Raw genomic sequence first — 72,089 nt, forward strand, 5'->3', positions numbered from 1 at the left:
GAGTCTCCTAGTCAGGAGGCATGGGGGTCAGGGACCCATTTGAGGAGGCAGTCTGTCCCTTAGCAGAGCTTGAGCACTGTGCTGGGGGATCCGCTGCTCTCTTCAGAGCCGGCAGGCAGGAACGTTTAAGTCTGCTGAAGCTGAACTCACAGCCACCCCTTCCCCAGGTGCTTTGTCCCAGGGAGATGGGAATTTTATCTGTAAACTCCTGACTGGGGCAGCTGCTTTTCTTTCAGAGATGTCCTGCCCAGAGAGGTGGAATCTAGAGAGGCAGTCTGGCTACAGCAGCTTTGTGGTGCTGCGGTGGGCTCCACCCAGTTTGAACTTCCTGGAGGCTTTGTTTACACTGTTAGGGGAAAACCACCTACTCAAGCCTCGGTAATGGCAGACACCCCTCACCTCATCAAGCTCAAGTGTCCCAGGTCTACTTCAGACTGCTGTGCTTGTGGTGAGAATTTCAAGCCAGTGGATCTTAGCTTGCTGGGCTCCATGGGGGTGGGATCCGCTGAGCTAGACCACTTGGCTCCCTGGCTTCAGCCCCCTGTCTAGGGTAGTGAACAGTTCTGTCTCTCTGGTGTTCCAGGTGCCACTGGGGTATGAAAAAACTCCTGTAGCTAACTCGGTGTCTGCCCAAATGGCCACCCAGTTTTGTGCTTGAAACCCAGGGCTCTGATAGTATAGGCACCTGAAGGAATCTCCTGGCCTGTGGGTTGTGAAGACCATGGGAAAAACATAGTATCTGGGCCAGAGTGCACTGTTCCTCATGGCAGGGTCCCTCACAGCTTCCCTTGGCTAGAGGAGGGAGTTCCCCAACCCCTTGTGCTTCCTGAGTGAAGTGACACCCCACCCTGCTTCTGCTCACCCTCTGTGGGCTGCACCTACTGTCTAACCAGTCCCAATGAGATGAACCAGGCACTTCAGTTGGAAATGCAGAAATCACCCACCTTCTGTGTTGATCTCATTTGGAGCTGCAGACTGGAGCTGTTCCTATTTGGCCATCTTGCCCAGGTCCCCTTAATTTTTTAATTTTAAATATTTTTTGTTTAGAGACATGGTCTTGCTTTATCACCCAGGCTGGGGTGCAGTAACACAATCATTGCTCACTTCCATCTCAACCTCCTGGGCTCAAGCCATCTGCCCACCTCAGCCTTCTGAGTATCTGGGACCACAGGTGCCTGCCAACATGCCTGGCTAACTTGTGCATCCTTTTAAAGATATATTTTTCTATGATGAGGTTGTGAAAATACATTATATTCTCTTCTACAAGTTGTTCTGTCTTCACAGTTGGACCTAAACATACCTGGAACTGACAAGTTGGGAGATAGAGGTCAAGTTTCATTATTTTTCCATATAAATGTTGAAAACACTTCTCTTTCTCCACTACCATGCAGAATCATTTTGGTTTTGCATTGTGTCCATATGAAGATATGACTATTTCTCAGCTCTCTATTCTATTGCATGGGCTTATTTGTTTATCCACCCACCAGTGTCCTCTGTCTTAATTACCATAGCTTTGTTAATATCCCACAGAGGAAGTCACCCCACCTTGTTCTGCTTCTTCAAGTATGTCTTGACTTCTTGTGTCAAGGGACATCAGGCACCAAGTACATTCATCAGCGCCCCTTCCCCAATGGCGTGTCACCAGCCCCGACTCATGGTGCCACGTCCATCAGCCCTGCTGTCATTGTGACTCCTTTCTCTGTCTAAAGTGTGTCTTGACTACTTTTTCCTATATAAGTTTTAGCATCAAGATCAATTTACACAACACAATGAAGTTTTTACTGCAATAGCATTTAATTTATAGACCAGTTTGAAAAGCATTGGCACCTTACAATACTGAGTGTTCCAACTCCTGACTATGTGCCTTAGTCTGTTTGTGCTGCTGTAAAAGAACACCACACACTGGGCAATTCATAAAGAACAGAAATGTACTCTCTCCCAGCTTTGAGGGCTGGGAAGTCCAAGATCAAGGCACCAGCATCCAGTGTGGGACTTTTTACTGTGTCCTCACACGGCAGAAGAGCGGAAGAGAGAAAATCCACTCCCAAAAGGCTTTTTTATAGAGGCATCAATCCATTCATGAGGCCAGAGCCCCCAGGTCCTAAACACCTCCCCTTGGGCCCCAGCTCCCAACATTGCTGCAATGAGATTAAGTATCCAACACATGAATTTTGGAGGGGCATCATGACACAGCTCTGTTCATTGAAGGATTCTTTAATTTTTCTCCGTATCATTTGTAGCTTTTTGGGGTAGAGATCTTGCACACATTTTGCTAGATTTATTCCTAAGTAGATGATGAAATTGTCTATTATCAATCATGATTTTAAAAAAAGTATTGAAATGGTAACTGTTTTAGGTTGAGTTTATTGATTTTGTTAAAGCAGATTTACTGAGCAAGGGTGTGTTCTCAGGAGAACAGCAGCAAAGTGGCGGGCAGGACAGAGGAGGAAAACTAAGCAGGATGTGGTCTCGGCTGGAGCTCGCAGGAAACCTCGTGCCCAAGAGCAGCTGGCAAAGTTGTTGCCACCTTCGGGCAAGGCAGCTGCCCTGTGCACCTCCTGCCAGGCCATTCATGACCATGGTCTGGACTGCAGTGGGCAGTGGCATGGGGCCTCCCAGGCTAGGTGCTCCACTTGGTTCAGGCTGACACTCCTGAGGACAGCTGTGAGGGGCTGGCAGCCAACACTCACCACAGCTGGCACAGGGAGCACTGCTTGCTGGAGAGGATCTGGGCAGGAAACCAACAGCATCCACCACATCCTTGCTTCCCTGACCAAATGCACTCCATCTGGCCCAGCTTCCTCAGGGTTCTGGTGGGTCCCAATTCCTGAGAAGATGTTCAAATGGAGAGTCAGCGGGATAATAAAAGACAGCTGGGCTGCTGCAGGTCGTCCTGAGGCCATAACAGATGCTCATCTCCCTCCTCCACCACCATGGCCCACTTCCCTTTGCTGATGGAGATGACCCAGTGCAGCAGCCCAGGTCCTCATCCCTGAGGAGTCTGTGACCATTCATGGGCTATGGCACAGGGACAGCAAGGGACATCAGGCACCAAGTACGTTCATCAGCACCCCTTCCCCCATGGCATGTCACCGGCCCCGACTCCTCATGGTGCCATGTCCATCAGCCCTGCTGTCATTGTGACTCCTTTCTCTGCCTAAAGTGATCAGGTGGAAGCAGCTGCTGTAAGTCTGCTGGAATCTTGCTGCATTTCCTGGTGGGTGTTTCCTCCCTGTGGGAACTGTCTTAGTCCATTTGTGTTGCTATAAAGAATACCTGAGGGTGAGTAATTTGTAAAGAAAAGAGGTTTATTTGACTCATGGTTCTGCAAGCTGTTCAGGAAGCACAGTGCCAGCATCTCCTTCTTGTGACGACCTCAGAAAGCTTCCACTCATGAAAGGTGAGGGGGAGCTGGTATGTGCTGAGATCACAGCGTGAGAGAGGGAGACAGAGAGAGAGAGAGAAGGGAGGTGTGCCTAGGCCCCTTTTAACAACTAGCTCCCATGGAAACTAATAGAGCAAGAACTCACTTATTACCATGAGGATGGCACCAAGTCATTCATGAGAGATGATCAAAACACCTCCTACTAGGACTCACCTCCAACACTGGAGATCAAATTTCAATGTGAAGTTTGGAGGCAACAAACATCCAAAATATATCAGGAACCAAGATCTCTGGACCCACAAAACTTTAGGTTGCAGGGATGGGAAGCTCACATTCTCCAACTGGGAGAGATAGTGAATGGAGTTACTCTTGTGTCTTTCCTTTAGTTCTTGGATCCATGTGTCCTACCATCTGGGGAGACAGCCACATAGAGTGGCCATTGGTTGAAAGTCTATACCATATTCTGAAAGGTAGCACCCTATCCTCATAGGGCTTTTCCTCCAAGCTGGAGTCTCAGCTGCATCTTCAAGAGGACAATCCGCCCATCACTTTAGCAGCTGGCAGCTTCTAAATAGTACAGCATCTAGAGGGGCTGATGGATCCCATGGTCACATGCTGTGGAGTTAAAGCAGCTCCATCTTGGATGCCAATCTGCCATGTTGATTTCCAATTAACCTCAGTTCTGGGAAGGTGTCTAAGATTTTCACTTTATTGTTCTTTGTGTAAGAGCAGGTACTTACCATAAATCCTGCCCTTTGCCAAACAACCTTGATGTTATCATACTTCAGTTGTCCCACACAGCTCTTCTGAATCATATATACTTTTTCCCTGTTTATGTAAGCCCTGGTTCTGGGGGAATGGTATGGGGACTCACCATCTTGTCTCACCGCCACCATGACACAGACCCGGCTTCTGTTTGTAAGTCCCTATTAAATGTTTCTTCTTGAGAGACTGGATTTGTCAGCCTCTTTCTTTCTTCTATATTTATATTTATATCTATATCTATATCTATATCATCTCTATATCTATCTGTCTATCTACCTATCATCTACCTATATATTTTTTTCCTCTTGCTACTTAGCACATGTCAGCCTCTTTCTTTGGCCTCTCAACTTCAGACTTTGGGGGTAGGTGTGCATAGATCTGCCCACTGCAAAACATGTGCACTCTGCCACTCCTCACTTGCTTCAAAAGTGATCCCTTGATGAGGCTCGGTGGGATCCCATGTATGTCAATCAGACCTTCATGAGCTGTCAGAGGTTGGTGTCGGCTGAATCATTGCAGGCCAGAGAGGCAAACCCATTCTTGGGATATATGTCAGTCCTGGTCAGAATAAAATTTTGTCCAAGGTGATAAACTTGCCCCCAAATTTGTTGGTTGGTCTCTTCAAAAGATTGTACTGCACAGGGCCTTAGCTTTGGACTCTCTTGCTGGCAAGTGGAGATTCAGGGGCAGCAACATCATTGAAGTCAGCTTGGGGAGAGGAAGGGAGCCCACCCTGGAGGGCTCATGCCTGGTCTCCCTCTCTGCCCTCTGGGCTGCTCCATGACCTCATGGAGGCTCACGGGATGGCTGGGGACACAGGCTTGCTGAAGTGCTGATGTCTCTGGGCCCGTCATCCTGTCCTTCTAGTGGTTGGGTGCCTCTTCAGTGGTGGATGGTCTCAGTTGGGCTTTAGCATGCAATGAAACATTCTCACACTTTGTACCCACTCCCATAAGTCCACTGGATGTCTCTTCTCCAATCTTCTTGTCCCTGATTTTTTCTGGAAGTTGCTCCTTCCAGTCTCCTGACAAACCAGTTAAGCAATTTGCAGCTCATCTTTCACTAGATGTATTCTCTACAGCCTTATCTTGGACCACTTCTCTCTTGCACAAGGTGGATGCCCAAATGCCCTGCTGGGAGCTCCACCATTGGGAGGCTCCCCTCACCACTGACTTCAAGGCTTCCTCCTTCTCTGTCAGCCGGTTTTAAGGACTCCCATGGGGCCAGGGGTGAACTGAGGAAAGGCATCCATACAATACTAGCAGGTGACACAGAGGATAGGGCCGCCTGTTTGTGTAGGTTACTGTGCCCTCTCAACCTGTCTAGACACAATCCTTATGTATCACAATGGTTAGCAGTTGGGCCCACCTAAGTTTATGACTTAGTGGGTCTGTCAGTACTCACCTCGTCTGGGGAAGCCTCAGCCACATGGTCACTTGGTCAGTTGGCTGAATGCCCAATTTCTACTAAGCTCTGGTGGCATGCCCAGGACAGCATTTTAACAGTGGCTCAAGGGGAGGGGCTGCCCTGCCCACCTCCTATTGGGGCTGGTCAGATGCCCCACACAGGGTTTGTTTCTACCTTAAATCTACCTGGTACCATGGAATCTGCTGAGACATGCCATCCAAGTGGTGGGTCTTCTTGTACTGCAGCTGGAACCTGCACCTGGAGGTGTGTCTGCTCTTACTTCACCTGGAGCCCTTTCTTGCTCTGGGCACCTATGCAGTGTAGTAGCATGGGCCATTTGGGTCCACAGCGGTCAGTTTCCATTTGGACCCTGTGTTCAACAGCCCTTGAAGTATCTAGGGGTTTCCCTTTACCTAAGATAGGATTACCGTGGAAGTGGCCATAGATCCCACTGGGAAGGGATGTGGGATCAATACTGTACAGTCTTTCTAGGAGCTGTGGGGTCTCTCCTCATAGGGACCCAAGTTCAGGACCTGAAAATTGTTTCAGAACTGGAAGCAAGGGAAGAGACTGTGAGTCTCCACTAGGATGGTTGACCTCAGCCTTCTGTTCATCAGTGACCACTTCCCATTTTATAGATTAGTGATACTCTTGTTGGCTGCCTGTCAAACTTGCTCCAGGAACACCAAGTTCTCACTCGGTTTATTTCCATGGACCTCAAAGGTCAGATTCCTATAGCTGCTGTTCTGACTTTGCTGACTATAATGGTAATTATGTCCATGCTGCTTCTGATAGTTGTGTTTCCCTGGCTACTACTCTTCCAGAGTCCCAACATTCCCACCCATTTGAGAAAAGCATCTCCCATGGAGGACAGCCATCTGGGACATGCTGTATGCTCTTGATAAATGCAGTGTTTTTCAGGCCCTCCTGTGGAATGTGCCAGCCAGTGTTTTTCTGGTCTCATATTCTAGCATGCCCACTTCTGCAAAAACAGTATGGAAATTTTGATAGTGATTGCATTGAATTTGTAGATTGCTTTGGGGACTAATGGCATCTTAGCAATATTAAGCCTTCCCATCCATGAACATGGGATGTCTTTCCATTTATTAGGTCTTCTTTAATTTCTTTCAGTCATGTTTTGTAGTTTATGGTGTGCAAGTCTTGTGCCTCTTTGATAAAATGTATTTCTCTAAGCATTTTATTGTTTAGAGGCTACTGAAAACAGAATTGTGTTCTTAAGTTCCTTTCTGGATTGTTCATTGCTAGTGTATACAAATACAACTTTTTTCATGCTGATTTTTATCCTGTAGTGTTGCCAAAGTTATTTATGAGCTGTGATAAGTTTTTTATAAATCCTTTGTTTTCTATATGTAAGACAATGCCACGTGAAAATAGAGATAGTTTTATTTCTTCCTTTCCAATTTTAATGAGTTTTCTTTTTCTTGTCTAATTGCTGTGGCTAGAACTTCCAGTACAATGTTGAATGACAGTGGGAAATCAGGCATCTTTGTCTTGTCCTGATCTCAGGGGGAATGTTATCAGTTTTTTCCCATTGATTATGCTCTTCGCTGTGGATTTTTCAAATATGCCCTTTTTGTGTTGAAGGTGTTTCCTTCTATTCCTAGTTTATTAAGTGGTAATAGTGGTGTGATCTTGGTTCACTGCAACCTCTGCCTCCTCAGCTCAAGAGATCCTATCACCTCAGCCTCCCAAGTAGCTGGGACCACAGGCATGTGCCACCATGCCCAACTAATTTTTTTGTATTTTTGGTAAAGATGAGGTTTCACCATGTTGCCCAGGCAGGTCTCAAACTCCTGAGCTCAAGCAATCCACCCACCTTGGCCTCCTTGGGATTATGGATGTTAGCCACCATGCTCAGTCTATTGAGTTTTTTTTTTTTTTTTTTTTAATCATGAAAAGATATTGGCTCTTGTCAAGTGATTTTTAAATTTTTATTGTCATCACTTGAGATGCTTATGGTTTTTATCTATAAATATGGTGTTTCACATCGGTTATTTTTTGTATCTTGAACCACCCTGGGGGTCCTATAATAAATCCCACTTGCTCATGGTGTATGATACTTTTAATATTCCAATTCCATTTTACTAGTACTTTCTTGAGAATTTTCGTGTATATAGTCATAAGGAATATTGCTCTTTAATTTTCTTTTCTAATGATGTCTTTGTCTGGCTTTGGTACCAGGATAACACTGGCTTTATAGGATGAGTTTTGAAGTGTTCTTCCCTCTTTTAATTTTTAAAGGAGTTCAAGAGGAATTGGTGCTATTTTTTATGTTTATTTATTTATTTTTTACAAATAGCGTCTTGCTCTGCCACCCAGGCTGGAGTGCAATGGTAGAATCATAGCTCACTTCAGCCTTGACCTCCTGGGCTCAAACGATCCTCCCACCTCAGCCTTCTGGGTAGCTAAGACTACAGATGCACGCCACCATGCCCAGCTAATTTTTAATTATTTTTGTAGAGATGGGGTTTCGTTATGTTGCCCAAGCTGGTCTCAAACTCCTGGCCTCAAGAAATCCTCCCACCTCAGCCTGCCAAAGCACTGGCATTACAGGTTTGAGCCACTGCACCCAGCACTTCCCTTAGGACCAGTGAAGCCACTTGGTCCTAAGCTTTTTTTTGTTAGAAAGGTTTTTCTTATGGAGTCAAGCTCTTCACCCATTATATGTCAGTGCAGATTTCCTATTTCTTCCTGAGGCCGTTATGGTAGTTTCTGTGTTTCTAGAAATGTGTCCATTTCACCGAGGTTATCTAATTTGTCAGTGTACAATTCTTCATAGCATTCTGCTACAATCCTTCTTATTTCTCTAAGGTCAACAGTAATGTTCTCACTTTCTGATTTTAGCAATTTGAATTTTCTCTCTTTTTTTCTTAGAAAGTCTAGGTTTGGCAAATTTGTTAATCTTTTCAAATAACCAACTTTTATTTCATTTATCTTCTCTATTTTTCTATTTTTTATTTCTGCTCTAATTTTTCTTATTTTCTTCTTTCTGCTAGCTTGAGTTTACTTTGTTCTTGTTCTTTAGTTTCTTAAGGTGAAAAGCTAGGTTACTGTTATATTTCTTTTTTTCAACTGTATTAACTGATTCTTTCTTCCTTTCTTTCTCTTTCTTTCTTTCTTTCTCTTTCTCTCTTTCTTTTTTTGTACAACTCCACCAGATCACTGGACTGATCTTCTTTCTTAATGTAGATGTTTACAGCTATAAATTTCTCTCTGAGCACTTATTTTGCTGCATAACCAACTTTTGATATTTTGTGTTTTTGATTTTATTCACCTCAAAATGTTTTCTCATTTCCCTTGTGATTTCTTCTTTGACCCATTGATTGTTTTAAAATATGTCATTTAATTTTCACGTTTGTGAATTTCATTTTCCTTCTGTTGTTAATCTCTAGTTTCATTCCATTGTGGTTGGAGAAGATAAGTTGGATAATTTTAACTTTTAGAAAATTATTAAGACTTGTTTTGTGGTCTAACATATAGTATATCTTAGAGAATGTTCTATGTATGCTTGGGGAAAATATATATTCTGCTGTCTGGGGATGGAGTGTTCTGTATATATCTACTAGGTCTAGCTGGTCTATAGTATTGTTCAAGTCCTCCATTTTCATATTGATCTTCTGTCTGGTTATTTTATCCATTATTGAAAGTGGAGTATTGAAGTCTTTATTCTTGTGAAACTTTATCCTTTCAATTCTGTCAATTTTTGCTTCACGTTTTTTAGAGATCTCTTGTTAGGTGTATATATGATTATGGTTGTTGTCTCTTCTTGATGGATTGAACCTTTGAATATAATGTCCCTTTTTGTCTCTCGTAACTATTTTTTACCTAAAGCCTAATTTGTCTGTATAGGCACCCTAGCTCTCTTTTGGTATGATTTTCATGGGTTATCTCTTTCTGTTCTTTCAGTTTCAGCCTACGTGTGTCTTTGGATCTGAAGGAGTCTCTTCTAGATAGCATATAGATGAACCATAAGCTTTGTTTTGTTGGGGTTTTGTTGCTATTGGTATCCATTCTGCCAATCTCTGCATTTAATTGGATAATTTAAGCAATTTACATTTAAAATAATTACTGATAAGAAAAGATTACTGCCATTTTGTTATTTTTAGAAATGTTTCATTTTTTTTGTTCCTCAATCCTTCCATTACTGCCTTCTGCTTAGTTTGAATTTTTTTTTTTTTTTGGTATATCATTTTGGTTCCCTTCTCATTTAATTTTTGTATATGTTTTGATTATTTCTTAGTGGTTTCCTTGGGGATTACAATTAACACCTTAAACTTATTAATATAATGTTCTAGTTTTCATTAATACTAACTTAACTTCAATAGTATACAAAAACCCTGAACTTACACAGTTCTATTCCTCCTTCCTTATTATTGTCACAAATTACATCTTTATATATTGTATGCCCGTTAGCATATATTTGTAATTGTTGTTTCATGTATTTGTCCTTTAAATCATATAGGGAAAGAAGAGGAATTACAAAAAACCTCACAATTCTACTGGCCTTCATATTACCATTGTAGGCACCTGAACCAGTGCCCTTTATTTCTCCGTGTGGCTGTGAATTATTGTCCAGTGTTCTTTCATTTCAGCCTGAAGGGCCCCTTGGCATTTCTTGTAGGGTAGTTCTTGTAGAGCAGGTTTTGATGTTCCCTATTTTTATTTTTTTTATTTCCTTTTAAAAAATTCAGTTCGGGTAAAAAAAATTCAGTTCGAACTATTTTCTAATATCCTCTTTGACTCATAGGTTATTTGGAAGTGCGTTTCTCAATTTTTAAACGCACAGAGATTTCCTAGATATCCTTCTATTATTAATTTCCAGTCAACTTCACTGTAATCAGAGAATATATGTGTGAGCTCAGTTTTCTCCTCACTGTGTACATTCTGTAGTGACTTTCAGTGGCCTTCAGTTTTCGTAGTGTCCATTCTAAGTCCTTTTATATCTGACAAAACACTTTCATTTCATTCTCACTCAGGTGTGTTGGCTTGACTGGGTGTAGAAACTTAGGCTCATAATTATTTTCCCTTTGTCTTTGAAGATATGACCCTACATTCTTTTGGTATTCAGTATGTTCCTTATTAGCTTGATTTCACTTTGAATCTCCTTCTGTTTATTTTCAGAATTTAAGATTTTTCTATCTATTTTTGGTTTTCCAAAATTTTACTAAGATGTATAAACTATGAACTTAAAAATATGCATCTACATCTTTAGTGGGATTTATCAAGTGGAAAACATACTTTCTTCATTAATGGAAGATTATTGTCCATTATATCTGCAGGTGTTATGTCCCATTATTCTATCTATCCTGTCCTTCCACAGTTGCTATTAGAAGAATGTTGCAGCCTTTGTACTGCCCTCCACACTTCAGAGAGGACATTTCACACTTCAGGGGAGGCTCTTGACCACCATGGTGGATGCAGGGATGGGCAGAAGATAAAGTGATTTGAGTGAGAGCATGCACTTCCAGGGGAGGGCATAAGATGAGCAGCTTCCAGGGAGGCCTCCTGATGGGGAGAGGCCCTTGGATCTTGAAAGACACAGGGGACCTTGAGGCACTGAGGCACTGAGAGGATCAGGAGAGCAGATGTCACCTGCTGGAGACTTCCTGGAGAGGCGGTGGGACACAGCAATGAAAATGGATTGATTCTATGCAGTAAGAGACACTGGCACGAATGCTGGGGACCCCAGGGAGATTGCAGCTGTGTCATCCCAGCTCACATCTCCAAGTTGTGAACCACATCTCCAGATGTGGTTCAGTTTACAGACTCAGGTGTCCCGGAGTTCACCTGGAAAAAGAGAGAAGAGTTTGCTGTGGGTTAGGAGCAGGTGCACATGCCTATCTCCTAAACCCTCACCCCAAGCACCAGACAAGACGGTCTGTCTGGATTTCATGGCCAGTTGTTCACCGGAAGCTGGCCAGGGGCTGGATCTGGGGAGATCATGCTGGTATAGGAAGCACGTCTCCCTGCCACTGTCTCAGGAATAGACATAGGCTGCAGAAGGGCAGATTGAGGTTCTTCTGCACAGTGTGCGTGGCATTCCCAGCACTTGGTGGCAAAGCAGAGGCCCCTCAGGAGGTCTCCCTTGGAGGCAGCCCCTGCAGCAGTAGATGTGCCCACTCTGCAGGACCTCCCCCAAGGAGCCCACAAGCAGCAGGCCCTAGTGCCTGGCCAGAGCCGGGTGCTGGGTGGCTCGGCCCAATGCTGGAGTGCACAGGCCGCCGGGCACCATGGTGAAGCCTCTGCCTTTGCAGCCTGCTGGGCCTTGTCCCCCGCGTGTCCCTGCAGGGCCTGGTTAGAGTGTGAGAGGGAGCCCCATGGGCCGGGCTTTCTGCAACCTGTGATGTGTGCATAGACATGGTCTCTCTGGTAGCTTCTATTAGTGGGGACATTCCAATGCTCAAGACAAATGAAAGATTGGGGAACCTCCAGATTCAACTTGCCTTTTGCCACTGCCAATCTCAGCACCCCTAAACCCAGTGTCACTCATGCCATGACTGTGCTTCACACCGGTGGGTCTCTCGGCACTGCCTGCCCTACTGGGCAGTGAAGGGATCTACTGGGAAGTCCATGCGAATTTACTGGGGTCCTGGGAAGTTTAGTTTCCTGGATGTCAGAGAAATGCCCCCTGGTGGTGGGAGATTTCAGGATGCCACCACCAGAAAAAGGCCGCCCTTTGGTCTGTCCTTGGAGGAAAATCATTTGAGAGTTGCAGATGTAACTTTGTAAACTTGTGAGTTACAGATGAGAAAGCCACGCTTGGAAACTGCATGGGATTGCTGGCCTTAAGGTCCCAGGAACACCTTTCTGCATAAACACAGCAGGCTGAGGATGCCCACCACGCCCGCAGGGGTGGGTGGGGAGGCGGATCCTGGAATCCACAGAAGAGAAGGCCGGATCATGAACCCTGGAATCTTCAGGCACCCCAAGCAGCAGGTGTAGACAGTCCCAGTCTCTCTGACCCTCATCTGCCCACAGGTGGACTCCTCCCCTGGACCTGACCCATCCCCTTCCAGAGCAAGGTGTGGTCGTGGGACTTGCCTAGCCAGTGAATTTGGAGGATCAGTGTTGCAGGTCACTTTCTGAAAGAGGTCTTTGGAGCTGACAATCCCTGCCCAAGAAGGGGCAGGCATCAGTAGTGCTCTGAAGGCACCTGTGGATGCGCATCAAAATGAGCATTTGCATGGTACTGTAGTGTTGGAGGACAAAGACCACATGGGGAGGGGCGCCGGGGAACAGCCTGGCCTCAGTGGAAAGCTGGGTGGCATGGTGAGCTGTGGACCTGTAGAGGCCTCTCCTAGGCACTTGCCAATTCTGGCACATCCCATAAGCAATGTCATCCACATCTTGTCCAACTTTTTCATCTTTTGCTTTTTTAGAGGCAAGGTCTTGCTTTGTCACACAGGCTGGAGTGCAGTGGCTCAGTCATAGCTCACTGCACCTTCAAACTCCTGGGCCCAAGCGATTCTCCCCATCAGCCTCCCAAGTAGGTGGGACCACAGGTGCACGCCACCATGCCCAGTTAATTTTTTTAATTTAAAAATTTTTTTAGAGGCGAGGTCTTGCTATGCTGCCAGGCTGCTCTTGAACTCTTGGGCTCAAGCAAACTCTGCCTCTCACCTTGGCTTCCCAAAGTGCTGGGATTACAGGCATGAGCCACTGTACAGCTCCTGTACAATTTTTATACAAAAGGGTCTAGAGTGCATGTACAACTTACTAAGCATGCCAAGGGACAGGCCTGCACAATCTCAAGTCCAAGAAGAAAAACAGAGTGGGATGGCACCTGCCTTTGTAAAGCCCCTTGGAGGGTTGAGGAGATACCTCTGCTGATGGACCCCACCCATGCCTTCCCCAACTCCCATCCTGGGACTGGGGTCTCCCCACCCCAGCCTGGCCCAGGTCTGACTAGCACAGGAGCCTCACAAGCCATGCCACTTGACCAGCAGGGGGACAGGGACATCGGCATTCTTTTTTTTCCTTTTTCCCTCTGGTCTTGCTGATCTGGGCAGGCCACACCTCTTTTCAGGTACTCATCTGTGCATTTCTTTTTTTATTTTTTCCAGCATCTGTGCATTTCTTTAGGGCTATCTTTTGCCACGTTCATTCTCCTTTCCCTCTCTACCTGAGGTAGTCATTTACATATTTTTAAGGTGCACTTTTACTGGAATACATTCTTGCAATGTGTGCATAATCATTTTGTGTGACTGCATTTCTTTTTGTTAGGTGAGCTTTGTGTATAAAATTAACCATTTCAAAGTGAACAGTTGGTGGCCCTAGGTGCATTCACAACATTGTGCAACCACCACCTCTGTCTAGTTCCAGAATCTTCTCATCACCCCCAAAAGAAACCTGTACCCATTAGCAATCATACTGCATTCCCTTCCCCTCATCCCCTAACAACTGTCATTGAGTAATGGGCTTGCTGCCTGACGTGCATGGAAGCCAATACTATGGCACCAGCTTTTGAGAAAAAAAAGGCTTTACTGTGTGTTGACTGGCAAGGAGTCAGGAGGAAGTGCTCAAATCTGTCTCCCAGAGCTGGGATCTGAGGCCGGTTTTATAAAGAGGGTAATGAGGCATGATCTGATTGGATCTTGCAATGAGGTGATGCTGAGAGGCGTGATTTGATTGGATCCCGCCATGGGGTGACACCGGCGCTTAATCTGATTGGAGCATGGATCCCGTTATGCCATGTCAGTTTCTTTTTCTGCCTTTTTTTTTTTTTTTTGAGACAGAGTCTCGCTCTGTCACCCAGGCTGGAGTGCAGTGGCGTGATCTCGACTCACTGCAACCTCTGCCTCCCGGGTCCAAGTGATTCTTCTGCCTTAGCCTCCCGAGTAGCTAGGGCTACAGGCGCGCGCCACCATGCCTGGCTAATTTTTGTATTTTTAGTAAAGACAGGGTTTCACCATATTGGCCAGGCTGGTCTTGAACTCCTGATAACCCATGAAAATCATACCAAAAGAGAGCTAGGGTGCCCGCCTCGGTATCCCAAAGTACAGGATTATAGGCATGAGCCACTGCACCCGGCCTACAGTGTCAATTTCTTAATTCACTACCCTGTTCCTTGGTCTAGCACTTAGGTTCTGCCTGTGGTTGCAAGCTTGGTTCATCTGGAAGTGTTCAGGTAACTTGCAATCTGGGGTCCATGGCAACTGAAAAACAATTCACAATTTTGTTATATAAAAGTTGAGCCAGATTGACCTGGTTCCACAGTTATACAACCACCAGCTAGCTTTTTGTCTCTCGGGCTTTGCCTATTCCTGACATTGTCCAAAGTGGAATCACACTCTGCGGCCCTTTGAGTCTTGCTTCTTTCACTCAGTATCAGACTTTCAAGGCTCATCCACGTTGTGGCCTGAGTCATTTATTCCTTTTGATGGCTGAATGTTACTCTATTGTGTGGATGGCCCATGTTTGCTTTATCCATTCATCAGGTGATGGACACTTGGGCTATTTCCACCTTTGGCTCTCTTTTTAAATTTTATTTATTTATTTATTTATTTATTTTTGAGACAGGGTCTTTGCTCTATCTCCCAGGCTAGAGTGCAGTGGCACAATCACAGATCACTGCAGTCTCAACCTTCTGGGCTCAAGCAATCCTCCTGACGTGGTCCCCCAAAGCACTGGGACCATAGGCATGAGCCAGTGGCCTGGCCTTTCCAAAGTTCTCTGGGAGGCCAAGGTGGGAGGATCATTTGAACCCAGAAGTTTGAGACCAGCCTGGGCCACATAGCAAGACCCCACCTCTACAAAAAATTTAAAAACAATTAGCCAGGTGTAGTGGTGTGTGCCCATCATCCCAGCTATTCAAGAGGCTGAGCCAGTACGATTGTTTGAGCCCAGGAGTTTGAGGCTGCAGTGAGCCATGATTGTACCACTGCACTCCAGCCTGGGCAACACAGTGAGACCCTATCTCAAAAAAAAGTTCTTTGACTTGCTGGAATTAAATAACCTTTTTCCCTCAGATGGTTTGTGCTTTTGAGCCTCTATGTAAGAGACTCTTCTCCAGTCCTTGGTTGCAAAGACATTCTGCATTTTTTATTCCCATTTTAAGTTTTGTATCTAGGTCTTTAATTGGCCCTGTGGCCATTTTCAAGGGCGATGTTAGGTAAAACCCAGTTTTATTTTCCTCCCTACGGCAGGCCCTGTTTCCTGATATGATCTACACTAAACAGCCTGGCCGTTCCTTGTCTGGGGAGCACATTCACGTGTGCATCTGTTTGAGCTCTGTTCTGTCTCATGGGCCTTTTTGTCCTTCATCAAAGCAGTAGCTTTATTACTAAGACCACCATAGCTTTGAAGTAGGTGTTCATAACTTTATACTTATCGTTCAGGTTGACTTAGCTATTTATAGACCTTTTGTTCATCCACATACATTTCCAGATTAAATTTATGGAGTTCTTTCAAAAATATCCAATTGAAATTTTGGTTAAAGTTGTTTTGAATATATGGATTTATTGGGGGAAAACTGGACATGTGTTAATATTACATTGCCTCATGCAAGAGCATGGGATGTCTCGTTTCCTCTTCTTTGCCTTTCCTTAGAGTGGGAGTGCTTTCTCCATAGGAGTTTTATGTATACTTCATGGTTTTGTTTTCTTTCTTTGTGATTATATTTACTAGCTATGGCAATAAATGTAGCAGACTTTTGTAGGTTGATTGTGTATCTGGCAAACTTGCTGAATTTAAAAATGTTTGAAGAGTTTGTTGATTCTGCAGATTTTTCTAGGAGGATAGATCATCCCAGCATCTGCCATAACATTAGTTTTATTTCTTCTCTTCCAGCCCTTTTCCTCTACTTGGTTAACATGCCCAATATGATATCTAACACATTCTTATATGGTTCCCAGTCTTTAGGACAATTGAAACTTTCTACAAAAGTGTAATGCTTTACTTTATTTATTTTATTTTTAAAATTTTTATACCTTGCTTTTTCAAGAAAAAGTATAATGCTTGCTCTTGGATATTAAATGTAGCCTTTGCCAAGGCAGAAAATTTCCCTGATATTTCAAGTTTGCCCTACATATATTTTAATCATAAATAGATATTGAACCTTATAAAGGCATTAATTGGGATAATCATATGATTTTTTTTCTCTGTGAGTTAATGAATGTACTTTCTGTTTCTGTTAATGGCTACGTAGTTCCTATCAGTTCAACCTTCCCATAAATAACTATGAACTGGATAAAATATTAAAGACATAGCCTGCAGTCCCAGCACTTTGGGAGGCCAAGGTGGACAGATCGCTTGAGCCCAGGAGTTTGAGACCAGTCTGGGCAACATGGTGAAACCCCATCTCTACAAAACCACAAAAATTAACCAGGCGTGGTGGCACACGCCTGTAGTCCCAGCTACTCAGGAGGCTGAGGTAGGAGAATCACTTGTACCCAGGAGGTGGAAGTTGCAGCGAGCCAAGATTGCACTACTGCACTCCAGCCTGGGTGACAGAGCAAGACCCTGTCTCAAAAAATATGTAAAAAATAAAAATAAAATAAAACACAACTATCTGAAGACTTAGAAAAGCGAACAGTTCTTTCAAAGTACCAAATTTTAACCTTATTGGCCCTCTCTATCATACATTAAATTTCTATTTAATAAATTTCTAATTAATTTTTGTTTTAGGTATGTCTCTTGTAATAGCATTTCTTTTCTTTTTTTGTAACCATCTTGACAATCTTTGATTTTAACTGTATTATCTTGTAAGTTTAATGTAATTGCTGATGTTTTGGTTTTTTTGTATACCTCCTTATTTTGTGCTATTTTTTCTTGCTTTTCTACATTTTCTTTTTTTCCCTGCCTTCTTGTGGATTGGCTGATTTTTTTTTTTAAGAGTTAAATTGGTTTTTTCTTTATTCAAGTAATCATTTAGACTATAATACATGATAATGGACAACCATGTGACAAAGTACTGTTGTGCATGGTTTGGTGTAGCCTCCTTGCCTCTAGGATGGGATTTTTTCCAGGTGATTCTTCAGGATCTGACATTGATGCCCAACACAGGCTTTCCAATGGCAATGCATGAGTTCTAGAGGTCACTGCCCCATCTTTCTTCAGGTGCTGTGTGCCATTTTCTCCCACCCATTTTATCCTCCATTACTTATAAAAACCCCACTCTAAAATTCAACCCATGTTATAAAATTAAAATCAGGAGTTAGTACACATTTTTCCACAATGATAAAATTAAGACTCAAATGTACTATCTTGTTTCCTCTAACTTTTGAAGGATTTATATAATCTCTAAAGAGTCAGAGTAATACGTAACACAAAACATGCAAAGAACCTTATCGCTGGGTGTATGTAATATGCTGGGAATTGCTAAAGTACTCAAAAGCTTAATTTTTTTTTTTTAAGTATTTATTGATCATTCTTGGATGTTTCTCGGAGAGGGGGATGTGGCAGGGTCATAGGATAATAGTGGAGAGAAGGTCAGCAGATAAACACGTGAACAAAGGTCTCTGGTTTTCCTAGGCAGAGGTCCCAGCGGCCTTCCGCAGTGTTTGTGTCCCTGGGTACTTGAGATTAGGGAGTGGTGATGACTCTTAAAGAGCATGCTGCCTTCAAGCATCTGTTTAACAAAGCACATCTTACACCACCCTTAATCCATTTAACCCTGAGTTGACACAGCACATGTTTCAGAGAGCACCGGGTTGGGGGTAAGGTTATAGATTAACAGCATCCCAAGGCAGAAGAATTTTTCTTAGTACAGAACAAAATGGAGTCTCCTATGTCTACTTCTTTCTACACAGACACAGTAACAATCTGATCTCTCTTTCTTTTCCCCACATTTCCCCCTTTTCTTTTTGACAAAACTGCCATCGTCATCATGGCCCATTCTCGATGGTCGCTGTCTCTTCGGAGCTGTTGGGTACACCTGCAGAAAGGCTGTCACTTCACACTTGGAAGATTGCACAGCGGTGAGGCAGAGGCACTCCTCACTTCCCAGACGGGGCGGCCGGGCAGAGGCGCTCCTCACATCCCAGATGGGGCGGCCGGGCAGAGGCGCTCCTCACTTCCCAGACGATGGGCGGCTGGGCAGAGGCGCTCTTCACCTCCCAGACGGGGGCGGCCGGGCAGAGGCGCTCCTCACTTCCCAGACGGGGCAGCCGGGCAGAGGCGCTCCTCACTTCCTAGACGGGGCGGCCAGGCAGAGACGCTCCTCACATCCCAGACAGGGTGGTGGCCGAGCAGAGGCGCTCCTCACTTCCCAGACGGGGTGGCGGCCAGGCAGAGGCGCTTCTCACATCCCAGACGATGGGCAGCCAGGCAGAGACGCCCCTCACTTCCCAGATGGGGTGGCCAGGCAGAGGGGCTCCTCACATCCCAGACGATGGGCAGCTAGGCAGAGATGCTCCTCACTTCCTAGACGGGGTGGCGGCCGGGCAGAGGCGCTCCTCACTTCCCAGACGGGGCGTCTGGGCAGAGGGGCTCCTCACATCCCAGATGATGGGTGGCTAGGCAGAGATGCTCCTCACTTCCTAGACGGGGTGGCGGCTGGGCAGAGGCTGTAATCTTAGCACTTTGGGAGGCCAAGGCAGGCGGCTGGGAGGTGGAGGTTGTAAGCCAGCCGAGATCACGCCACTGCACTCCAGCCTGGGCAACATTGAGCATTGAGTGAGCGAAACTCCGTCTGCAATCCCAGCACCTCGGGAGGCCGAGGCGGGCACATCACTCGAGGTCAGGAGCTGGAGACCAGCCGGGCCAACACGGCGAAACCCCGTCTCCACCAAAAATACAAAAACCAGTCAGGCGTGGCGGCGCGCGCCTGCAATCCCAGGCACTCGGCAGGCCGAGGCAGGGAGGTTGCAGCGAGCTGAGATCACGGCAGTACAGTCCAGCCTCGGCAACAGAGGGAGACCGTCAGAAGAGGAAGGAAGGAAGGAAGGAGGGAGGGAGGGAGGGAGGGAAGGAAGGAAGGAAGGAAGGAAGGGGATTGGCTGATTTTAAAAAGATTTTTTAGTTCTCCACTTCCTCCATTATTAATTACAATGACACACTCTGTTTCTATTCTTTCAGTGATTAGTCTTAAAATTACAGCTTATAATCTTTAAAGTCTAAAGTTAACCAAAATCTTTACTCTCACCCTGGATAATACAAGACCTTAGAACACCTTAGCCCTACTCCCTCCACCTCAATTTTACATTTTGATATCTAGTATTCTAATTCTATTTTTCCCAAACCTCTTTAAATATTATTAACACCATTTTTCTATGATCAGTGTTCATTTATGTTTGTAAAGAGGACACTCCTAAGGGAACAGCTCAATGAATCTGTGTGCATGTGAGCCCATTTGTAACAACTGTCTGGAGTCAGATCGAGGACATTCTGAGCTCTAGGGAGTCCCCTCCAACCCTATTCCCTTTTCATATCCCCCACCGTAGCTACGACCCCATTCCCTTTTCATACCCCCCCATGGTAGAAATTCATGTAAAGGCAGTGACCCCAAATTTAAGCACTGGACTGCAAGAAGGAATGGAGAAGAGGACTTCTGGTTTCCCCGCAGTCTTTAATATTTGTAACTATCATTACACCACTGGAGCACATCCTGTTATACCCTACCGTCTCTCCTGTCTCATTCTCATTTATTATTAGTACAACAAGTGACTGTATTTAATGCCCACAACTATTCCTTGGATAAATGCCTTGTATGGAGAGGACCCTGAAGAATAAATATATGAGAGTCACAACTCTTCCTTGGATAAATGCCTTCTATAGAGAGGACCCTAAAGAGTAAATATATGTGTGTGAGTAGAAAATAGCAATGGTTGTTGAAAACAAATGAGGAATTCTGGAAGTGGCAGTGGCAATGACATAGAATTGAGGTCTGTCTGAATCTCCACATAAAATAGACAGAGCAGGCCAGGTGTGGTGGCTCACACCAGTAATCCCAGCACCTTGGGAGGCCAAGGTGGGAGGATGGCTTGAGGCCAGGAGTTTGAGACCAGCCTGGACAACATAGCAAGACCCTGTCTCTACTAAAAAATCTAAAAAATTAGCTGGGCATAGTGGTGCACGTCTGTAGTCCCAGCTACTCTGGAGGCTGTGGTGGGAGGATTGCTTGAGCCCAGGAGGTCAAAGCTATGGTGAGCTGTGATCATACCACTGCACTCCAGCCTGGGCGACAGAGCAAGACCCTGTCTCAATTTTTTTTTTTTTTTTAAGAGCAACTGGAGAGTAAAAGAAGCAGACGACATTCACAATAAAATTAGGTGATAAGGCTTGTCCTACTTCCCACATTACAAGCAGAGAAAGGTAAACCACCAACAGCCGCAACATGTTTACCAGTGTTGCTCGGTGGAAGCGGCATCGAGGGCCTGGAGATAGGAGATCCCTAGAGAGCCAGCGGCGGCTTACACATGGGCCAGCGTAAGACAAGTAGCCCACACTACAGAAGGCACAGCTTGGGTAGGGAGTCGGCGGTGCTGGAGGGCCCCCCAAGCCTCCCTTCTGGGACCAGGTCCCATTGAGGAGACCCCATTGGCAGTGGAGGCAAAATTGGGCAGGTTATGGACAATAATGACAAAATGAAGAGAAGGGCAGGAAAAAAAGTCAAAGCGGGAAATGGAGACAGGGAATTTTGGAAAACAAGCTGCCACAGTTATGCATGGTACAGGAAAACGATGAAAGATATTATCCTAAAGTATGCTTCTTTATAAAAGCTCGGAAAGACTTAATTTCTCACAAACACAAGCAATGCAAAAGCGTTGAGATCAAATCTTCTGCAAGATTATTGCAAGAGAAAAGGGAATAATAATACTCCTACAGACAAGAAAGCATGCCAGAAAGAGAAGCACTCAAAAGAGATGAAAACTGCAATCTACTATTTCAAAACAGATAAAAAAAAAAAATGGCTGGGCTGGGTGCAGTGGCTCACACCTGTAATCCCAGCACTTTGGGAAGCCGAGGCAGGCGGATCACATGAGGCCAGGAGTTTGAGACCAGCCTGGCTGACATAGCAAAACCCCGTCTCTACTAAAAATACATAAATTAGCCGAGCATGGTGGCTCATGCCTGTAATCACAGCTACTTGGGAGGCTGAGGGAGGAGAATTGCTTGAACCCAGGAGGTGAAGGTTGCAGTGAGCCGAGATCGTGCCATTGCACTCCAGCCTGGGCAACAAGAGCAAAACTCTGTCTCAGAAAAGAAAAAAAGAAAATGGCTGGGTGTGGTGACTCACACCTGTAATCCCAGCACTTTGGGAGGCTGAGGCAGGAGCATCACTTGAGCCCAGGAATTTGAGGCCAGCCTGGGCAACATGATGAGACCTTGTCTCTACGAAAAAGAAAATTAGCCAGGCATGGTGGCACAAACCTGTGGTCCCAGCTAATCGAGAGGCTGAGGCGGGAGAATCACCTGAGCCTGAGTTTGAGGCTGCAGTGAGCCATGATTGCACCACTGTACTCCAGCCTTGGCAACAGAGTGAGACCCCGTCTGGAGAAAAAAAAAAAAAAAAGGTACAAGACATGAAAAAACAGCATAAGTCAGAATTAGAAAAACATAGAAATGAGGTGATAGTACTTGGGAAAATATTAAAATTTAAAAAATCATCTCATAAATGAAAATTAAGCTAGCAGACAGGAAGGCAATTTTAAAAATGAAAGATGAATTAAGAAAAGGGTAAGAAAGACCCAAGAAAATTAATAAGTAAAGTTTGATAAAATTGATTTAAAAATAAAGTAGGCAGAAGAGTTTAAAATAAAAACTAATAGAATTCCTAAGAAGAAAGGAAGATTCAGACACTAGAACAAATAATAAACTATAATTAAAACTTTTCCTAAATTAAGAAAAGTTTTGAAGCCAGGTGTGATGATGACTCACACCTGTAATCCCAGCATTTGGGGAGGCTGAGGCAGGAGGATTGCTTGAGCTCAGGAGTTTGAGACCAGCCTCGGCAACATGGTGAGACCCTTCTCTACAAAAATAAATGAATAAATAAGCCACTAAAAACAAACAAACAAGAAACCCAAGTCTATATAACTTTAACAAGGGCTGGTAACCTGGAGTCAGTAAACTTTGGAGAAAAAAAGAAAAAGTTCTGAAATGTTATATTAGTATTAAAATAGCACATTATCTACTTGGGAATCAATTCAGAAAGATCAACACTAAGACCAATGACATAGCGGAAAGACAACGAATTTTTTTTTTTTTGAGATGCATTTTCGCTCTTGTTGTTCAGGCTAGAATGCAATGGCGTGATTTTGGCTCACTGCAACCTCTGCTCCTTAGTTCAAGTGATTTTCCTGCCCTAGCCTCCCGAGTAGCTGGGATTACAGGCATGTGCCAACATGCCCAGCTGATTTTGTATTTTTAGTAGAGACAGCATTTCTCCATATTGGTCAGGCTGATCTTGAACTCCCGACCTCAGGTGATCTGCCCACCTCGGCCTCCCAAAGTGCTGGGATGACAATGAATTATTAATATCAGATATTTTTGACAACAAGCCTCAATGTTATATTAAAATGGAGTTCCACATGTAAGAAACTTATTCAAAGAAAAAGGGAGCCAAGTACTTATATCCAGGAAGACTGCCCTTTGAATAAAACGAACACAGATATACTTGTAGGAAATCAGGGAAGGTTGCTTCCATGAGCCCTTCCTGAAACATCCATAAGAGACATTTATTCAAGGACCAGAATTAAATAGACAGTCACTTGTTGCACTAACACTAAATGAGAGTTAAAGGGAAGAGAACATAATTGGCGTGTGCTCCAGCGATGTAACTACAGTTACAAATATTAAAGACTACAAGGAAACGAAGGCCATACCAAAACATTTGAGCTGTTTTCAGTCACCATGTTGGTAGTGTTCACATTAATGATGTGATTATGAGATTGTTGTGTGTGAATGTGTGACAAAACAAATGAATAATTATGGGCTATCACCTTCTTGAGAAACACATTATGCTCAATGGCGAAAATTGAGATTTCCCTCTAAGATCAAGAACATGGCAAGGATGCCCACTCTCACTGCTTCCATTTAATATGGTACTGGAAGTCTTTGCCACAGAAACTAGGCAAAAAAAAAAAAAAAAAAAAAAAAAAAGAAATAAAATACATCCAAGTAGGAATGGAAGAAATGAAATGGTCTCTGTTTTCAGATGACATTTCATTTCTTATATATAGAAAACCCTAAAGGCTCCACCCAAAAAACCCCAACAAAACACTAAAACTGTTAGAACTGATGAAAGTATTTTCAATATGGAATACAAACTACAGATTGCTTTTTTTTAAAAAAGAATATAAGTAAAAACTCTCTAGCTCTGGACTTAAATTGGAATTTACATCCCAACTTCAGTAGCAATGATCTTCCGAGCACTCAGATCGTGCTCTTGTAATACTATGTTTGACTACAAAAAAACAAGACTTCTTGGGAGAATGACTGACTTTAGGTCTTAGGCAGAAAATAGACCAGATGAGCCTGAACATCTTGTCAAACCATATAAAAGAAAGCTAGCAGATACCATTAGTACTATTATGCCCAGCACTGTTAAAAGGACTCAGGAACCAAGCTGGCAAAGCTCCTGTTGTACATATATGGGGCAATTTGAGCTTTCATAGGAATAATAATTGCAATGAATTGAAACCCATCAAATATATTTAAATCCATGACCTAAAAATAACATTTAAAAGCTAATTGGCCCGCGTTAGATGGTGAAAAAGAACAATCACATGATCTCAAGAGCTTCTAAAGAAAAGAATAAGACATTGTCTTTTCTATATAAATTTGTCACTAGGCAACCAAATAGTAGATGACGAGATGTCTCTTTATAGAAGTATCTGAGTGACATCTAGCTTCCGGTTTGGCATGTAAACAGGTTGGAAGTTATCACTCCCATCCTTACAACAAGAAAAAAGGTGAACAAACTAAAAATCAACAACTTTTCTTAGATTCATAAGAGAAGTGAGGTCACAGAACAAAGTACCTCCCTGAACACTGCAGAGACAGACAGGTGGACAGAGACAATCACAGCTTATGGGGAGGAGAAGCCCCAGCAGAGTCAGCACCAGTGGAAATACTTAAAGGGTAACTGATGAACTGCTGGAGACTAAGCGTGGGCTAACTTGAGAGCTTAAAACCCCTCAGGGCCCACTTTTAGGGGTCCTCGCACTTTTATGAGTTTTAGTCCTGGAAGCTACACAAGGCTCTCAGGGTGAAGAGCAGAGAAGAATCCCCCAGTGTTTGTGGCAGAACAAGGAGAAAAGTAGCCAATTTTAAATATGCCCAGCACTGTCTGTTCTCTTTAACCAAAGCCTGCCCTCAAGGGAAACTATTTAACCAGAGCCTAACTGACTTGGGTTCTATCAGTCTGACCCGTGGGAAGGGAAATACTGGAATCCAGCCTGCCCTAGCCTTGAATGTTGGGTTATTTTCCCATCACACTTAAGTGGGGAAAGTGAAGGCAAGAAAAGCATTTGGGTGGTGACCTTCTCACTAACAGACTGAGACCTAACCACAGAACTAAAGAATGCTTCCTCATCCCCACACCTTATCATTACATCCGTGGGGTTCCTATGTAATATCAGAGGATTACAGAAAGAGCTACTTTTTTATTTAAGAAGGAGTCTCCAGGGAGACCCAAAGACAACAGAGGAGACAAAAACAACATCATTAGGGGAAAGTTCAGACTCAAACACCACAGCTTCAGGAGGCGGTAAACAGCCTAATTGCTAGTCAGATAAACCTCACACCAATGGCCAGTTTACCTCAGATCCTCTGACTTAATACATCATGTCTAGCTTTCAACAAAAAGTTACAAGGCATGCTAAAAGGCAAAATAAGCAAAACAAAAACCCCACACAGCCTGAAGAGACCAAGCATCAGAACAAAACTCAGATATGGCAGACATTTTGGAATTATTGGACTGGGAATCTGAAGTATTAGGATTAATATACTAAGGGCTGAAATGGGAAAACTGGGCCACATAGAAGAACAGAGGGGCATTGAAAGCAGAGCAATGAAACTCAAAGAATAAAAAGAAATGCTGAAGACAGGAAATCAACCTGAGTGTCCATCAACAGATGGTTGGATAGAGAAAATGTACATATATGTCATGGAATACTACTCAGCCATAAAAAAGAATGAAATCATGTCTTTTGCAGCTACGTGGATGGAACCGGAGGCCATTACGCTACATGAAACAACTCAGAAACAGTCAATTAGCATATGTTCTTACTTATAAGTGGGAGCTAAATAATGTGTACACATAGATATAGAGAGCAGATAATAGATATTGGAGACTCAGAGAGGTGGGAGGGTGGGACGGGGATGAGGAAGCAGAAATTACCTAATGGGCATAATGTTCACTATTTGGGTGATGGTTACATTAAAAGCCTAGACTTCAGCACTATGCAATATATCCATGTAACAAAACTGCACTTGCACCCCTAAATCTATGAAAATAAAAATAAAATGTGAAGCTGAAAACCAACCAAACAAAAAGAAATGCTAGAAATCAAAACCACTGTAACAGAAATGAAGAATGCTATTGATGTCTCATCAGTAGATGAGATATTACCTGGGAAATGGTAGTGTTTTTTGAAAGTGGACATAGATTAGTTGTAATTCTTTATTGTGAACTCTAGGGCAACTATTTAAAATTGTAAAAGAAAGTCCAGTTGACCCTTGAACAATGTTGGGGTTACTGGTACCCCCCCATGCAGTAAAAAATCCATATATAGCTTTTGACTCCCCAAAAACTTTTACCGGGGCAGGGGGGATATTCTTTCTTAAATGTCTCAATTTCTTCTACAAAAATTTGGTCTATTTAATAAAACTTCTCTGGCTCTCTTTTTTTTTTTGAGACGGGGTCTCACTGTGTGGTCCAGCCTGGAGTGAAGTGGCACGATCATATTTGCAGCCTCAACCTCAAGGGTTCAAGCGATCCTCCCACCTCAGCCTCCAGAGTAACTGGGATTACAAGTGTGCGCCACCATGCCCGGCTCATTTTTTCAGACAGGGGTCTTGCTATGTTGCCCAGGCTGGCCTTGAACTCCTGAGCTCAAGTGATCCTCCTGCCTTGACCTCCCAAAGTGCTGGGATTACAGGCATAAGCCACAGTGCCCAACCTAAAACCTCTCTACTGGGATTAGTTTTAGTAAACTTTTTTTCCTAAAAAGTGTTGCTTTTCATTTAAATTTATTTATATAGAGTTGTACACTCTCTCCTGTGGTTTCTTACCTTGTCTCAGTTGGTGGATCATTTTCACTTGTCATTTCTCATTTTGTGTATTTTTGTTCTCATCTCCTATCTTGAGTAAGTTAGTGATCTCCCCAACCCCTGTCCACTGTTTGATATTTTCCAAGGAGCAGACTTTTGAAATACGAGTTTTCGGTGCTTTTCTGACTTGGGGCTCCTTCATGCTTCTATCATGTTTGTTCCTTCCTTGTGTCTACTTTCAGCTCAGGTTACCCCCCCAACACACACTTTTTTTTTTTTTTTTTTTGCAATTGGATGTTTAAATGTCTGCAGCTGTTTTATATGCACAGGTGTAGGCATGTAAGCAATGACCTTTCCTTGGGCCTGGGCTTTGACCACATCCCACAGATTCAGAGGAGTGTGTCTGTGTCATCGCCCCGCTGTTTCTGGAAAGAGCTGATTCGGCCTGTGCTTCTCCTTTCTTGAGAGCCTCAGGAGGGGTGATAGTCCCTCCTTTCTGTGCATGGAAGAGGACAACGACTCCGGCAGGGGCGGAAGGAGCCACACAGGTGATCTCAGAGGCTTGCTTTGTAAATATTTAATGATCTTATCAAATCTCAGGTGCACTCTGCCCAAGCTGGGTTCTCCCTGACCAGCCCCTCTCCCCCTTCCCTTTTTTCTTTTGTACACTTGCTCATCACCTCCTGGACTCAGCATCCACCCCCGGGATAGGTGGCCCTTGCCTGCTTCAGAGAGACCAGGACAGGAGATGCTTAGGGGTCTGGAGGCAGCTGGGCTGGGGCAGGGTGTGTAGCCGTGAGAATGCTAGAGTGGGTATCCTGACCTCACAGCACTGACCAGCCAGCCAGCATGGCCACAAGGACGCTGAGAGTGGCCCCCAGAGCTGGAGAGAGAGCAGGGGCTGGCTGAGCAGGAGTGGGCGTGATTTCTATGTTATAACATATCCATTTTGAGAAATAGGAAACACTGGCATACACTCCAGGGTACAGAGGGTTGGAGCAGCCTCGGCCCCAGCTCACAATTCCAATCTGCAACCAACTGCGGTTGAATTCACAGACAAGTGGGCCCCCGGAGTCGCCCTAGAAAGGAAGAGGGAGTTTTTTGTGAACTGGGAGTCCCAGGCCTGCCGCCTCCTGCACCTGTCTCCCAGGGTGCAAGGGGGTGGCTGTGCAGACCCTGCTGGAAGGGGCCAGTGCCCCTCTCTTACCCAGCCTCCCTACCGGCTGCAACACAGCCCAGAGCTGCAGGGGAGGCCTGCTGCGGGCATGTGGCGTTCACATATTGTCATACATCGCCCTGCTCAGCTCGGGGCACGGCTGCAGGGCTCCTGCTAGTCAGTGGGAGGCCAGAGTGGGGTCCCCTGGGGTCCACAGGCACAGGGCACCCGTGACCTCTGTCTCATGGACGAGGAGGGGCACACCTCACACACGGTCTTAACGTTCAGGATGTCCCCAGCACACAGCATGTCGGGCATGATGTAGGACATGTGTCCGTAGAGCAGGTGGCACCAGGGCTCCGGGATCAGCGGGAGCTGCACCTCCTGCAGCTCATCTGAGGTCTCACCTGTGGGAGGAGGGCTCCCGTGAGGGGGCAGCACCTGCCTCGGGTGGGGTGGGGGGATCCCTGCCCCACAGTGGACACCAAGGGGATAGCCCATGGAGAGAAGCCCCACTACACATAGGAAGGAGCCCTGATGACACATAGGGATGAGTCCCACCACACATAGGGAGGAGTCCTGACCACACATAGGGAGGAGTCCTGACCACACATAGGGAGGAGCTCCACTATACATAGGGAGGAGACCCACCACACATAGGGAAGAGCCCCACTACACATAGGGAGGAGTCCCACCACACACAGGGAGGAGCTCCACCACACATAGGGAGGAGCCCCACCACACATAGGGAGGAGTCCTGACCACACATAGGGAGGCACCCCACTAAACAGGGAGGAGCTCCACCACACATAGGGAAGAGCCCCACCACACATAGAGAGGAGCCCCACCACACATAGGGAGGAGCCCCACTACACAGGGAGGAGTCCTGACCACACAAAGGGAGGAGTCCTGACCACACATAGGGAGGAGTCCCACCACACATAGGGAGGAGCCCTGACCGTACATAGGGAGAAGCCCCACCCACATAGGGAGGAATCCTGACCACACATAGGGAGGAGTCCTGACCACACATAGGGAGGAGCCCCACTGCACATGGTGAGGAGTCCCACCATACACAGGGAGGAACCCTGAACACTCAGAGGGAGGAGCCCCACCAAATGAGGAGGAGCCCCACCACACGTAGGGAGGAGCCCCACCACACATAAGGAAGAGCCCCACTACACATAGGGAGGAGTTTTGACCACACATAGGGAGGAGCCCCACCACACGTAGAGAGGAGCCCCACCACACATAAGGAAGAGCCCCACTACACATAGGGAGGAGTTTTGACCACACATAGGGAGGAGCCCCACCACACGTAGAGAGGAGCCCCACCACACATAGGGAGGAGCTCCACCACAAACCGGAAGGAGCACTGACCACACATAGGGAGGAGTCCCACCACACAGGTAGGAGTCCTGACCCCACACAGGGAGGAGTCTCACCGCACATAGAGAGGAACCCTGACCACTCAGAGGAAGGAGCCCCACCACATGTAGGGAGAAGCTTTGCCCACTCACAGGGAGAAAACCTCACCACTCATGGAGGGTAGGGGAGGAAGCCTTGACCACAGACAGAGAGTAACCCCGATGACCCATGAATGAAGTCCTGACCACAGATGGGGAGGAGCCCAGGTCTCACTGGGGAGGATCCCCACCACATATTGAAGGAACACTAACCCTAAGCCTAACCCCTAGCCCTAACCCCAATCCTGTGTTTGGTTTCCTGAATATTTATATCAAAAAAGAAACGATTATAAAAGTTAAAACAAAAGATGTCAGACAGAGTAAGAGAGTGTTCCATGAAGAGTCAAATCAGGACAGAACAGTCTGGGGAGTTGAAAGTAACACAGAGGTTTTTTTGTTTGTTTTGTTGTTGTTGTTACTGTTGTTTTGAGACAGGGTCTCACTCTGTCGCCCAGGCTGGAGTGCATTGGTACAATCTTGGCTCACTGCAACCTCCACCTCCCGAGTAGCTGGGATTACAGGAGCGCACCACCACACCCGGCTAGTTTTTATATTTTTAGTAGAGATAGGGTTTCACCTTGTTGGCCAGTCTGGTCTTGAACTCCTGACCTCAGGTGATCCACCTGCCTCGGCCTCCCAAAGTGCTGGGATTACAGGCCTGAGCCACTGTGCTTGGTTGGTTTTTTGTTCATTTGATATTTTTTTTTTAGATGGAGTTTCACTCTTATTGCCCAGGCTGGAGTGCAATGCAATGGTGTGATCTTGGCTCACTGCAACCTCTGCCTCCCAGGTTCAAGCGATTCTCCTGCCTCAGACTCCCGAGTAGCTGGGATTACAGGCATGCACCACCACACCTGGCTAATTTTGTATTTTTAGTAGAGACGGGGTTTCTCCATGTTGGTCAGGTTGGTCTCGAACTCCTGACCTCAGGTGATTCACCCATCTCAGCCTCCCAAAGTGCTGGGATTACAGGCGTGAGCCACCACGCCCGGCTGGTTTTTGTTTTTTGTTTTTGTGTGTGTATGTGTGTTCAAAGATTTGTTGGGTGTGGGAGAATGGGAGAGGAGGGAAAATGAAAGAGGAAATATGTGTTGTTGTGGAATTGGATATCATGTAGTATCATCTAAGTGACCCAAATAAATATGAGAGCTACTTTTCAGTTATGTTTGGTTTTCTGGCCTTGACTGGGGCACCGTAAACCAAGTCTTGAGGCCTGTGGCTCATTTATGCATCCTGGAGCCCTGTGCTACATTATGTATGGATGGCTTTTTTACTAATTCTGCCAAGAGAAGGCTACACATGTCTCATAGAAAGAGCAAGGCTATTCCTAGTGTCCGTCTCAGGGTGTTAGGAAAATATAAAGGCCGGTCCTCATTATAGACGGTGAAGTCTACTGCTACTTTGATCAAGGTTGGAGCTTTCCAATCTGTGGGCTGTTGTTCCTGAGGGCAACGGATTCTCTGCAAAGGCCTGGGAATCCATGGATATACTTACCATGACTTGTCTGTCAAAGATGCATGGTAAGAAGTTCCTTCAGAGGCCGGGCATGGTGGCTCATGCCTGTAGTCCCAGCACTTTGGGAGGCCGAGGCAGGTGGACCACCTGAGGCTGGGAGTTCGAGACCACCCTGACCAACATGGAGAAACCTCGTCTCTACTAAAAATACAAAATTAGGTGTGGTAGCACATGCCTGTAATCCCAGCTACTCAGGAGGCTAAGGCAGGAGAATCGCTAGAACCCGGGAGGTGGAGGTTGCGGTGAGCCGGAGATCACGCCATTGCACTCCAGCCTGAGCAACAAGAGTGAAACTCCATCAAAAAAAAAGGAAGTTCCCTCAGAGGAGGAGAGGGGGAAGGCCAGATGGGGCAGGGCCACAAAAGCAGATACGTTATTGTCAATGCTCTAGTTTCCCTGTTGGATTGGTGTCCATATTATTATAAGCAAGCAAACACTGAAAGAGCACCATGCAGGAACCAATGTAGAGTAAATTTTTTTTTGATCTGAGAATTAGAATGAGTCCAATTCTGTGCCCCAAACAAACAGAGATGGACAGACACCAGACATATGACATGGCATTCAGTGTCTAAGAAGACAGAGAGGGCAGAGCTGAATTTGGGAAAGCTTTCCTGGAATGAGAGTACCTTGAAGCATGGATATAACTTGGGCCTATAGATCATAGATGGACCTGCAGGCACCATTCATCTGCCCTGCTGCTATAGTTGGGATGTTTGTCCTCTCCAAATCCCACATTAAAATTCAACTCCAAATGTTCGAGGTGGGCCTAATGGGAGGCATTTGGGTCCTGGGAGGCGCATCCCTCACGAATAGATCAGTGCTGTGGAGGTGGGGGGAGTGAGTTCTCATTCTATTAGCTTCCAACAGAGAGAGCTGGTTGTTAAAAGGAGCCTGGAAACTCCCCTCCCCTCTGGCCATGTGGTCCCTTCCCATTCCCCATGAGTGGAAGCAGCCTGAGGCCCTGAAGCAGATGCCGGCACCATGCTTCCTGTACAGCCTACAGAACCCTGAGCCAAACAAACCTCTTTTCTAGAAACTACCCAGCCTCAGGTATTCCTTTACAGCAACACAAATGGACTAAGACAACTGCCTGCCCACATGCCCTGGCAGAGAGGAGGAGGATGCACACATTTGTGAGATGGAGCTGGAGATTGAGGGCTGTTACTGGGAGGTGGGTGGTCCTGGTTTTGGGTGAATTTGGGCATTGGGTCAACCCCTTCCTGGTTGTGGTTAAAAATGAAAGACTAGTGAAAAATGTGGTCAAGGATTACTGGATTTAAAGCAGCATTCATGCCAATATAATGTATAGAAGAAAAATACAGAACAATAAGGGGTTAAAGAAGAAAATGGAGTTACGCTATTTAAAGTGTTCGTACTGCTGAGTAGTAAAATACAAGTTCAGGGTAAATGAACTGCACTAGTGGGTTCCCTTCCCCACCTTTCCCACATGGGTGCCCTCTGCCATATGTCTTGCGTTTCCTCTCATCGAGGTGCGGTGTCACATTTCACCAGTCCTTGGATCTGAATTTTGCCACGGACGTGGTTTGGTCAACGGGATTTAAGCAGGGGCTTGGAAAGGTGCTTGTTTCTCACTGTCTTGAATCTTCACCACTGCTGAGGGGTGCAGCCAGGCCAGCCTGCTGGATGGAGACAGTTGCATGGGGCAGAGTCCAGCCCCCCAGCTCAGGCTATCCCAGGCCAGCCAGCAGCCCGATGGGAGAAGCTCAGCCCAACCAGAAGAACCCACAGGTTACATCACCGACCCACAACTGCCTGAGCTCAGTAAAAGGCCGTTGCTGGGTGAACCAGGGCTGCTCACTCTTTATAATGCAGCATTCTTGTGGCAATAGATAAAATGATACAGAAATGGTATCTAGGAATTAGAGGCTTCACTAAAATACCAAAAACGTGGTCTTGGTTTTGGAAGCTGGTGGCTAGCAGCACTCACAGTAGAATCTGGAAAAATGAAGGGAAAACTGATATAGGAGGTTGGGAAGATGGCGGCTTGGGGGATAAAGTGGCACAAACTGTTGCTGATGGAGACATGGAAGGTACAAAATATATTTAATGAACTTGAGAGACTTTGCAAGGTGACTTCCAGGCTGAATGACGAAAGCCAAGTGGCTAGTTCCAGCTGAGGATAAGGCACTACAGAAAAGAGAGGAACTCGAAAGAGAAGATGCCAATTTTCAAACAACTATAGAGGACACACAGTGAAGAAGCGGTGAGAAACCTCTGTAAGAGACCAAAAAGTAGACACTGTAGGCTCTGCAGGCCATCTCAGCTCTGCAGCCACTGCTCCACTCTCCTGTTGTGGAATGGAAACAGCCACAGACAATATGTAAATAAACGGGCATGTATACACTTGAAGAAAATGTAGGGACACTGAATTTTGAGTTTTAAATAATTTTCATGTTTTATGAAATATTCCTCTTTTGGGTTTTTTTTCTCCCCAACCATTTAAAAGTGTAGGCTGGGTACACTAGCTCACCTGTAACCCCAGCGTTTTGGAAGACTGAAGCAGGGGGATTGCTTGAGCCCAGGAGTTTGAGACCAGCCTGGGCAACATAGTGAGACCCCCATCTCTACAAAAAATATAAAAATTAGCCGGGTGTGGTGGCACACGCCTATAGTCCCAGCTACTCAGGAGGCTGATGGGAGGATTGCTTGAGCCTGGGAGTTTGAGGCTGCAGTGAGCTATGATCACCGCACTGCACTCTACCCTAAGACTTTGTCTCAAAATATAAAATAAGTTTTTAAAAACAAAAGTGTAAAAACCATCCTAAGCTCACAGACAACACAGAACCAAGCAATGGAGTGGATCTGATTCCTCATCTGCAGTTTGCTGACCCCTGTAAGACAGGGGCTGCGGTTTTCTGGGTTGGAAAATTAAACTGCGTCTGTTCGCAAGTCTTTCTAGCTAGCAAAATATTCTCAAGATAAAGCCGAGGGGCAAAGAGAAAATCAAGCAAGACATGGCTCAGAATAAAGATCCGCTGAGGGTGTGGCTGTTGGCACCTGTGCTAAGTCCTGGGAAGAATTAAGAAAGTGCCCAGTAGACATCCTCTGCTGGATGACAGTGACTGTAAGTACCCTCGGGGTGCTATCCCTCAACAGTCTAACACACCCAAAAAGGCGGCGATGGCATTTAGGAAGTGTTACCTCAAAAAAAGTGGTGGCACATCGAGGATGTCAGGAGAAGACATAGGAATCTGAGATCTGCACTTGTAAAACTGTTGCCAGTCTGAGCTACAAGATGTTCACAGTCTCAAAAGGCCACTAAGCCCTCAAGAAAGTCTGAGAAAGTTGCTCAAATGCAATACATATTAAAGACCTTTTAAAAATTTATTTTTCAGTTACACACCTTTTTTTTTTTTTTCCTTGAGACAGGGTCCTGCTCTGGTTACATACCTTTTTTTTCTTTGAGACAGGGTCTTGCTCTGTTACAGGCTGGAGTGCAGTGGTGTGATTATGGCTCACTGCAGCCTGGACCTCCTGAACTCAAACCATCCTCCTGCCTCAGCCTCCCAAGTAGCTGGGACTACAGGTATGCACCTCCATGCCTGGCTAATTATTTTATTTTATTTCCTTTTTTGTAGGGATGGGGTCTCACTATGTTGTCCAGACTGGTCTCAAACTCCTGGCCTCAAGCAATCCTCCTACCTCAGCCTCACAAAGTGCTGGGATTACAGGCTTGAACCACTGCACCTGGCTCAGTTGCATACATTTAAACAGGGATGTGTTTTATTAAAGCATTCAGGCAACACTGACTTCCTTAGGGCTGGCAGGAAAGAAGCATAAAAATGCAAAACATTTTTGGCTGAACCTGACTGTATCCACATTACCTTGCATGGACCAATTTGCGCTGCCAGAACACTTATTCCTTGGCATTAAAATGGAGCAGTAGAGCCGGGCGTGGTGGCTCATGCCTGTAATCCCAGCACTTTGGGAGGCCAAGGCAGGTGGATCACTTGAGCCCAGCAGTTCGAGACCTGGGCCTGGGCAACATAGTAAGGCCCTAGCTCAATTTTTAAAAATAAAATAAAGAATTTTATTTGAAAAGAGATACAGATATTGCATGTATTTACAATTTTCATAGACACACAAATTGGGGAAATACTACAAAGAAATAGGAGTTTTCACATTATAATGGCCAAAACATCCATCTAACTTGCTCAAAGCAAACAAAACTTAAAGCTGAGTATGTAAGTCCTGTAACTTAAGACATCCTGACATCATGACAAATAGATAGAACGAACATTTTTCAAAGCCTGCTTAAGAAGTAGCCAAGGAGACAAATGCAGAAGAAAGGATGTCTCAGGGAACAGGACCAAGAGCCATGGAAAACAATGGATTATTCGAAACTTTAGCAGGCATTTTGTAGAAATGAGGGGGCTGACTCCAAACACGAGTGGAAATGCAAAGGCTCCAGAGCGCCCGTGCTGGCTCTGACTGCTAGACTACAATGCTCATCTGCAGCGGCGGTGCTCAGGAGAGGGCCATGGACAGCACCACAAGCCCAGCGGGGGCCACGCATGGAATCACAGCAAGTGTGACACCGCCACCAGCTGGCTCAAACTTGGCCTTTTCCTCACACCATATGCAAAAATTAATTTCAGATGGATCTTATGCCTAAATATAAAAATTAAATTCAAAACGCTTCTAGAATAAATGTTAAAAATTATCTTTGTAAACGTACAATAGGCAAATCTTTATAAACAGAATATAAAAGACCCTATGTGTGAAACCAAAAGATTAATATAAAAATAAATCGGACTTTATCAAAATCCAAAACTTTTTCCCATCAAAAGACACTACTAAGAAAATTAAAAGCTGGCCAGGTGCAATGGCTCACGACTGTCATCCCAACGCCTTGGGAGGCTGAGGTGGGAGGAATGCTTGAGGCCAGAAGTTTGAAACCAGCCTGGGAAACAGAGCAAGACCCCATCTCTAAAAAAGAAAAAGAAAACAAAAAAAGAAAATTACAAACCAAGCCACAGTCTGGTGGAAAATATTTGCAATACACGTTGAAGTACATGTATCCAGAATATATAAAGAACTCCTACAAGTCAGCAAACCTCAAGAAGAGGCCATGACACATGAGTAGCATGACTGAAATGAAAAAGATGGCACTACCAAATATCGGCAAAGAGGTGCAGCAACTAGCACTCTCCTACATTGCTCACGGGATTGAAAAATGGCATGACCACTTTAGAAACATGTTTGACAGTTTCCAATAAAGTTGAATTTATCCCTACACCGCAGCCAACAGATTCTACCAAGCATAGACCCAAGATAAACAAGTACCTATATTCCCCAAAAGACTTGCACAGTAGTATCTGTTGCAGATTTGTTCACATGACCTAAACACTGATGGCAACCCAGACGTCTATTAGCAGGACTGTGGAGAGAAGAAACTGCTGCGTGCAAACACTGAAAGAACTCACAACAGGAAAAGAAGGATGAGCAGCTGATATGGAAACAACATGAACGAATCTCAAAAACAGTAGTCAACGAAAAAAGCTGGGCACAGAGGAATCCATGCAGTGTGATTTCATTAACGAAGTTTAAGAACAGGAAAAACTACTAAACGATGACCAAATTCAGAATAGTGGTTACCTTGGCAAGGCGGATTTGTCACCTGGGGAGACTGGAAGTTTTCTCTAGTGAGGAAATGTCCTTTATCTTGGAGGGTGGTGATGGTGATGCAACAGGACTATTCGTGTGTAAAAACCTTCCAGGCATGGTGGTGCATGCCTGTAGTCCCAGCTCCTCTGAAGGCTGAGGCAGGAGGATCATTTAAGCCCAAGAGTTAGAGGCGGCAGTGAACTATGACTGTGCCACTGCACTCCAGCCTGCGTGACAGAGCAAGACCCTGCCACTCAAAGAATAAAATAAGATTAAATAAATATATAAATAAAATGTTTGTCTACACTGAAATATTTATGGATGAACTATAGTGTCTGGAATTTGCTTTAAAAATTCATTGTAACTCCAATGTTACAGGAAATAAAATTTTAAAAAATGAAAAAAGAATATGTTAAAATAATTGAGCTGTACACTTAATATTTGTGGATTTTAGAGTTTCTAAATGATGTCTCAAATAAAAATGTAGAGTATAAAATAAAGGCATTCTCACATGAAAGATGAGAGTTTCCAATGAAAATTCTGTTATGGAAGCTTTTATTAAAAACTTTTTTGGCTTGGTGTGGTGGCTCACACCTGTAATCCCAGCACTTTGAGAAGCAGGAGGATCCCTTGAGGCCAGTCCGGGCAGTAAAATGAGACCCCCATCTCTACAAAAAATAAAGAAAATTACCTGGGTGTGGTGGTGCGTGCCTGTGGTCCCAGCTACTCAGGAGGCTGAGGAAGAAGGATCACTGGAGCCCAGGAGGTTGAGGCTGCAATAAGCTGTGTTCATATTACTGCACTCCAGTCTGGGCAACAGAGCAAGACCTTGTCTCGAAAAAAAAAAAGGTAAAAAACAAACAAACAAACAAAAAAATCCCTCTTTTATAAGCAAAGTCTTGCTATGTTGCCCAGGCTTGTCTCAAACTCCTGGCCTTAAGCTATCCTCCTGCCACGGACTCCCAAAGTGCTGGGATTGCAGGCATGAGCCACCACACCTGGACAGCACTTTTTAAAAATCAAGGCAAAATGTACATTACATAAAATTAAGCATTTTAAAGCAGACAATTCAGTGGCATTTAGTACATTCACAATGCCATATAACCATTATCACCTTCTAATTCCAAAACATTTTCATCAAGCCGAAAGTCACCCCAGACCCTGTCCTTGGTAGCCACCAATCTGTATTCCATCTGTATGATTTGCCTGTTCCAGATATTTCTTATACATCGAATCGCACAATATAGGACTTTTAGCGTCTGGCTTTTTCACTTAGCATTGTGTTTCTGAGGCTCGACAGTGTTGTAGCACGTATTCCATTTTATGGTTGAAATACTTTTCCATCCTATGTTTATGCCCCAGTTTGTTTCATTTTTCCACTGTGGAACATGTGGGCTGTTTCCACCTTTTGGCTACTGTGAATAGTGCTGCTATGAACACACATGTACATGTACTTGTTTGAACACTAGCTTTCAATCCTTTGAGTACATACCTAGGAGTGGAGTTGTTATGCATGGTAATTGGGCCATAGGGTAATTCTATGTTTAACTTTTTTTTTTTAGAGTTGGGGTCTTGCTATGTTGCCCAGGCTGATCTCAAACTCCTGGGCTCAAGCAATCCTCCTGCCTTGGCCTCCCAAAGTGGCGGGATTAAAGATGAGCAATGCACTTGGCCTGTTTAACTTTTTGAGGAACTTCTAAACTGTTTCTGCAGGGAGTATGTCATTTTAAATTCCCACCAGCAATGAACAAGGGCTATGCTTTCTCCACACCCTTGCCAGTACCTATTTTCCATTTGTTTGATTACAGCCATTTTAGCGAGGGATGAATGGATGCTGGGGTTCTGACTTGTGTTTCCTAATGACTAATGACATGGAGTGTCCTTGCATGTGCTTGTGGACCATTTACATGTTATCTTTGGAGAAATGTCAGTTCAAGTCTTCTGCCCATTTTTAAATTGGGTTGCTTTTCTTTTTGTTGAGTTGTAGGAGTTCTTTATATATTCTGGATACTAGGCTTTTATCAATTCATAATTTGAAAATATTTTCTTCCATTCTTATCACTTTCTTGGTATTGTCTTTGATATACGAAAGTTTTTAATTTCAATGAAGCCCAATTTATCACTTTTTTTTGAGACAATTTAGGTCTGTTACCTAGGCTGGAGTGCAGTGGTGCAATCTTGGCTCACTGCACCCTTGACCCGCTGAGCTCAGGTAATCCTCCCACCACAGCCTCCCAAGTAGCTGGCACTACAGGCACTCGCCACCACTCCCAGCTAATTTTTTTTTTTTTTTTTGAGACAGAGTCTTGCTCTGTTGCCCAGGCTGGAGTGCAGTGGTGCAATCTCGGCTCACTGCAACCTCTGCCTGCTGGGTTCAAATGATTCTTCTGCCTCAGCCACCTGAGTACCTGAGATTACAGGTGCACACCACCACGCCCGGCTAATTTTTGTATTTTTTGTAGAGACTGAGTTTCACCATGTTACCCTGGCTGGTCTCGAACTCCTAGGCTCAAGTAATCCGCCCGCCTTGGCCTCCCAAACTGTTGGGATTATACACATGAGCCACTACACCTGGCCAATTTATTTTGATGCTCATGTTTTTGTTGTATCTAAGAACCCATTGCCAAGTCCAAGGTCGTGATTTCTTGACCTATGTTTCTGTATTTGTTTCCTACGGCTGCTGTCACAAAGTTACCCCAAACTGGGCAGTTTCGAATGACAAAAAGTTTTTCTCTCACAGCTTTGCAGACCAGAAGTCTGACATTAAGGTGTCAGAAGGGCCAGGCTCCCTCTCAGGTGTCTCAGGTAGGATCCTTCTTTTCCTCTTCCTAGCTTCTTGTGGTTTCCAGAAATCCTTGGCATTCCGTGGCTGGCAGGTGCATGGCTCCAGTCCCTGCCTCTGTCATCACATGCACGCTCCATGTCTGTGTCCCTTCTCCTCTTCCTATATGTACATCAGTCATATTGGATAAGGCCCCACCCTAACATCCTCATCTTAACTTGATTATATCTGCAAATAGCCTATTTCTAAAATGTCCCATTTATGACTACTGGGGGTGTCAACTTCAACATATCTTTTGGGGGACATAATTCAACCAACAACAGTTTTATTCTAAAATTTTATACTTTGAGTTGATATACTTAGTCTTCAATAACTTCCATGGTAAATTTTGTATATGGTATGAAGTAAGAGTCCAACTTCATTCTTTTGTATGTGAGTGTCTAGTACAATTTGTTGAACAGACTGTTCCTTCCCCATGGAATGGACTTGGCACCTTCATTGAAAATGAATGGGCCAGTGATTCTGGACTCTCAATTCTATTCCATTGGTCTATATATCTCTCCTTATGCCATAACCCACGATTTTGACTATTGCAGCTTCATGGTATATTTTGAAATCAGGAAGTATGAGTCCTTCAACGTTGCTTTTTTTTTCTGAGATGGAGTCTCGCTCTTGTTGCCCAGCCTAGAGTGCAGTGGCACGATCTTGGCTCACTGCATCTTTTGCCTCCTTGGTTCAAGTGATTCTCCTGCCTCAGCCTCCCAAGTAGCTGGGATTACAGGCACCCACGACCACACCTTGCTAATTTTGTATTTTTGGTAGAGATGGGGTTTCACCATGTTGGCCAGGCTGGTTTCAAACTCCTGACCTCAGGTGATCTGCCCACCTTGGCCTCCCAAAGTGCTGAGATCACAGGCTTGAGCTACTGCACTCGGCCATGTTGTTCTTTTTTAAGATTGTTTTAGCTATTTGTGGCCTCTTCTAATTACATATAAATTTGAAGACTGGCTTTCTTATTTCTGCAAAAAGGGGCATTGGTATCTTGATAAGGCCTGTGTTTGTAGATTGCTTTGGGTAATATTGTCATCTTAACAATATTAAGTCTCCCAATCCATGAACATCAGCTGTCTTTGCATTTATTTGGGTTTTCAAAAATTTCTTTCTGTAACGTTCTATAGTTTTCAATGTAGTTTTGTAGTTTTCATCTCCTTGGATACATTTATTATAGGTATATTTTGGTTTGGGTGCTATTGCAGATGGAACAGTTTTCTTAATTTCCTTTTTGAATTGTTCATTGAGGTTGTATAGAAGCACAACTTTTTTTGTGTGTGTTGATTTTGCACCCTGCCACTTGGCTGGATTTTAAAAATTATTTGTAGTTTGATTTTGTTGTTACTATGTGTTTGTTTTTAGGATTCATTGGGATTTTCTATATATATAGGATCATGTCATCTTCAAGTAGAGATAGTTTTACTTCTGCATTTCCAATGTGAATTTCTTTTATTTATTTTTCTCACCTAATTTGTCTGTCTAGAGCTTCTGGTATGATGTAGAATACCAGTGGTGAAAGCAGGCATCTTAATTTTGTTCCTGATCTTGGAGGGAAGGCTTTCAGTATTTAACCATTGTTATATTTCACCAGAATTAAATCAGTATTAATCTGACTGGATTGTGATAAACAAAGCAAGCCCTACAACCACTGTTTAGAAAACATCTTTTGAAATATAGTCTAAAATATCAAGGGAAGAATGAAAATGGCATACCAAAAGGCACTTTGTTAACATAAAAGAAGGCATGGAAAAATGAATAGAGGAAAGAGAGTATATAGGTATATAGAAAACATTTAGCAAAATGGCAAATTTAAATCCACAAAATCAATAATTACATTAAACGTGAAGATGGACTAAATACTTCAACCAAAAGGCAGAGATTTCCAGACTAGATAAAAAAGGAAGACCCAACTGTATGCTTTCTACCAAAAGATACACTTTGAATTCAGAGGCATATATAGATTGAAAGTGAAAAGATGAAAAAAGATATCCATGCAAACAGTAACTGTAAGAGAGCCTAAATGGCTAGATCAATATCAGACAAAACAGACGTTAAAACAAATGTAACTAGGGACAAAGAAAGACAGTTGATTAAATGATAGGATAATCAACACACCAAGTAGACACGATTATAAATATATATGCACCCAATCAGAGCCTGAAAATACATGAAGCAAAACCTGGCATAATTGAAAGGAGAAATAAACAATTCAGCAGTCATAGAGATTCTAGTACTCTACTCTAAATAACTGATTTTTTCTTTTTCTTTCTTTTTTTTTTGGGGACGGAGTCTCACTCTGTCACTCAAGCTGGAGTGCAGTGGTGTAATCTTGGCTCACTGCAACCTCTGCCTCCTGGCTTCAAATGATTCTCCTGTCTCAGCCTCCCAAGTAGCTGGGACTACAGGTGCGTGCCACCACACCCAGCTAATTTTTTATATTTTTAGTAGAAATGGGGTTTCACCATGTTAGCCAGGATGGTCTCAATCTCCTGACCTGGTGATTACAGGTGTGAGCCACCATGCCCAGCTCAATAACTGCTTTTAAAAGACAGAAAACCAATAAGGATATGGAAGACTTAAAAACATTATCAGCCAACTTGACCTGTGACTTACAAAAATTTCCACACCAATGACAGCCAGACACATATTCTTTCCAAACACACACGGATCATTTCCCAGGACAGACCATACGCTAGGCCATAGTACATGTCTCCATTAAGTTCAAAAAGTGTAAAATTATAGCAAGTATTTTTTTCTAAGCACAAGGGCCTTAAAGTTAAAATTAACAATAGGAAGAAATTTTATTTGGAATTCACCAAATACTTAAAATTAAGAAACTTTGAAGAAAAAATTATGAGGGAAATTAGATAATATCCTCAACTAAATGAAAACAAAAACACAGTATACCAAAATTTGTGGGAAGCATTTAAAACAGTGCATAGAGGGAAATTTATAGCTTTAAATGCTTATATTAGAAGAAGAAAGGTCACAAACCACTCTAAGCTTCTACCTTAGGAAACTAGAAAAAGAACAATTAAATTCAAAGCAATCAGAAGGAAGAAAATAAGAAAGATGAGAGTGGAAATCAATGAAATAGAAAACAGAAAAGTAATATGGAAAATCAGTGACCAAAAATCAGTTCTTCGAGAAGACAACCAAAATTGATAAACCTTTAGTTATAATGACCAAGATAAAAATAGAGAAGACGCCAATTACCAAAATCAGGAAAGATGAAATATTACTACTATCCTTTTAAAAATTAAAATAAATGATGAGACTATTATGAACAACTGTGTGCTATCAAATTAGACACCTTAAGGCCGGGCGCGGTGGCTCATGCCTGTAATCCCAGCACTTTGGGAGGCCGAGGTGGGCAGATCACCTGAGGCCAGGAGTTCGAGACCAGCCTGGCCAACATGGTGAAACCCTGTCCCTACCAAAAATAATAATAATAATAAAAAATTAGCAGGGCTTGGTGGTGGGCGCCTGTAATCCCAGCTACTCAGGCAGGAGAATCACTTGAATCCGGAAGCGGAGGTTGCAGTTAGCTGAGAACGTGCTATTGCACTTGCCTGGGTGACAAGAGCAAAACTCCATCTTAAAAAAAAAAAAAGTAGACACCTTAAACTAATTCAAGAAGAAATAGGAATCTGAATTACACCTGTATAAGAAAAAGTAGAAGTAATAGGACAATAATAAATACATAAAGTAAGTAACAAATTAAAAATAAAAATATTTTTCCATAAAGAAAAGCCCAAGCCCAGGTGGCTTCGCCCATGAATTCTATCAAATCTTTAAGAAGGAAACAATACCAATACTATAAACACGAATATTTTTCTTATATCAAAACCAGACAAAAATATCACAAGAAAAATTCAGCCAATATATCTCATAAATATAGTTGCGAAAATCTTTAACAAAGTATTAACAAATTGATTCCAGCAACCTAGAAAGAATATTATACACAATGACCAAGAGGGATTAATCATAGGAATGCAAGGTGGGTTTAATATCCAAAATTGAATATAATATATCAATAACATAAAAATCAGGATCCACAGGAACATATTGATAGATGTAGAAAAAGCATTTCTTATCCTATTCATAACAAAGATACTCAACAAACTAGGAAAAAAAGAAGTCTTCCTCAATCTGTTAAAAGATATCTACAAAAAAACACCACAGCTCACATCATTCTTGATGGTGAAAGACTAAACATTTCCCCGACTAAGATGAAGAACAAGGCAAGGATATCCACTATTCCCAGTTGTATTAAACATTATATTAGAGGTTGTAGCCAGTGTAATGAGGCAAGAGAGAGAAAGGCTACCCACACTGGAAAGTAAGAAGACTATCTTTGCTCACAAACAACATAATATATGAAAAAACTCATAGTGAATTACAAAGAATTTAAACTAGGTTTCTCAAAATGAAATAAATAAAAATCAAGTGTACTTCAATATGCTAACAATGAACAATTAAAATGAAATTGAGAAAATTGCATTCACAATAGATTCAAAAATCATAAACTATATACAATATACTGTATATAGTAAACGTATGTACAATAAAAGTATAAGTATATACAATATACTGCCTAAGGCCCATGAGCAAGAGCTAGTGAGAATTTCTTTGGGAATGCTCAAAAGCACTTCTTGGACAAAGGAATAGACATTTTTCAAAAGAAGACATACAAATGGCCAATAAGCCTGTGAAAAAATACTCAATATCACTAATCATCAGAGAAATTCAAAATCACAGTGAGATACCATCTCACACTAGTCAGAATGGTTATTATTAAAAAGTCAAAAAACAACAGAAATTGGTGAGGATAAGAGAAAAGGGAAGGCTTATACACTGCTGGTGGAAATGAAAATTAGTACAAGACTAAAATGGCCAATTAGAAGCAGCTGTGGTCTGTGGCACTCATAGAGAGGAATGAAAGTGGTAAGTGAATTCAGCATTTTCAACTGAAATATCCAGGTTCTTGCACTGGGACTGACTAGGTAAACAGGTCCACCCATGGAGAATGAAGAAAGGCAGGGTGGGGTGATGGCCCGCCCAGGAGCCACATGGGCCCAAAGGAATCCCCGCCCTCAATCAAGGGAAGTGGTGAAGTGACTGTGTGATTCTACCCTGGGAAACCACACTTCTCCCATGAATCATTGCAACCAGCAGATCAGGTGATCCTCTCATAAGCCAGTATCACCAGGTCCTTGGGTCTCTCTACACAGAGCTGTGTGGAGTCCCAACAGAGTAGCCACTCAGGCACACACGGAGACCCAGGAGTTTTGTATACTCTGGCCCCAGGATTCCCAGCAAGGTGGGAAATCTGTCCCTACATAACCCTGGGGGGGGGGGGTGGTCCCTTGTGAGAAGGAATGGAATCAGGGACCCACTTACAGAAGCAATCTGGCTGCTTCTTGGTAGTGCAGCTGTGCTGCATTGTCAAGGACCCTTCTTCATCCAGATTGTCTGGACTCTCCAGAGCCGGCAGGCTGGAACAACTGAGTTGACTCAACTGCAGAGATGGCACTGCTCCTCTCCCTGGGGAATTGGTCCTTCTTAAGCAGATTCCAGCCTATTGTGACTGGCAGCTGGAATTCCAAGCCAGTGGTCTTAACATGTGGGGTGCCATGGAAGTGGGGCTCGCAGAATGATGCTGCTTGGCTCCCTGGACCCAAGTAATGGTAAAGGGTTCAACAAGAAGAGCTAACTATCCTAAATATATATGCACCCAATACAGGAGCACCCAGATTCATAAAGCAAGTTATTTGAGACCTACGAAGAGACTTAGACTCCCACACAGTAATAGTGGGATACTTTAACACTCCACTGACAATATTAGACAGATCATTGAGACAGAAAATTAACAAGGATATTCAGGATCTGAACTCAGATCTGGATCAAGTGGACCTAATAGATACTTACAGAACTCTCCACTCCAAAACAACAGAATATACATTCTTCTCATCTCCACATGGCACTTACTCTAGAATTGATCATATAGCAAAAGTAAAACACTCCTTAGCGAATGCAAAAGAACTGAAAACATAATAAACAGTTCCTTAGACCACAATGGAATCAAATAAGATCTCAAGATTAAGAAACTCGATCTCAAGATTAAGAAACTCACTCAAAACCACACAACTACATGGAAATTGAACAACCTGCTCTTGAATGACTTTTAGGTAAATAACGAAATTAAGGCAGAAATCAAGAAGTTCCTTGAAACTAATGAGAACAAAGAGACAACATATCAGAATCTCTGGGATACAGCTAAAGCAGTGCTACCAGAGAAATTTATAGCACTAAATGCCCACATCAAAAGCTAGAAAGATCTGAAGTTAACAACCTAACACCTCAACTAAAAGAACTAGAGAACCAAGAGCAAACAAACCCCAAAGCTAGCAGAAGACAAGAAATAACCAAGATCAGAGCTGAACTGAATGAGATAGAGACATGAAAAACCCTTCAAAAAATCAATGAATTCAGGAGCTGGTTTTCTAAAAAAAAAATTAATAAAATAGATCACTGGCTAGACTGATAAAGAAGAAAAGAGAGAAGAATCAAATAAACACAATCAGAAATGATAAGAGGGATATCACCACTGACCCCACAGAAATACAAACAACCATCAGAGAATGCTATAAACACTTCCATGCACATAAACTAAAAAAATCTAGAAAAGAAACTAGAAAATAAATTCCTAGACACATACACGCTCCCAAGACTGAACCAAGAAGAAATTGAAACCCTGAACAGACCAATAACAGGTTCTGAAATTGAAGCAGTAAAAAATAGCCTACCGACCAAAAAAAGCCCAGGACCTGATGGATTCGCAGTTGAATTCTACCAGAGGTACAAAGAAGAGCTGGTTCCATTTCTACTGAAACCATTACAAAAAATTGAAAGGGAGGAACTTCTTCCTAGTTTGTTCTATGAGGCCAGCATCATCCTGATACCAAAACCTGGCAGAGATACTACAACGACCGCAACAAAACTTCAGGTCAATATACTTGATGAACTTCAATGCAAAAATCCTCAACAACATACTGGAAAACCAAATCCAGCAGCACATCAAAAAGCTTATCCACTACAACCAAGTTGGCTTCATCCCTGGGATGCAAGGGTGATTTGACATATGCAAGTCAATAAACGTAATCCATCGCATAAACAGAACCAATGACAAAAACCACATGATTATCTCAATAAATGCAGAAAAGGCCTTTGGTAAAATTAAACATCCTTTCATGTTAAAAACTCTAAACTAGGTATTGAAGGAACAGACCTCAAAATAATAAGAGCCATATATGACAAATCCACAGCCAATATCATACTGAATGGGCAAAAGTCATTGCCCTTGAAAACCGGCACAAGAGAATGCCCTCTCTCACCACTTTTTTTTTTTTTTTTTTTTCTGAGACAGAGGTTCACTCTGTCACTCAGGCTAGAGTGCAGTGGCACTATCTCGGCTCACTGCTACCTCCATCTCCCGGGTTCAAGTGATTCTCCTGCCTTAGCATCCCGAGTAGCTGGGACTACAGATGTATGCCACCACACGCAGCTACTTTTTTATATTTTCAGTAGAGACGGGGTTTCACCGTGTTGGGCCAGGCTGGTCTTGAACTCCTAACCTCAGGTGATCCACCCGCCTCAACCTCCCAAAGTGTTGGGATTACAGGCGTGAGCCACTGCACCTGGCCTCACCACTTCTATTAAACATAATATTGGATGTTCTGTCCAGGGCAATTAGGCAAGAGAAAGAAATCAACGGTGTTCAAATAGGAAGAGAGAAAGTCAAATTATCTTTGCAGATAACACGATCCTATATCTAGAAAACCCCATCATCTCAGTCCAAAAGCTTCTTAAGCTGGTAAGCAACTTCAGCAAAGTCTCAGGATATAAAATCAATATGCAAAACTTGCTAGCATTCCTATACACTGACAACAGGCAAGCAGAGAGCCAAATCATGAATGAATTCCCATTCATAATTGCTACAAAAAGAATAAAATACCTACGAATACAACTAACAAGGGAAGTGAAGGACCTCTTCAAGAAGAACTACAAACCACTGCTCAAAGAAATCAGAGGGGACACAAACAAATGGAGAAACATTCCATGCTCATAGACAGGAAGAATCAATATTGTGAAAATGACCATATTGCCTAAAGTAATTTATAGATTCAATACTATTCCCATTAAACTACCATTGACATTCTTCACAGAATTAGAAGAAAACTATTTTAAAATTCATATGGCACACAAAAAAAGCCTGAATAGCCAAGACAATCCTAAGCAAAAAGAACGAAGTTGGAGGCACCATGCTACCCAATTTCAAATGATACTATAAGGCTACAGTAACCAAAACAGCATGGTACTGGTACAAGAACAGACACATAGACCAATGGAACAGGATAGAAAACTCAGAAATAAGACTGCACACCTACAATCATCTGATCTTCAACAAACCTGGCAAAAACAAGCAATGAGGAAAGGATTCTCTATTTAATAAATGGTGCTGGGAGAATTGGCTAGCCATATGCAGAAAGGTGAAACTAGACCCCTTCCTTACACCACATACAAAAATTAACTCAAGATGGATTAAAGGCTTAAATGTAAAACCCACAACTATAAAAAACCTAGAGGCCAGACGTGGTGGCTTATGCCTGTAATCACAGCACTTTGGGAGGCTGAGGCGGGCAGATCACAAGGTCAGGAGATCGAGACCATCCCAGCCAACATGGTGAAACCCCGTCTCTACTAAAAATACAAAAACGAGCTGGGCGTGGTGGCATGTGCCTGTAATCCCAGCTACTCTATAGGCTGAGGCAGGACAATTGCTTGAACCAGGGAGTTGGAGGTTGCAGTGAGCTGAGATCACTCTACTGCACTCCAGCCTGGTGACAGACCGAGACTCTGTCTCAAAAAGACAAAAAAATAAAAAACCTAGAAGAAAATCTGGGCAATACCATTCAGGACATAGGCACAGGCAAAGATTTCATGACAAAAACGCCAAAAGCAATTGCAACAAAAGCAAAAATTGACAAATGGGATCTAATTAAACTAAAGAGCTTCTGCACAGCAAAATAAACTATCATCAGAGTGAACAGACAACCTACAAAATGGAAGAAAAATTTTGCAATCTATCCATCTGACAAAGGTCTAATATCCAGAGTCTACAAGGAACTTAAGCAAATTTACAAGAAAAAAACCAAACAACCCCATTAAAAAGTAGCAAAGGTCATGAACAGACATTTCTCAAAAGAAGACATACATGCAGCCAACAAACATGAAAAAAGTTCAACATCACTGATCATTAGAGAAATGCAAGTCAAAACCACAATGAGATACCATCTCATGCCAGTCAGAATGGCTATTACTAAAAAGTCAAGAAACAACAGATGCTGGTGAGGTTGTAGGAACAGAGGAACATTTTTTACACTGTTGGTGGGAGTGTAAATAAGTTCAACCATTGCAGAAGACAGTGTGGCGAGTCCTCAAAAACCTAGAGGCAGAAATACCATCTGACCCAGCAATCTCATTACTGGGTATATTCCCAAAGTAATATAAATCATCCTATTATAAAGATATATGCATGCAAATGTCCATTGCAGCACTATTCACAATAGCAAAGACATGGAATCAACCTAGATACCCATCAATGATAGACTGGATAAAAAAATGTGGTACATGTACACCATGGAATACTATGCAGCCATGAAAAAATGAGATCATGTCCTTTGCAGGGACATGGATGGAGTTGGAAGCCATTATCCTCAGCAAACTAATGCAGGAACAGAAAAGCAAACATCACATGTTCTCACTCATAAGTGGGAGCTGAATTATGAGAACATATGGACACAGGGAGTGGGGAAACAACACACACTGGGGCCTGTTTGGGGGGATAGAGGGAGGGAAAGCATTAGGAAGAATAGCTAATGGATGCTGGGCTTAATACCTAGGTGATGGGATAATTTGTGCAGCAAACCACCATGGCAGATGTTTACCTACGTAACAAACCTGCACCTCTTGCATATGTACCCTTGAACTTAAAAGTTGAAGAAAAAAAAAAGAAAATTAGTACAATCTCTATTGAAAACTATATAGAGATCTCTCAAAGAACTAAAAATAGAGCTACCATTCAATCCAGCAGTCCCACCACTAGGTATTTATCCAAAGGAAAATAAGTCACTGTACAAAAAAATACCTGCACTCACATGTTTATTGCAGCACTATTTGCAATAGCAAAAATACGACTATTAGTCTGTTTTGCATAGCTATAAAGGATAACCGAGGCTGGGGAAATTATAAGGAAAAGAGGTTTATTTTGGCTCACAGTTCTGCAGACTGTACAAGAAGTATAGTGTCAGCATCTGCCTCTGGTGAGGACCTCAGGAAGCTTACAATCAGGGCAGAAGGTGAAAGGGAAGCAGGCATGTCATATGATGCAAGAGGAAGCAAGAGAGATGTTAGGCTCTTAAACATTAGTCCAGCTTTTGCACAAACCAAATGGAGCAAGAATTCACTCATTACTGCAAAGATGGCACCAAGCCATTCATGAGGAATCCACCCCTATGATCCAAACACCTCCTATTGGCCCCACCTCAAACACTGGGGAGCACATTTTAACATGAGATTTGGAGGAAACAAACATCCAAACTATGTCAATATAGAACAAACCTTCAAGCCCACCCAGGGACAGGATGAAGAAAAAAGAAAAAAAATAGAACCAAACTAAGTGCCCATCAGCAAATGATTGGATAAAGAAAATGTGGTGTGTTTGTGTATATATATTATTTTATATTATATGTATAAATAAATAATATGTATCATACACACGCACCATGGAATACTACTCAGCCATAAAAAGGAATAAAATAATGTCTTTTGCAGCAATGTGATGGAACTGGAGGCCATTATCTTAAGTGAAATAATTCAGAAAGTCAAATAATGCTTCTTCTCACTTATGAGTGGGAGCTAAATAAAGTTCACAACACAGAGAGTGGAATAATGTGCACTGGAGACTCAGCAAGGTAGGAGGATGGGAAGGTGATGAGGGATGAGAAATTACCTATTGGGTAAAATGTTCGCTATTTGGGTGATAGTTACTCTAAAATCCCAGACTTCACCCCTATGCAATATATCCATGTAACAAACCTGCACTTGTACCTCTTAGATCTATAAAAATAAAAAATATATAATTTAAAAAGTAAATAAATAGGAAAAGATTTTTAGAAAAAGCACCTCTGTACTTGAGGGAATTTAGAAGGCCATGAACATGCCCAGGGTAAGACATATGCTCATAAGTACACCTGAGAAGACCAAAGCTTTCACCTCACCTCAGGCTGATCCCTAGGCTTGGTGCAAGCACGGCTAAGTATTGAAAAAGTGCCTTGGCACAGAGCCAACCTGCAAAGATCATAAGAACAGATTTTTGGTTTTGTTGGTTTTTAGCTCCTGGCGTTCAAGAAAATACTGTCAAAACAGTAGCTAACAGAAGCTAAGGAATAGCGACTTCAGTGACCACACATGAGAAAGAATACAGTCTTTGCAAAATAGTTTGGGAAAATCATTAAACAGACTACTATAGCTTTCAACAATCAAAACACCACAGAAAACTCTGGGGTTGGAGAGAATCTTATTTCCAGAGTTAATACATTATTATAATCAATACTCAGCCACATATAACATTCATTATATATTCAAAAGTATAAAACTCAATACTCCTGTTTTCAATAATAGTAATAATAACAACAAAAATCAGAAAAAAACTATGACCCACTTAAGAAAACAAAACAAATGGACAGAAACTGTCCCTAAAGAAGTCTAGACAAAGACTTTAAACAAGTGTATTAAATATGCTCAAAGAGCTAAGGGAAAACATAAACAAAGAATTAAAGAAAATCAGGAAAATTATATATGAACAAATGATACTATTAGTAAATAGAAATTGTCAAAGGAACCAAACAGAATATTTGGCTTTAAAATGCCAAATAATTGAAATGAAAACTTCACTAGAAGGGCAAAGCAGACAATTTGAGCAAGCACAAGAGAGCATAGGTGAACTTGAAGATAGGACAATTCAGATCATAAAATCTAAGGATTAGAAAGGAAAAAAGAGGAAGGAAAGTAAAGAGAGCCTAAGAGACTCCTGGGACACCATCAAATGAACCACATAAGTGTTATGGTATTTTCAGAAGGAGAAGAGAGACAGAATGAGGTAGAAAGAATGTTTGAAGAAATAATGGTCCAAAATTTTGCAATCTGCTGAAATATTTAAATCTATAAATTCAGATTGAACAAACTCCAAGTATTATAAACTCAAATAACCCCCAACAAGACACATTATAATCAAACTGTCAAAAACTAAAGGGAATGAATCTCAAAATGAGCAAGAGAGACATGTCTAGTCATGTACAAGGATCCTCAATCAGATTAATAGCCAATTTATCATAAAAAACTAAGGAGATCGGAAGACAGTGTTATGATGTACTTAAAGTGCTAAAAGAAAAAACCTTTCAACCAAGAATCCTATAACTGACAACATCATCCTTCAGAAATGAGGGAGAAATTAAGTCGTTCACGGATAAACAAGAACCATGGAAGTCTGCACCACTAGATCTTCCATAGAGGAAATGCTGACTGTAGTGCTTCACATTGAAACGAAAGGACACAAAACAGTAAGTCGAAGCCATATGACAAATTAAAGGACTTTGGCAAAGGTAAATGCATGGGCAAATATAAAAACCATTAAACCATGATATAAATCATTCTATTATAAAGATACATGCATGCATATATTTATTGCAGCACTATTCACAATGGCAAAGACATGGAATCAACCTAAATGCCCATCAATGATAGACTGGATTAAAAAAATGTGATACATGTATACCATGGAACGCTGTGCAAAAAAAATGAGATCTTGTCCTTTGCAGGGACATGGATGGAGTTGGAAGCCATTATCCTCAGCAAACTAACACAGGAACAGAAAACCAAAACATCACATGTTCTCACTCATGAGTGAGTTTGGTTTTTAATTCCACTTTTTATTTGGTTTTTAATTCCACTTTTTATTTGGTTTTTAATTCCACTTTTTATTTGCAACAGGATTCAAAAAACAAATGCACAAAAATTTGTGAAATAACTTGTCTCACAAATGAGATAACTTGGATGAGATAGACAAATTTCTACAAACGTACTAATTATCTAAACTTACACAGAAGAAATAGGAAATCTGAATAGATCTATAACAAGGAAAGAGATTGATTCAACAATAAGAATCTCCCAACAAAGAAAAGTACAGGACCAGATGGCTTCACTGGTAAATTCTACCAAATATTTAAAGAAGAATTAATCAATCTTTATCACACTCCACCAAAAAATAGAAGAGGAAGCAACACTTCATAATTCATTCTATGAGACCAGAATTATCCTGATACCAAAGCCAAAGACACCATAAGAAAATATAACTACAGATCATACCTTTAAGAATATAGATGTAAAAACCCTCAGCAAAATATTAGCAAACTATAACCAACAGCATATAAAACCATGACAAAGCGAGACTTATCCAAGGAATACAAGTGTAATTCAACATAAGAACATCAATTGATGTAATATACATTAATGGAATAAAAGAAAAAAGACAACATAGGATCATCTCAATTGATGTAGAAAAACTTCATCAACATTAAGGCATTTATTTAAAAACTGACAGCTAACATCATATTCAATGGTTAAAGACTGAAAGCATTTCCCATGAGATCCGAAACAAAACAAGGATTTCCACTTTGATCACTGCTATTTAATTTGTACTAGAAATTCTAGACAGATAATTTAGACAAGTAAAAGAAATAACAGCCATTCAAATTGGAAACAAAGAAGTAAAACAATCTCTATTCATAGATGACATGATCCTATACATAGAAAATCCCAATTAATCTTTAAAAAAAAAACAAAACTACTATATATAATAAACAAATTCAGTAAAGTTGCAGGGTATAAGGCCAACACATAAAAAATCAGTTGTGTTGCCTTTTTTTTTTTTTTGAGATGGAATTTCACTCTTGTCGCCCAGGCTGGCATGCAATGGTGTGATCTCGGCTCACTGCAACCTCCACCTCCTGGGTTCAAGTGATTCTCTTACCTCAGCTGCCCGAGTAGCTGGGATTACAGGCACGTGCCACCACACCCAGCTAATTTTTGTATTTTTAGTAGAGACGGGGTTTCACCATGTTGGCCAGGATGGTCTCAATCTCTCGACCTTGTGAACTGCCTGCCTTGGCCTCCCAAAGTGCTGGGATTACAGGCGTGAGCTACTGCGCCCGGCCAAAAATCAGTTGTGTTTCTATACACCCCCAATGAACAATCCAAAAAAGATAGTTATAAAAGCAATTTCATTTACAATAGCATCTAAAATGATAACATACCTTGGAAATAAATTTAATGAAGGAGGTGAAAAACTTGTATACTCGAATCTACAAATCATTGTTGAAAGAAATCAAAGACTCAAATAAATGGAAATACATTCCATGTTCATGGATAGGCAGGTTTAATATTGTTAAAATGTCAACATTACTCAACATGGTCTGAATATTCAATGCAATTCCTATAAAATTCCAATGGCCTTTTTTGTAGATATGAAAAATTTTGTCCTATACTTTTGGATATAGAAAAAATCAAAATAGGGTGCACATACTTTTGAGAAATGAATAACAAATATGTAAGAATTCAAAGCCTGTAACATGACCAAAGGAGACTTTAAAAGACAAGTTATAATCTTCAATTTATTCATAGAAAAAATATGAAATGTTGAATATCTTTTGTATTTTCAGCTCAAAAAATTAGAAAAGTTTGGTTAAGCAAACTTAGAGTATAAAAAGTTTAACGAATGAATAGATGGCTATAGGAGTGAATAGCACCCTACATATAAAGTCCCATGCACCACCATCTCCCCACATACACCAATGCAAAATCTGTAGCAGGTAGTTTTATATAAAAAAAGGCAATAGAATAGGCAATTTTGGCAACTATGATAAGGAATGAAGAGAGGTCAGAAAAATAAGAGCACATGAATTACAATCTTACACAATATCATTATATTCAAAATCTGGAATAAAATGAACAACTTTCTAGAAAAATATAATCCATCAAAATTGGCCTAAGAATAAATTTAAAAATTGGAATGAACCAGTAGCCATAACAGAGAGTAAGATAGAGTAATCATTTATACCCACAAAAGGTACTAGGATCAGAGTGTTTTATGGCCACATCAAACCTTCAAGAAATAGCTAACTTTACTTTAATAGAAACTATTGCAGAGAATACAAATAGATGGGAAAGTTTTGACTCATTCTACAAAGTCAGCAGTACACTGATGCCAAAGATAAAATCAGCTAAGAAAAAAAATTCTAGACCCATCTCACATTAAATAACTTTTTTTTTTTTTTTTTTTGAGAGAAGGTCTCACTGTTGCCCAGGCTTTGGTGCAGATATGCAGTTTTGGCTCACTGCAGCCTTGACCTTCTGGGATCAAGAGATCTTTCCACATTAGCCTCCTGAGTAGCTGGGACTACAGGCACATGCCGTCAAGCCCAGCTAAGTCAGCATTTTTTGTAGAGACTGGATCTCACTATGTTGCCCAGGCTGGTCTCAAACTCCTGGGCTCAAGCGATCCTCCCACCTCAGCCTCCCAAAGTGCTGGGATTTACAAGTGTGAGCCACTGCACCCAGCTTAAATGCCTATTCTTGGCATCAATAGTTTAAAAGAGCAAAACTATATGATCCTTTCAAGAGTTGCCACAAGCATTTCAATAAAATCAATAATTATCTATAATTTTTTTAAAATTAAGTAAATCAGCTTTAAAAGGTAACTTTCTTAATCTGGTGTAATATATCAACCTGAAATCTCCAGGCCAGGCCACAAATGCTATAGTGAACCATTATAAGCATTTCCAAGCAAACCAAAACCAAGACAAGATCTGGCATCATTTCTACTGGAGGTTCCAACCATTGTAAGAAGACAAGAAAAATAAATAAAAGATAAAATATGGGAAGAGAGTGATAAAATAGTCTTTACTAGAAGAAAATATTATCTTTTATCTAGAACTGTCAGAATAATCAGTTGATAAACTACTAAAAATAAATTCTATAAGATGACTGGCTATAAGATCAATGTGCTAAAATCAATAGCTGTGACTAATTAGCAAATGCAATTTAAAAAATCTCTTTAAAATAGACCTAAATATTGAAAAGTGCCTGGGTATAAATCTAGAAAGAATGCACAGGCCTTTCTGGAGAAAAGTTTAATAACGAATGGTTTTTAGATAAGCTAAAAGAGATTTCTGAGTTCCATCTACAATCTTAAGGAAAACTATGCTTTTAAATTTGTGTTCTTGATATACTGCATACCAACTTCACATCAAAGTAGCTGTATTTTTCTGCATACAACAAAGCCAGTCAGGAATAAAACAAAACAACAAAATATCCACACTGACAAATAAATGTTGATTGACAGGTGGGGATTCCCGTCCCCAAACACCTGGACCCCCTTAGCTGGCAGAGCATTTTCTTCCCTGTGGTGGAAGAGAAGCCTTCATCCTGCCCACAAAGCTCTGCACTGTATTCCTACCTTGTTGTGAGACTAGTCCCCATCCCGTAGCCCAGCAATTGGCACTGGTAAGGTTCACTTCTGGAGTTGCAAGGCAGACCGGGAGCACGGAGTCAGAAAACACAATGCGGGTCTTCAGCTGCACCAGGGCCACGTCACCTCCGATGGGGTGGTACACCTCATATGTGGGGTGCAGGATCACCCTGTTCACCTCATACCACTGGGTGTGGTTGCTGGCCACCCTGAGGTTTACAAGGCCTACGTACATGTCATAGATTTTGATATTCTTGTCCCTGTGGAGGTGAGAACAGAGGCACAATGCCCACGGCTTCCTGTGTGGTACAGCCCACAGGCCTGGGGAGGCCAAGTGCAAGGGGCTGGCACTCACTCGGTAGGATTGAAAAGCCAGCTTCTTCCTGCAGCATAGTTGGGACCTATCTGGCTGTCTGGCAGAGTTGCCCCCTAAAGGGTCGACTTGGCCCATGGAGGCTCTGGGGACCCAAGTCTGTACACCACCACCAGCTGTACAGGCCAGCAGCCCATGCACGTGAGACCTGCTCTGACTCTTACCGACAACCTGGTTGCACACATCCCTCTGGAGGCGGATGGCCACAGGAGAGGCATGCCTGCTGTGCAGGGCAGCTGTGGTGAATGGGGCTGTTGGAGGAGCAATCGGGAAGGCCAGGTGCTTAGAGACCAGTCTTGCTCATGGGGACCCAGCTGTGCACTTGAGGAGCAGCCTCACTTTTGTGGGGCCTGGCTGTGCACTTGAGGACCAGCCTCACTTGTGGGAATCTGGCTGTGCCCTTGAGGACCAGCCTCACTCGTGGGGACCTGGTCGTGCACTTAGGGGACCAGCCTTGCACGTGGGGACCAGGCTGTGCATTTGAGGACCAACCTGGCTCATGGGAACCTAACTGTACACTGAGGGGATCAGCCTTGCATGTGAGGACCTGGCCGTGATCTTGGGGACCAGCGTCACTCTTGAGGAACTGGCTGTGCACTTGGGGGACCAGCCTTAAGGATGGGGACCCAGCTGTGTGTTTGGGGACCAGCCTCACTGGTGGGGACCTGGCCTTGCACGGGTCGACAGTGGTGAAGGGGGAGGCTTGCGTGGGGTCCATCCAAGCCGCTGTGGGCACGCTGTGCAGGCCCAGCTACCCACACCGTCCCAGGCCCGCGCCCCGTTACCGGGGAAAGCAGTGTGCAGCCGACAGCACCCAGTACTCATTGAGAATGGAGCCGCCGCAGACGTGGAGGCCCGCGTAGTGCACGCTGACCTGCCATGGCCACTTCCTCTCCGGCGCAGGGACGCCGCCCAGGATCTTCCCCTCCATGCTGGGCCGACCACAGGCTGCAGGGAGAACGGAGCTCACGGTGGAGCCACGCTGGAGCCGCGGGAGAGGTAGGGCAGGCAGGAGACGCGGGGGAGGGGCAGGGGACACAGGAGGAAGGGAAGGCAGGGGACATGGGAGAGGGGAAGGGGCGGGCAGGCGACATGGGAGAGGAGGCCCCGGCACCGAGAGACGCCCCAAGGGCACTGTCTCCAGCCGCCCATCTGCCCCTGGGGCAGGGCCTACCCACGCTGCCAGTCAGGGAGATTCCCTGGTTCTCTGGGTGTCTGTGGACCGAGGCTGCGACCCGGGGAGGGGGCACCACCAGGAGCAGCAGCAGAAGGCCCAGGGCAGAGCGCCCAAGTGGGCCCATGCCGGAAGCAGGGGCAGCCATGAGGCCCAAGGCAGCGCCCCCAGCGGGTGACTAGCTCCCGACACGTGACTATGTCTCCAGCACAGGATTGCGCCCCCACCAGGTGGTTGCACCCCAACAGGTGACTGGCTTCCACTAGGAGATGGCACTCCCAGCAAGTGAGGGCACCTGACCTGGACATGCAAGTGCACCCCCAGCACATGTCTGGGTCTTGTGGATTTACCTCTCCCGACCTGGGCACATGATGGCTCCCAAGCTGGACATGTGACAGTGCCCCAACCATACCTCATATGCCTAGGTGTGGCATTCCATTCCACAGTCAGGTCTAAACACACTGGTCCATTTGAGAATTCTGTGTTTTAAATCATGATGTTCTCAGTTTTCTCCATGGCCCAACTTAATTCTGTTAGTTCAATGATAATGTATACATCTGCCACCCAGCTATCAAAAAAAAAAAAATAAAGGAAAGAAAAGAAAAAGAAACAGGCTGGGCATGGTGGCTTATGCCTGTAATGCCAGCACTTTGGGAGGGTGAGGCAGATGGATCACTTGAGGTCAGGAGCTTGAGACTAGACTGGCCTACATGGCGAAACCCTGTCTCTACTAAAAATACAAAAATTGGCTAGGTGTGGTGGTGTGCAGCTGAAATCCTGGTTCCTTGGGAGGCTGAGACAGGAGAATTGCTTGAACCTGACAGGCAGAGGTTGCAGTGAGCCGAGATCACACCACTGCACTCCAGCGTGAGTGACAGAGCAAGACTCTGTCTCAAAAAAAAAAAAAAAAAAATTCATTAAGCCTTCATTTATACCTGCTAAAATTTATCCCATTGATTCTACATTATGGTGAGTTGTATAATTATTTCGTGATATATTACAATGTAATAATAATAGAAATAAAGTGGACAATAAATGTAATGTGCTTGAATCATCCCAGAACAATTTCCCTGCCAGGAGGCAACTTTGGAACTGGGTAACAGGCAGAGGTTTCAACAGTTTGGAGGGCTCAGAAGAAGACAGGAAAATGTGGGAAAGTTTGGAACCTCCTAGAGACTTGTTGAATGGCTTTGACCAAAATGCTGATAATGATATGGACAATGAAATCCAGGCTGAGGTGGTCTCAGATGGAGATAAGGACTGGAATAAAGGTAATGCTTGCCATGTTTTATCAAAGAGACTGGCAGCATTTTGCCCCTGCCTTGGAGATTTGTGGAACTTTAAACTTGAGGGAGATGATTTAGGATATCTGGTGGAAAAAATATCTAAGCAGCAAAGCATTCAAGAGGTGACTTGGGTGCTGTTAAAAGCATTCAATTTTAAAAGGGAAACAGAGCATAAAAGCTTGGAAAATTTGTAGCCTGGTGATGTGATAGAAAAAGAAAAACCCATTTTCTGAGGAGAAATTCAAGCTGGCTGCAGAAATTTGCATAAGTAATGAGGAACCAAATGTTAATGGCCAAGACAACAGGGAAAATGTCTCTCCAGGGCATGTCAAAGAGCTTTCTCACAGACCCTCTCATCACAGGCCTGGAGGCCTAGGAAGAAGAAATGGTTTCTTGGGCCAGTCCCAGGGCCCCTGTGCTGTGTGCAGCCTAGGGACTTGGTGCCCTGCATTCCAGCTGCTCTAGCCATGGCTAAAAGGGACCAAGGAACAGCACAGGCCATGGCTTCAGAGGGTGCAGGCCCCAAGCCTTGGCAGCTTCTACATGGTGTTGAGCCTGTGGGTGCACACAAGTCAAGAACTGAGGTTTGGGGACTTCTGCCTAGATTTCACAGTATGTATGGAAATGCCTGGACGTTCAGGCAGAAGTTTGCAGCAGGGGTGGGGCCCTCATTGAGAGCTTCTGCTAGAGCAGTGCAGAAGGGAAATGTGGGGTTGAAGCCCCCATACAGAATCCCCACTGGGGCACTGCCTAGTGAAGCTGTGAGAAGAGGGCCACTGTCCTCCAGACCCCAGAATGGTAGATCCACTGACACCTTGCACTGTTCACCTGGAAAAGCTGCAGACGCTCAAGGCCAGCCTGTGAAAGCAGCCAGGAGGAAAGCTGTACCCTGCAAATCCACAGGGCAGAGCTGCCCAAGACCATGGGAACCCACCTCTTGCATCAGCATGACCTAAATATGAGACATGGAGTCAAAGGAGATTATTTTGGAGCTTTAAGAGTTGACTGCCCTGCTGGATTTCTGACTTGCATGGGGCCTTTAGCCCCTTTGTTTTGGCCCATTTCTCCCATTTGGAATGGATGTACTTATTCAATGCCTGTACCCCCATTGTATCTAGGAAGTAACTAACTTGCTTTGATTTTACAGGTTCATAGGCAGAAGGGACTTTTGTCTTGGATGAGATTTTGGACTGTGGACTTTTTAGTTAATGCTGAAATGAGTTAAAACTTTAGGGGACTGTTAGGAAGGCATGATTGGCTTTGAAATGTGAGAACATGAGATTTGGGAGGGGCCAGGGGCAGAATGATATGGTTTGGCTGTGTCCCCACTCAAATCTTATCTTGAATTGTAGCTTCCATAATTCCCATGTGTTGTGGGAGGGACCCCAGTGGTAGATAATTGAGTCATGGGGGCAGTTTCCCCCATACTGTTCTCATGGTGGTGAACAAGTGTTATGAGAGCTGACGGTTTTATAAGGGGAAACCCCTTTCACTTGGTTCTCATTCTCTCTTGCTTGCCACCATGTAAGATATGACTTGCTCCCCCTTGCCTTCCTCCATGATTGTGAGGCCTCCCCAGCCACGTGAACTGTGAGTCCATTAAACCTCTTTTTCTTTGTAAATTACCCAGTCTCAAGTATGTCTTTATTGGCAGCATAAAAACGGACTAATGCAATGCAATTCCATTTGTCTATTTTTCTTTTGTTGCCTGAGCCTTTGGGGTCATATCCAAAGATTCCTTGCCTAAGCCAATGTTGTGAAATTTTTCCCTGTGTTTTCTTCTGGTAGTTTTATAGTTTCAGGTCTAAGTCGTTAACCCATTTTGAGTTGAGTTTTGTGCAGGTGTAAGATAAGGGTCTAATTTTATTCTTCTGCATGAGGATAACCAGTTTTCCCAGCATCATTTATTGAATAGTCTGTCCTTTCTCCAGTGTATGTTCTAAGCGTCTTTGTCAAAAATCAATTGACTATAAATGCACAGACTTATTTCTTGGCTTTCTATCAGATTCCATTGGTCAGTGAGTCTGTTTTTTGTTTGTTTGTTTGGTTGGTTGGTTTTGTTTTGTTTTGGCCAGGATCATTCTGTTTTGATTGCTTCATAATATATTTTGAAGTCAGGTAGTGTGATGCCTCTAGCTTTGTTCTTTTTGCTCAAGATTGTTTTGACAATTTGAGGTCTTTTGTGGTTCCATATGAATTTAAGGATTATTTTTTTCTATGACATTTTCTATGAAAAATGACATTGGAATGTTGATATGAATTGCATCGAATCTGTAGATTGCTTTGAGTAGTACAGACATTTTAACAATGTTAATTCTTTTACTCCATTAACATGGGATATCTTTACATTTATTTGTATTTTCTTCAATTTCTTTCACAAGGGTTTTATAGTATACAAGTCTTATAAAGAAGTATTTGATAATAAAATATGAATATAAATAGACAATAAAATAAGTATTTTGTTATTGTTGTTGCTATTGTAAATGGAATTGTTTTCTTAATTTCTTTTTCAGATAGCTTGTTATTAGTGTATAAAAATGCCACTAATTTTTATATATTGATTTTGTTTCCTACAACTTTGCTGAATTTATCAGTTCTAACAGCTTTTTGGTGGAGCCTTTAGGATTTTCTTTGTATAATATCATGTCATCAACAGAGACAATTTCACTTTTTCCTTTCCAGTTAGGATATCTTTTATTTTCTTGTCTTGCCTAATTGCTCTGGCTAGGATTTCCAGAACTATGCTGAAAAAAAGTAATGAAAGTGGGCATCCTTGTCTTGTCCCTGATTTTAGAGGAAAAACTTTCAGCTTTCACTATTGAATATAATGTTAGCTATGCATTTGTCATATATGGCTTTTATTGTGTTCAGATATATTGTATGTATACCTATTCTGTTAACAATGTTTATCATAAAAGGTATTGAATTTTAGGCTGGGCATGGTGGCTTACACCTGTAATCCCAGCAGTTTGGGAGGCCAAGATGGGTGGATCACCTGAGGTCAGGAGTTCAAGACCAGCCTGGCCAACATGGTGAAACCCCATCTCTACTAAAAATACAAAAATTAGCCAGGCGTGGTGGCACATTCCTGTAATCCCAGCTACTTGGGAGGCTGAGGCAGGAGAATTTCTTGAGCCCAGGAGGCAGAGTATGCAGTGAGCTGAGATTGCACCACTGCACTCCAGCCTGGGAAACAGAGCGAGACTCCATCTCAAAAATAAAAAAGGTATTGAATTTTATGAAATGCTTTTTCTGCATCTATTGAGATAATCATATGGTTTTATCCTTCATTTTTGTTACTGTGATGAATCACATTTATTGATTTGCATATATTGAACCATCCTTGCATTTCAGAGATAAATCCTACTTGATCATAGTGAATGATCTTTTTAATGTGCTGTTGAATTTGGTTTGCTAGAATTTTGTTAAGGACTTTTGTATCTGTGTTCATCAGGGATATTTGTATTTGTATCTGTTCATCTGTAATTTCCTTTTCTTGTAATACCTTTGTCTGGCTTTAGTATTACAGTAATACTGGCCTCATAAAATGAGTTTGGAAGTGTTGCCTCTTCTTCAATTTTTGGAAGAGTTTCAGAGGGATTGATATTGGTTTTTCTTTAAATTTTTGATAAAACTTAGCCATGAAGCCATTAAATCCTGGGCTTTTCTTTGATGGAAGAACTTTATTATTGATTCAATCACTTTAGTTGTTATTGGTTTGTTCAGGTTTTCTGTTTCTTCATGATTCAGTCTTGGAAGTTTTATGTGTCTAAGAATGTATTCATATCCAATTTTTGGTGTACAATTGTTTATAGTAGTTTCTTGTGATCCTTTTTACTTCTGTGATATCAGTTGTTATGCCACCACTTTCCTTTCTGATATTTGAGTCTTTTCTTTTTTTTTCTAGCCTAGTAAACATTTGTCAATTTTGTTCATCTTTTCAAAAAACTGTTAGTTTTATTTTTTTTCTATTGTTTTTCTAGTCACAATTTTATTTATTCTCCTCTAATATTTGTTATGACCTTCCTTCTGCTAGCTTTGGGCTTAGTTTTTTCTTTTTCTAGTTCCTTGATATGTAGCATTAGTGTGTTAGGCCATTTTTGCATCACTATAAAGAAATACTGGAGACTGGGTAATTTATAAGGAAAAGAGGTTTTTTGAATTGGCTTACTATTATTCAGGCTGTATAGGAAGCATAGCACCACCATCTGCTTTTAGTGAGGGCCTCAGGAAACTTCCAGTCATGGTGGAAGGTGAAGGGGAGCAAGCGTGTCACATGGTGAGAGCAGGGGAGACAGGAGGGAGTCCCAGGCTTTTGAAAAACCAGATCTCAAGTGAACTAACTGAGCATGAACTCACTTATTACCAAGGGAATGCTGCTAAACCATTCATGAGGGATCTGCCCACGTGATCCAATCACCTCTCACCAATCCCCACCTCCAACACTGAGGATCACATTTCAACATGAGATTTGGAAGGGACAGATATCCAAACCGTTTCAATTAGAATGTTTATTTAAGATCTTTTCTCTTTTTTGCCATAAGCATTTCTTGCTATAAATTTCCCTTTTAGGACTGCCTTTGGTGCATCCCATAAGTTTTGGTATGCTGTGTTTTCATTTTTTGTCTCAAGGGCTTTTTTAATTTCCTTTGTAATTTCTTCTGTGATTTGTTGGGTGTTTAGGAACATGTTGTTTAATTTCCACATATTTGTGAATTTTCCAAGATTTCTCGTTGTGATTTCTAGTTTCATGCCTTTGTGATCCAAAAAGATACTTGATATAATTTCAGTTCTTAAGTTTGTTAAGACTTGTTGTGTGGCCTAGACCTAACATAGGATCTATCCAGAAGAATGTTCTGTGTGTGCTTGAGAAGAAAGTGTATTATGTTGCTGTTGAGTGAAATGTTCTGCGGAAGTCTGCTAGGTCCAAGTGGTCTAAAGTGTAATTCAAGTCCAGTGTTTCCTTATTAATGTTCCATCTATATGACCTGTTCATTGTTGAAAGTGGGGTAGTGTATTATTGTAAAATACTATTATTGTATCAAGTCTATCTTTCCCTTCAGGTCACTTAATAATCACGTTGTGTATTTAGATGCCCCAATGTTGGGTGTGTGTATATTTACAATTATTATTTCCTCTTAATGAATTGAGCCCTTTACCATTATATAATGACCTTCTTTTTCTCTTTTTATCGTTTTTGACTTAAAGTTGATTTCATCTTATATTAGTATAACTACCCCTGCTCTCTTTTGGTTTCCATCTGTGTTGAATATTTTTTTCCATCCCTTCACTTTCACTCTGTGTGTCCTTACTAGTAAAGTGAGTCTCTTGTAGGCAGTGTATAGTTGTTTCTTGTTTTTTAAAAAAATCCATTCACCCACCCAGTGTCTTTTGATTGAATAATCTGATTCATTTACATTCCAGTCAAATATTGATAGGTAAGGACTTACTGCTGCCATTTTGTAATTTGTTTTCTGGCTGTTTCATAGATTATTTGTTTCTTCCTCCCTTGGTGTCTTCCTTTGTGATTTGGTGGTTTCCTGTGTTGGTCTGCTTTGAATCCCTTCTTTTTATGTTTTTTGCATCTACTATAGGTTCATGCTTTGTGGTTACCATAAGACCTATTGGCTTAGCCCCTTTTCTGTTTTTATACCAGAATACCACAAACTGGGTAATTTATAAACAATAGAAGTTTATTTATCTCACAGTTCTGGAGGCTAAGAAGTCCAAGAGCATGGTGTTGGCATCTGATGAGAGCCTTCTTGCTGAGTCATGACATAATGGAAGGCATCATATGGCAAGAGACCAAAATCAAGAAAGCCAGAGAGAGCTGCTTTTGTAATAAAGCCAGTCTCATGATAGTGACATTAATCCATTCATGAGGGCAGAGGGATTACATTTCCAACACATGAACTTTTGGGTGGCACATTCAAATCCTAGCATTTATATAAAAATCTCATAATTAAAACAGGCTATTTTAAGCTGATAACAACTTTGATTGCAAACAAAAACTCTACACTTTCACTCCCCCCAACATCTTTTATGATTTTTTATGTTAAAAGTTACCCTTTTTTCTAATTTGTGTCCCTTAACAATTTATTATAGCTACAGTTGTTTTCAATAGTTTTGTCTTTTAACCTTCATAATAGAGATACAATTGCTTTTCACACCACACTTACAGTATTTTGAATATGACTATGTATTACTTATGCCATTGAGTTTTTACTTTCATATGTTTTATGTTATCAGGTAGTAGCCTTTCATTTCAGCTTAAATAACTTCCTTTAGCAATTCCAAGCCTAGTGAAAGCCTAGTGGTGATCAAATCCCTTAGCTTTGTTTGTCTGGGAAAGTTATTTCTGTCTTACTTCTGAAGGAAAATATTCTTGGATAGCAGGGTTTTTTCCCTTCAGCACTTTGAATATATCATTCTACCTTCTCCTGGCCTGCAGGGTTTCTGCCAAGAAATCCACTGACAGCTATATTGGAACTCTCTTGACTGGGATATGTTTTTTAGCTCTTACTGCTTTCAGTATTCTTTCTTTGTTTTTGATTTTTGATAATTTGATTATGATGTATTTTGGTGAACTGTTGGATTGGATTTAAGTGACAGCCTCTTAGCTTGCAGTACCTGGATGTTGTCATCTTTCCCCAGATTTGAAAACTTTTCAGCCATTAGTTCATTAAATATACTTTCTGGGCCTTTTTGTCTCTCCTTCAAGGACTCCTATTTTGCATAGGGTAGTCTCTTGATGTTGTCCCATAATTCCCATAGACCTTTATTTTTCTTTTCCTTTTGCTTGTCTGACTGGATAATTTCAAAATTCCTGTCTGTGAGTTCACTGATTTTTTCTTCTGCTTGATCAAGTCTACTATTGTAGCTTTCTGTCAAACACTTTAGTTCAGTTATTGTATTCTTTATCTCTAGGATTTCTATTTGATTTTTATTGTTACTATTTTGCCCAACATAGCTTTTAAATGCACACTAAAAAATTATTTTAAAAGTTATAATTCATGTGGAAGAGTAATGGTTCAAGAAGAATAAGGCAGACAAAATTTCCCTATAAGATACCAAATCGTATTATGATGCCACAGTAATTAAAACCTCAATGGTGCATATGCAGAGACAAAAAAATATTGATTGAGAATGCAATTGTCTTAGTCAATCAGGCTGCTATAACAAAATACCATAAACTAGGTGGTTTATAGACAACAGACATTTATTTCTTACAGTTCTGGAGCCTGGAAGCCTGGGATCAGGGTGCCAGTATGGTTAGGTTCTGATGAGAGCTCTCTTCTGGGTTGAAGACTGCCATTTTTTCACTGTGACTTCACATAGTAGAGGAGGATAAAAGAGTACTCAGAGGCCGGGTGTGATGGCTCACGCTTGTAATCCCAGCACTTTGGGAGGCCAAGGCAGACAGATCACCTGAGGTCGGGAGTTCAAGACCAGCCTGACCAATATGGAGAAACCCTGTACTAAAGATACAAAAAATTAGCTAGGCATGGTGGCTTATGCCTCTAATCTCAGCTACTCAGGAGGCTGAGGCAGGAGAATTGCTTGAACCTGGGAGGCTGAGGTTGCGGTGAGCGGAGATCACACTATTGCACTCCAGCCTGGGTAACAAGAGCGAAACTCTAAAAAATAAAACAAAATTAAATAAATAAATAAATAAAATTGTACTCAGGGGCCCCTTTTATAAGGGAACTAATGCCATTAATGAAGACGCCACTCTCAACCTAACCATCTCCCAAAAGCCCCACCTCCTAATATGATTATACTGGGGGTTAGGATTTCAACATCTGAATTTGGGGGGAACACAAACATTCAGCCCATTACAGGAGCCGAGCTCAGAATTAAATCCTTATAGGTATGGAATTTCAATACATGACTGAGGTGGCATGGGAGATCAGTGGGGAAAAGAGGAACTATTCAATGAATGGTTCTTGGAAAAGTGGTTATCCACATGGGGAAAAATGAAATAAGAACCCTACCTCATGCTTTATTTTTTAAAAAAGCAAACCCTTAAATGGAAAAGAGAACACTTTAGGACTTTAGATTGAAATATAGACATGTTTCAAATAATGGTGAACAATGTAATAAGGGCCAGCCTTCCCAATGAACACAACTTTTTTTTTTTTTTTTGAGACAGAGTCTCGCTCTGTCACCAAGGCTGGAGTGCAGTGGCACAATCTTGTCTCAATGCAACCTCTGCCTCCGGGTTCAAGCGGTTGTTGTGCCTCAGCCTCCCAAGTAGCTGAGATTATAGGCGTGTGCCACCATGCTGGGCTAGTTTTTTTGTGTTTTAGTAGAGACAGGGTTTCGCCATGTTGGCCAGGCTGGGTCTTGAATTCCTGGCCTCAAGCAATCCACCCGCCTCAGCCTCCCAAAGTGCTAGGATTACAGGAATGAGCCACCGTGCCCGGCCACAACTAACAATTTATGACAAAACATAAAAGCCATCTCCATAGAAGCAGGAAATATCAAAAACATGGCAACGAATCACCAGAATAATATCTAGAGGAGTGAGGAGATCTAAGCATTCAAGCCTGTTTCTGCCCTTTGAGAAAGGGTAGCCAAGTGACTTTTTGTCGTTTTTTTGGCAGTCTTTTTAGGCTAAGGAAACACATGTGGGAGTCTAGGATTCACCAAGGGTGTGGACCATGCTAAACCTCACCTGCTTTGGGCTGAAAACAAGAATGGATGCACCCTAGGAGTAAGGGTGAATCAGAAGTAAACCAACCCTTTGATGGACTGAAGCCCAGCTTTGAGTCATCTTGGTGGCTCGGAAAATCTCAAACCCTGAACTTGGTGTAAGGTAAATCCAGCTTGCTAGTGCCCCCAAGTGCTTAGCAGAAGCAGATAATAATCCTCTTAAGGTGATGATAATATCACCCCTAGCTTTAAATTATTTCTAAAACTAAAATTTAAATACCTTTCAGCACATAAACAAAGATGACCAGAAATGTGAGATATCATACCATGACCGAGAAAAAATAGAAAATCAGACCTGAAGAAATGCAAATACTTGAATTATCAGCCAAAACTGTAAAATGAATGTGCTTATTATGCTCTAGGGGATAAAACTAAGCTTGTGAATTTTTTGCAACAACTGGAAACTATACATTTGATGGAGATTATTTTTAAGAACCAAAAAGAAACTTCAAGAAATGAAAGGCACAAACTCTAAATTCAGAACTCCCTGAATGGCTTTAACAACAGTTCAGACACAGATAAAGAGAGAATTCATGATTTAGAAGATAAGTCAGAAGAAACTACCCAGAATGGGAAGAAAAAAAAGGATGCTCGAAAAGAAAAAGTATGAATGTACTTCAATGCTGTATACATGTACTGTTTTTAAAGCACTATTTTTGTTTTAATTTTGTTTGAATCAAACAATAAAAATAATTTATACTTCTGGCTGCCAAGACGTAGTAACAAGAGCCAAATTTACCTTTCATCTGAAACAACAACAACAAAGAATAAATATAGAAAAATGAGTTTTCAGGACCTGAACATCAAGCAATGAATGACTGCCATCCCTGAGAGACAGGAAAGAAAAGGAGTTAGCCCTGTGATTGTCTCAGCTTCTAGGCCATAGCACAAGAAGAAGAAACCCACATTGAGCCTAGCAGAGTACCTGAATTGATGAGACAGGTGAGAGTCCAGGAGACCAACATGACTAGAGTTCTCAGGACAGAGTACTAGAGATGTAAGATATGCAGACAGAGAGAACCTTAGAGAACTGAAGAAAGTTTACTTTACATACTTAGCTGAGTGCTGATCAGCATGAGCATATGAGAAACATACCCTAGGCTGGATAAAGAATTTCTCAAAAGAAAGAAAATACTACTCAGTGCTTATATCCAGGGCTGGGAATAGTGCCTGTTTCTACTAGCCAGATATGAACAGTTCATAATTCCTGTTCGTATGATGTTCCTGGCTGAGCAATAAGGAATAATTCACACTAGACTGAGCAGTACTCAAATGTCTACTCAAAGAATACCAGGCATACAAAGAATCAAGAAAACACAACCCATAATTAGTAGAATAATTGGTCAACTGAAACTGACCAGTGGCTGACTCAAATGTCAGAATGAGTAGACAAGGACATTAAAATGGATATTATAACTGCATTCCATGAGATCAAAAATTTACATGGAAACCTGAAAGATGTAAAAAAGACAAACAATTTATAGAAAAGAAAGAATAATGTCTGAAATTAGAAGTATACTGGATAACATTAATGGTAGATTAGATATTATAGATGGAAAGATTAGTAAACTTAAAGCCAGCAATAGAAACTATATAAAAAGAAACACAAAGAAAAAAAGTGACAAAACAGGCATGAGACATATAGAACACAGAAAGCAAAATGGCAGACATATATCCAACAATATCAATAATGACATTAAATATAAATGAACTAAAATATCCAATCAAAATGCTGAGATTGTCAGACTGACAAAAACAAAGCAAAACAAAAGAAGATCCTACTACATGTCCACAGGTGACACATTGTAGATTCAAAGATACATAGATTGAAAATAAAAGGATGGAAAAACATATACTATGAAAACAGAAAGCATAAAAGGACTAGGATAGTTGTAATACTACCAGAAAAAATTATCTTTAAAACAAAAATTATTGCTAGAAAATAAAAATAGACACTTAAAAATTATACAAAGGGTTGATTCACTATAAAGATATAATAACTCTAAACATATATGCATCTAACAAGAGAACCCTAAAATCCAGGCAGCAAAAAATTGACAATTGAAGACAGAATAGACAGTTAAACAATAACAAGCTAGATACTCTAATAGCTCACTTTTAAGAATGAATAAGACAACTAGAATAAAGATAAAATAGGATGTGTAAGAATGGAACAACACCACTAACCAGCTAGCACTAACAGAGATCTATAGAATACTTCATGCAACAACAGCAGAATACATATTTTCTCCAGACACATGAAATATTCCTCAGAATAGACCATATGCTAGACCAAAAAAAAAACCCAATGAATTTAAAGGATTGAAATCATACAAATAAAATCCTCTAGCCAAAATGGAAATAAATCTGAAATAACAAAAAACAAAAAACTGGGAAATTCACAAATACATAGAAATTAACACACTCAAGTAACCAGTGAGTCAAATGTATCACAAGATAAGTTAGAAAATATTTTGAGATGAATGAAAAGGATAGCACAACATAAGAGATGTAGCTAAAGCAAGTCGTGGAGGTAAACTCATAGCTTTAAATGCCTACATGAAAAAAAAAGAGAAAGTTTTAAAATCAATAACCTAATCTTCCACTTTATGCAACAGAGAGAAGAGCAAACCAAACCCAAAGCAAACAAGAGAAAGGCATAATAAAGATCAGAGTAGAAATCAATGAAATAGAAAATAGAAAAAATATAGAAAAATCAACAAAACCAAAAGTTTGTTATTTGAAAAGATCAATTAATAAACTCTTAGCTAGAGTGACAATAAAAACAGAAAGACTCAAATTACTAATATCAGGGATGATTTACAGGAAAAAAAGGCTTATAGGGGAATACCATAAAGCACTTTATGCCAACAAATGAGATAACTTAGATGAAATGAATGCCTTCCTAAAAAGACACAAACTACCCAAACTGACTCAAGTAGAAATAAAGCAGCTGAATAGGCTATTACAAGAATAATTTTAAGACTTCCCACGAAGAAAAGCCCAGGTCTAGATGGCTCCAATGATTAATTCTACCACATAGTTAAAGAATTATTAATATAATTCCTTCATATACTCTTCCAAAAATAGAAGAAGAAAGAACATTTTATTTATTTATTTTAGAAGTAGGGTATCACTATGTTGCCCATGCTGATCTCAAAGTCCTGGACTCAAGCGATCTTCCTGCCTCAGCCTCCTCAGCAGCTGGGAGTACACGTGCATACCACTGAGTCAGGCTTTCAACTCTTTCTTTGAGGCATTTCCCTGATGCCAGAACCAGATGCAGCCATCACAAGAAAATAAAACTACAGACCAATATCTCTTATGATAGGCACACAAATTTCTCAACAAAATACTAAGGAACTGAATCCAACAATATATTGAAAGTATTATACACCACAGCCAAGTGAGATTTATCCCAGGAATGCAAGGTTGGACTAACATTCAAAAATCAATTAAGTTCATCTGTCATGGTTGCAGTGTAAAAAAATAAAAATAAAACAAACAAGCAAAAAGCCACAAAAGTCAATTAAGAACAAAATCCACATGATCATCTCAATAGGTGCAGAAAAAGCATTTGAAAGAAGTCAGGCCGAGTGTAGTGGCTCACGCCTGTAATCCCAGCACATAGGGAGGCCGAGATGGGTGGATAGCCTGAAGTCAGGAGTTCGAGACCAGCCTGGCCAACATGGTGAAACCCCATCTCTACTAAAAGTACCCAAAAAAGTTAGCTGGGCGTGGCAGTGGGTGCCTGTAATCCCAGCTACTTAGGTCGCTGAGGCAGGAGAATTGCTTGAACCTGAGAGGCGGAGGTTGCCGTGAGCCGAGATTGCGCCACTGTACTGCAGCCTGGGTGACAGAGCGAGACCCCATCTGAAAAAAGAAAAAGAAAGAAGTCAACACCCTTTCACGATAAAGTACCCAAGAAACTAGATCCAGAAGGGAACTTCCTCAGCCTAATAAGAGACAGCTACAAAAACCCCACAGCTAATATCATACTTAATGGTAAAAGATTAAATTCTTTCTCCATAAGATGTGGAACAAGACAAAGGTATCTCCTCTCACCACCCGTATTCAACATTGTACTGAAGGCTCCAGCCAGGAAAATTTGGCAGGAAAAGAAATAAAAGATATCCAGATTGGAAAGGAAGAATTAAAATGATCTCTATTTGCAAACATAATCCTGCATATAGAAAACTCTCAGGAATCCACTTAAAAAACTGTCAGAACTAACAATAGTTGCTGGATACAGGATCAATATATGGGGATTGATTTATTAATTTATTAATTGATGGCAAAACCCTGTCTCTGCTAAATATACACTAGCAATGAACAATTCAAACATGAAATAAAACAATTCCATGTACAATATCATCAAAAGGAATAAAATACTTAAAAATAAACAAAAGAAGTGTGAGATTTGCACATTACAAAATGTTGAAAGAAATTAAAAGATATCTAAATAAATTCAAGGACATTTAATGTTTATAGATCAGAAGATTTAATATTAAGATGGCAATACTCCTCCAAATTATCTACAGTTAATGAAATTCCTATCAAA

At 42.1% G+C, this 72,089-nt stretch overlaps 1 protein-coding gene across 1 annotated transcript; it reads right to left on the reverse strand.

Moving 5' to 3' along the window:
• Positions 1 to 27,350: 27,350 nt before the first annotated feature.
• PRSS38 (serine protease 38) lies at positions 27,351 to 57,675 on the reverse strand. The gene is made up of 5 exons (XM_024237605.2): positions 57,528 to 57,675; positions 57,139 to 57,301; positions 55,969 to 56,240; positions 28,155 to 28,297; positions 27,351 to 27,813 (listed from the first exon to the last, which is right to left on the reverse strand). The coding sequence occupies exons 1-5, from the start codon at positions 57,673 to 57,675 to the stop codon at positions 27,559 to 27,561; spliced, it is 981 nt and encodes a 326-aa protein (XP_024093373.2). The 3' UTR covers positions 27,351 to 27,558.
• Positions 57,676 to 72,089: the final 14,414 nt, after the last annotated feature.

Source organism: Pongo abelii, chromosome 1 (assembly GCF_028885655.2).
Source record: "Pongo abelii isolate AG06213 chromosome 1, NHGRI_mPonAbe1-v2.0_pri, whole genome shotgun sequence".
NCBI classification, from domain to species: Eukaryota; Metazoa; Chordata; class Mammalia; order Primates; family Hominidae; genus Pongo; species Pongo abelii.

What these genes read in the sequence shown, in the direction of transcription:
- PRSS38 (XM_024237605.2), bottom strand. Translation starts at nt 57,675, where the DNA reads ATGGCTGCCCCTGCTTCCGGCATGGGCCCACTTGGGCGCTCTGCCCTG. An exon ending in GCTGCACACTGCTTTCCCCG is followed by an intron (nt 56,241 to 57,138) that starts GTAACGGGGCGC and finishes TCACCTCCACAG; the next exon opens with GGACAAGAATATCAAAATCT. An exon ending in ACGTTAAGACCGTGTGTGAG is followed by an intron (nt 27,814 to 28,154) that starts GTGTGCCCCTCC and finishes CTTCCTTTCTAG; the next exon opens with GGCGACTCCGGGGGCCCACT.